The sequence below is a fragment of the Pavona decussata genome, unplaced genomic scaffold (assembly GCF_977016875.1).
Source record: "Pavona decussata unplaced genomic scaffold, jaPavDecu1.1 SCAFFOLD_214, whole genome shotgun sequence".
In the NCBI taxonomy this organism is placed as follows: Eukaryota; Metazoa; Cnidaria; class Anthozoa; order Scleractinia; family Agariciidae; genus Pavona; species Pavona decussata.
The window spans coordinates 2,106,254-2,178,342 of NW_028145619.1; the positions used below are offsets into that span (position 1 = coordinate 2,106,254).

The 72,089-nt window shown below is 39.5% G+C and overlaps 3 protein-coding genes and 1 non-coding gene across 4 annotated transcripts; 1 reads left to right on the top strand and 3 right to left on the bottom strand.

Annotated features, from left to right (window-relative positions):
- Positions 1-3,761: 3,761 nt before the first annotated feature.
- LOC146460206 (tRNA endonuclease ANKZF1-like) lies at positions 3,762-29,188 on the bottom strand. Its single transcript, XM_085088496.1, has 15 exons — positions 28,679-29,188; positions 26,142-26,218; positions 25,589-25,688; positions 24,210-24,433; positions 23,001-23,221; positions 22,654-22,702; positions 21,047-21,170; positions 20,145-20,243; positions 19,064-19,354; positions 15,856-16,459; positions 14,440-14,551; positions 7,282-7,380; positions 6,826-6,906; positions 5,172-5,239; positions 3,762-4,265 (listed from the first exon to the last, which is right to left on the bottom strand). Exons 1-15 carry the CDS (start codon positions 28,845-28,847, stop codon positions 4,142-4,144), a joined length of 2,442 nt encoding a protein of 813 aa, XP_084944622.1. The 5' UTR covers positions 28,848-29,188; the 3' UTR covers positions 3,762-4,141.
- Positions 6,670-6,742, bottom strand: Trnas-acu (transfer RNA serine (anticodon ACU)). The gene has a single exon. It is a non-coding gene; the product is annotated as a tRNA-Ser (tRNA).
- Positions 29,189-33,924: 4,736 nt separating the features above from the next.
- Positions 33,925-53,298, bottom strand: LOC146460208 (beta-galactosidase-like). The gene is made up of 11 exons (XM_085088498.1): positions 53,055-53,298; positions 48,490-48,611; positions 47,346-47,374; positions 45,310-45,376; positions 44,081-44,175; positions 43,271-43,451; positions 42,489-42,710; positions 40,685-40,881; positions 38,701-38,901; positions 37,150-37,506; positions 33,925-35,408 (listed from the first exon to the last, which is right to left on the bottom strand). The coding sequence occupies exons 1-11, from the start codon at positions 53,282-53,284 to the stop codon at positions 35,070-35,072; spliced, it is 2,040 nt and encodes a 679-aa protein (XP_084944624.1). The 5' UTR covers positions 53,285-53,298; the 3' UTR covers positions 33,925-35,069.
- Positions 53,299-65,167: 11,869 nt separating this feature from the next.
- LOC146460209 (tetratricopeptide repeat protein 28-like) lies at positions 65,168-69,533 on the top strand. Its single transcript, XM_085088501.1, has 2 exons — positions 65,168-66,915; positions 67,424-69,533. Exon 1 carries the CDS (start codon positions 65,168-65,170, stop codon positions 66,911-66,913), a length of 1,746 nt encoding a protein of 581 aa, XP_084944627.1. The 3' UTR covers positions 66,914-66,915; positions 67,424-69,533.
- The last annotated feature ends 2,556 nt before the right edge of the window (positions 69,534-72,089 follow it).

Sequence of the window (72,089 nt, forward strand, 5' to 3'; positions counted from 1 at the left end):
CTACAAGTGCAACAAGACGAACGACAGAATCGGGAAATGATGGCGAATGTTGCGAAACTAGCGCTTGGTACATTTTACGTTTATCTGGTGTTTTTGATTTGTTATTTTCCACTGACCTACTATACGATGGCTGTGGTCATCTCTGGACATAACCGAACTACAGGACATATTTTTTGTTACTCTTGGACAATGGTGTTTCTAAATTCATCGCTAAACCCTTTGATTTACTGCTGGAAGATGAGACACATTCGACGCGCTGTCATTAACACAATGCAAAATATCATTCGTTGTTAAATTAATTCATTTCTCTGTGCGTTGAACTTTTCATTTACTTTTATTTTGCTCAAAAGAAATTATTACTTTTGCAAGTGGAAAGATGAAACCTTTCGAAAATGTAACGCCAGGGTCACGCCTGTTTTAGGAAACTTTGTTCTTTCAGATTTGGACTATACGCCGTTTAAATTTATTCCTTTTTAAAGGTGAATGTGCGCCCTTTTTATCCCAAAATTCGTTGTAGTTGTTCATTAGAATTTTTTGTTTGTTAAAGGCTTTCCCGCGGTTGCAATGAAGATTTTAATTCTGGCAAAAGAGTTGATAACTGTTTAACAGTTTCTAGAATGAACGCTGTCAAAGAAGGAAGAGGACTTTGTCCGCTAAAATTATGTGCATATAAGCATTACCATGTGCTGGTTTTCGGTCAGATTGTATTGATTATCGCGGGAAAATACAGGGCCAGTCATTTAAATAGAGTCTAACATAGGCCGCAGCCTAAGACAATAAGTGGGCCTCCAGATCTATTTATAAGTGGCTTATAAAAGTAGGTAAACAGTTTTCTTGTCCGGGATGCAAACCTTCTTGTTACTGTCGGCAGTAGACAATGTTTAGATATGATTGTTGGCAAAATTGAAAATGACTAAGAACGTTGTTTTGTTAAACGCTGTCTAAACTGTCCTTTAATAAATGACCCACAGTTTTTTTCAGCATTTTGTCAGAGCTGCTCCTTTTTCCATGCAGATATCCTTCGATGGCTCTGACATAGCTCGGATGTACGTCACTTTCCGAGTGACAAAAAAGAGGATTTGCTGGGGTGTTTTAAGCGTGTTAAGAAGGAGGACAGGCGTGTAAATATGTTATGTAATGTTTAAAAGAGCAGCAGTGTTTTATCATGATTTAAAACCACGAGGCGCAGCCGAGTAGTTTTAGACCCGATGAAACATGTGCTGCGAGTTTTTGAACGGCTTCAAAAACATTCCTGGAAAAGCGTGTGTCAAGAAAGTTCATACTAATGATGCTTTTGAGAAAAACATTAAACACCGCATACTAATAAGGAGGAGGTTTCATCGGGATTTAAAACCACTGCACGTGATGTTTCATCGACCATTTGATAGGTCGATGGTCTTATGAATTATTAATGAGTTTTTGAAATACGTAACACTGTCAGATCTCCTATACGAGGGGAGAATATCGTCATGAATATTCAAACAATAGAACGTTGTAAATAAGTAAAATGTGGTAGCTTGGAATAAGTGAAGTTCATAAATAAATGAATTTTTTTTATGGATTGATGCGTCGATTTCCTAGTAATTTTGGAAGATTTCCCTCAATGATTAAAGCCAGGGCAGTACAAAGCTGGGGGGGGGGGGGGGGGGGCCAGAGGGGGCAGCTGTCCCCACCTGGAAAACTACGTGTTTTAGCCTTTTTAAATCTCGCTTACACGAGTATGGTTTTTCAGAGCTAAACTGGTTTTTAAAGCCTGCGCTACTCCCAAGTATTTGTAGCAGGTTTGGAGGATTTGATAGAGCCTTGGATTTAACCATAGTATGTTTAACATCACAGGTCATTCGTGCCTAATGAGTTTTGATTTTCCTCTTTTGAATTCTCTTAATTTTGAATATGACCTCGTATTCTGCCACATAGGGCATTTCAGCTGGGTTTGGTTTGGCTCGTTGAAGTGCATGATAGTTTTAACTGCCTTTCTTGTTGAGATTTATGCAATGTTAGGACAGGAATTAATCATTGCTTGTATCGTGCAATGAGCTTCATTCTATAGTTGTTGTAACAGCGGATCCGGCTATTGGTTTTTGTCTCAAGGTGTTGTGTTTCTTGCCTAGTAATCGTATCGTTGTAGCGTGTTATAGAGCTGTGCAACGTGTCACAGTAACAAAAGGCTTGAATCGTACGTAAATCACGACTGTGGTTTTGCACATGCTTCGCTCCACTGTTGTAGTACGTTCGAATTGTGGGAGCTCAGAGATTTTCTCCCTTTGTCTACAGCAGCAGGAAGCCTATAGTTAATAAGCCCCCGGCTTCTATATAGGCTTCCTAGCCTTTAACACATTTAATATTGTAAATAGTCAAGTATGAATATTGTAATAGTAAGAATATTGTGTGTCGTCTATAATGTATTTATGTTGTATTTTTTTGTTAATGGCAAATAAATTGAATTGAATTGAATTGAATTGAATTGAAACAATGGTATCCCTTCAGCGTACGTGAGAAGGTAATAGAAGGTTGAGTTTGTACCTCCCGCCCCCCCCCCCCCCCCCCCGTCTCCCCAGAGAGAAAGACAATCAATGCTGACAAGTACGTAGGCTGCTGGACACAACATTGTAAAGATGGGGAGTAGGGAATGGGGGAAAATGGTTTTCTCTTAGGGCGCGTTTCTTTGGAACATATTCTGTGTCTTCTGAAAAAGGAATACACTGAAAAATCGGTTATATCTGTTGCCCAGTACCGAAAAACATCCAAATGACCAAAGTAAAAGAATCGAATTCTTATCAAAGTTTTGGAAGAATATTTTCAATTTTTCGAGGTTTTCCAGCTGATTTTGGAATATCCGGGATATGTCCCTTGTTCCCATTTCGCGTGGATAAGTCCAAATCAAAATAAATAAGGTTGCCGCTTTCAGGAAAGGTTCCTTCGAACTTGCTCCATCACATATCTTATTCAACAAAAAAAATATTGTGGTAACAGGTGTGAATATGACTTCTAGTTTCTAACCTTTCGTTAACATAATACAGTGATGCACATGGACCAGCCGCTGAGAGATAAACCGCTCAAAACGGCGTTTGGAAGCACTGAGAAGCCTTGAAAACACAGCAAAACACACCGGGTAAGCTTTTTCAGACTTTATTATGATCTTTGTGAGTTGTTGTGGGAAAATTGTCTAATTTTCGATTTAATTCTAACGCCACACAAACTCTTATATCACGCTTGCATGGTGACCTGTGGTTAGTATTTAAGGTTTAAGATTAGGGGAACAGTCAGTTTTCAAGCAAACAAAGGTTGGTTTCACGTAGCTCTTAGACTAAACATTTCTAAAACTCCAGGGTTTAGATCGAAGTGGAAATTCTACGACTTGAAATCATAACTCGCCGAAACCATAAAGACTAATCATCTGAATACGGTTTACTGATTAATAACTTCCTGTTTGCTTTAAACCTCGATTTGAACCTCAGAGACAACAAATAAAATAAAACAGTCTACTTATTGTCTCCATTGCTGAAATTTAGTTTAAGTTCCTCGTTTTGCTTGATGTGTAGCTAGATTCTTTTATTTCCTGGACCACGAAATTCACGACGAAAGGACACCCTTACGGGAACAATATGAATAAATTAATAATGTAAAAAGGATAATTAACAAATGGACGGCAGTTTTCAACTGTCTATACTCTTAGACCATAAAATGGCGTCATAAAATGTTCAAAACGCAAGTGGAACAAGGAGCCGCAGACGAGTGGTTTCACCGCCAAGTTTTTATAAGAGTATAGACCATAGAAAATTGCCGCCCATTTGTTTTTCAAAAGAACATGGAAAAAGTACGAGCGGAATTAGCTTTATTTTCCTTTGAGAAACGTGCGCGTTACATCTGACGTCATTTTTATTGTCTGTACTCTTATTGACAATAGCTACGAACCAATCAGCGCGCGGGAATCTTGAGTCATTGTAAAATGGTGTTGAGCGTGGACCATTCTCATGTGTTGCAAAAATCAGTCACATCCCCCCTACAACGGACACCACTGCGGTTGGTCTGTAAATATCGGCTCCATGGATTTTCCGTAGGCAGAGTGTATTTCCATCGATCTTGACCAATGAGGCAACTATTTTTCCCATCAATTCAATCTTTCCGCCATTCACTGCTGCTATCTCTCTTTCTGATTTTCCATATCAAGTCTGTGAGCCTTTACACAAGCTGTACTGCAATACTTGTAAGTGAGTCGCTCAAATGGTACCTGGCCAGCTAAACTTGTACTGCACCAAGCGCAACTACGTCAAAAAACAAAGATGTATTCGGTGACACAGTAGGGAAAACTGCGTATGACGTCACCACAGCCATTAGGGCAGTGGTACGAGCATGCGTCGTAGCCTGGGTTCAAATCCAGACGCGACAACTTGCGTTAAAAGAGGCCTTTAAAGAATGGTCTCCATGTCCAAAAGATTTTCAGATGCAAAAAAACAAAGTTAATAGTTAGGTGTGAAGCTAGATGATTGAAGTTTAAAGGGCTAGTTATTTACTTTCTTTCTTAGTTTAGTTCAAGCAAACTTTCGTTCTGTTTACAAAGGGAAATTGTTTGCCTAGAGCTTAAGGCCATGACCAAACGAGCCCGCAATTTACAGCAAGTTGAAAACTTAGACGACAACTGGCGACTTTGCTTCGTCTGGAGGTATGCGAACTTGCAATGACTTGCGTTCAATTTGATCGAGCTCAAACTCACACGGAAGTCGATGGACGTTTATTGCCGTTAACCACCGAACGCTGGTCGCCCCAATAGTCTCAGTATCGGTTTCTCTGCTATCGGCGCGCGGAAAGCTGCATTGAAATGGCAATGCGTTTTTCGGCACTGTAGGCCCTGGTTCTCAGGGCACTTGTTAGGCTGACAATGGCCGAAAAAGTTGTCCAAGACAGCTAACACCGACGCCTATTATTTACTTCGTTTCCTTTCGTTTCGTTTTGTTGATACCACCATGGCCTATGTGCCCTTCCCTACGGCTGCAGGTTACCAGAGTAGGCATGCGCGGTAATTGTGACATTGTCACTTTTAGCCACATCCCACAAGTGGTAGACTTTTTCCTCTCTCCAAAAGAACCAGCATTTTTAAAAAACCAAATCGATCCAGAATTCGAGTGCCACTGGTTGGTTATTGGTAAAACTAGTTTATTTTATTTCCTTACCATGAGGTAATCCCCGCTTGTTTGGCGGCCATCTGTTGAGCGAATCGCTTCTCTGCAGCAAGGGCCCGCTGACATGAAAAACATACTCAAGCTAAGTGAGGAGTTTTCTTCAATATTTTATTGCTACTCAGTACGAGATAATAGTGTAGCGAACGTTCTATCGGTTTGCCACACAACAAAATGGTCAAGCCAATAAAATCATTAATGTATGATTTCGCATAGTGACCTTGTTTAAACGCATTAAAAATACAGTGTCCACAATAACAAGAGTCCTTAAAAGCAGGAGCTGTTTTCATTAAATCTTTTTCAGCGTGACGTAAAGTCATGTGTGTAATGATTGGTTGTATCAACAGAATTGATAAAGTACGCTTGGCTACCGTAAAGAGATTTCAAGTGGCGGCCAAATTAGTACTTTATTAACTCTGTTCATAAAACAAAAGCAGTCGCTTCCAACCCCCACGGACGCAGCATCACAGTTTCTTTAGAAACTAAGCCCATTGTCCTCATGTTGTGTAAAAACGAGGTGTCCGTAAGAGCGGGCGTCCGGAAGGACGGAGTTGACTGCTAGCAATTATTTCGTAAGTTGTCGATGTTTCAGTTTGTGCGTCATTCAGTTTTGCTGTCGTTCGCTGTCGTCGTAGTCTTTGTCGCAGTGTCGATAGTGTCTTCTATCTAAAGAACGAAGTTTGTTTTTATTTTCAATCTAAAGGGACCCTCTGAACATCATGTTCATGATGTGGGTTCTCTGTATAAAGATTGCCGTGTTTGGTGTTATCCATATCACGATAGAAGCTCTAAAGCTCCCAAAAGGGTGAAATAAAAGTACTTCATCAGTATAACAGAAATGTGATGTCATGTTTTAAACCTGGCCAAGGTTGTTCAAAGAGCGGATAACTCTATCCGGTGGATAAATCGCTATCCAGCGAATAAAATGTACTGCAACCAAAACATTTTAGCCGATGGATAGCGATTTATCCACTGGATAAAGTTATCCGCTCTTTGAACAACTGGGACCTGGTGAAGAAATTATGAATGCATGTTTTTTCTTTCAGTAAGTGGCACAGGCATACTCGGAAAAAATCAGAGTGGTTCTTTTCTGAAATAGAACCTAGCCTTCCATTTACACGATTATTAGTAAAAGAAACTTTACTATCGCATATAATGAACTCAACTGACTATTTTATAAACACTCAATTAATTTCATTTGTTTCTTCGTGCTTCGAATTGAGAGATAAACTTCTCTCCGGAATGATTACTTTTACTGTATAAAAAGTTTAAAATAAGCAAAGACTTCAGTTACTTTATTTGTTTATTTTATTTTATTTTATTTTATTTTATTTTATTTATTTTTTTTGTTTTATTTTATTCTATTTTAAGTTATCTTAGGAATTAGTTAACGAATCAATAATTAGCTATGAATAGCTTTTGCAATACTGTATTTGTTATAGTCATGCAAATAAAGCTTGTTGTTGTTGTTGTTGTTGTCGTTGCTGTTGAGTGCTCCTATCAGGAGTCGAACCTAAGACCTTCCGATTAGTAGTTCAGATGCTCTACCACTGAGCTACAGGAGACTCGTGGGAGCTAAGGCCATTAAACAAACTAGGCGCATGGGACAAGATACTGCTACTTCACCAATATTATTACCCGTCAATACCTTTTCTCGCTCACTTAAAGCTTGATGAGCTTTCTTTTCTTTTTCTTCTTCTTCCTTTTTTCGCTCGATAGCTTTTTGTTCCTACAAAAAGAGAAGATCAACAGGCCATCACTAACAACATCCATTCCGGTTCAATCTACATCTTTGAAAATGTCTTCACCCTACTGAATACTGATACTTTTTAGAAAGCATTTCCCTGGGGTTCCGAACCGATCAATTGACCGAGTGATTGTAATAGTTAACCCTTTAAGCGATCAGCATCAAATTTCTCCTTGTAATATCAATGCTTATTCAACCCCTGAGGTCATGAGAATTAAGTATATGATCAACGAAGGTGAATTTTTTGATATTTTAATAACTTCTCCACATTACTTTTATAAGAAAAGTATGGAGACAAGAGAGGAGAATTTGTTCTTTGATATTAGGTGTTAAAGGGTCAGTTAAGCATATTCGTACCTTGGCTCTCTGTTTCTGAGCTTTCTTTTGTGCCTTCTTCCTTTCCGTGTTCCGTTTTTCTTTCTCGTTTTCCATTTCCGCTGTCAGTGCGCTGGGAATCTGAAAGCACGAGCGAGATTTAGAACGTGACCATGTTTATCCTACATTTGCCGCTCGCTGTTTTCAGTTTCTCAGTAAAATTGAGTAGTTTTGAGTTAGCATCAAAGGTCAGAATTAGTTTGCACTTTTTTCATCTATGTACTCGTGATTTTTTCTTTTTTTGTTTGTTTGTTTTTTGTTTTTGTTTTTTCGAGAAAATATAAAGGCGAATCTCACGTTTGCCGTAAACGCGATTCTAATCTATTTATTATCACCACTAATCACCGAGCTGTAAGCCAGTCTTAAAGACGGTGCCTACTAATACCGAAGTATCTTTGTGCGGTTTATGAAATATGTGCGGTTTGTGAAATATATGGAATCCCAAAAGAAAATTGGGGGTAACCAGGCATTTTTCAGAGATAATTAAGCAATAATATCTCTAAAACGCGCCAAAATATAAAGCAATGTATGGCATTTTTTCCTAAATTGAAGATTAATTATCTCTGAAAAATGCATGGTTACCCCCAATTTTCTTTTGAGAAACCAAAAGCACTTGCTAAGTTCTGCTTTCTCCATATAGTTTTAAACCGCCAAAAATATTCCTGTATTAGTAGGCCCAACCCATTGGAAACCCGAGTATCTCAAGATGCGCAGAACGTATGCGCAGCAAAAATAGTAGGCACCGTCCTTAAGATCTTTTTGTCTCTGCACACGATATTCGAGAGCCACTTTGTATACCAGAAACTCCAAAAATACATGGTATTCTTAGGAATCGTCCAATCAAACGCACCCTGGCCACCCTAGCAAAGTTGCTCTCGCTTCTTCAATGTCAGTTCGAAATATCGACGGTAAAATATGGGAAAATTCTTCTCGGGGAGACGTAAATTAATAAGGCTCGACTTACGTAATAAACGTAAAACTAAAATAGCATCGTACGCATCTTTGAGTGCGGTATTTGTTTGGTATAGAGCTTACATGTTAGTTATGAGGTTTTTGTTAAATTCAACCGGAAAGTTGTGCTGAATTTTACTGAGCCGACACGAGCGCCCGCTCAAGAAACCAAAAATTGCTTGAAACGCGAAAAACTTAAAATAACCGATCAAACGGGCTCAGGTTTAAGTACAAGTACATGAAGGTCTTACAACGCACAAGAAATGAGCGAAATCTATTTGTCAGACAATATCAGCAGAGCGGTATCAGCATAATGTCTCTTCTATCTCTAACTGGTCCTAATTGCGTCCAAATTTTAGCCTTTTTTTGGGGGGGGGGATAACAAAATATCGCTGTCTCCTTACTAGGCGAGCTTTGGTGTTATTTTGAGGCCTGGTGACACATCCTTATTAAATGTCTAACCAGCTTTAACATGTTCAGTTCAATTGCTGATGACATCCAAGACTTCCGTAACACCTGCTTTAGGCGAAGAGAAAACGCGTTTAACAAACTCAAACAACTGCTGCAGTTCCTTGTTGTATCGTTCTTCCGTCCTTCTTCAAATCAAAAACTTACTATAAAATTACACTTTTTGCATCTCCTGTCCGCCATCAGAAACCCAGCCGCCTTTTCTCAAATAAAAATTATCCGAATTTATGCAAAATGAAGTGCATCAAAAACAGGTGTACTGAAAGTTTGACAAAAACAGAAAATGAAAAGCTCGTATTTTAAAGTTTTTAAACACTATTCGTGGCTTTTGCTTTTGTAACTCTTATTCATGCAACTTTTTGTTAATTTCTTTTGTTAATAGCATTTTATTTTTTTGTTTTATTATCAATTGTTTGTTTCTTGTTCGCATATATCAGCATATTTAATTGCTACTCTGTAAAACGAAATGGAACCTACCTACTGCTGCGTCGGTTTTCTTGAAAAACACCGTCTCAATTAAAAAATTAAAAAATAATAGAAAGATGGCCCGTTTTCAGTTGAGTGATCAATCGGTTGACAGTGATATCATTAAAGCCTTGCTATTAGCTTGATTAAAATTCAATAAACATAATAGTCACTTTGCTAAATTAAAACGGAAGACAAACTTTCACGTATGTTTAAAACACGAGCAGCAGTGTTCTATCGGGATTTAAAACCACGAGGCGCAGCCGAGTAGTTTTAGACCCGATAAAAAACGCGCTGCGAGTTTTTTGAACGGCTTCAAAAACATTCCTGGAAAAGCGTGTCAAGAGAGTTCATAACAATGATGCTTTTGTGAACGTTGGAAATTAGCATACGGTACGAAAAAACATTAAACCCCGCATATTAATAAGGAGAAGGTTTTTTCAGGTTTTAAAACCACTGCTCGTGATGTTTTATCGACCATTTGATAGCTCAATTGGCTTGTTAATTATTAATGAGTTTTTTAATATCGTATTTGTTTGGTATAGAGTTTACTTGTCAGTTCCTATTCAATTCAACTTGAAAGTTGTGCTACATTTAAACCTTGTACCTTGAAACCCGAAAAAACTAAGGGGAAATAATCAAGCGGTTCAGGTTTGAGTATAAGTACGTGAGAGTCTTGCATGACGCAAGAAAATTAGCGAAGTCTATTTTTCAAACAACGGTATAAGCATAGTGTCTCTTCTAACTCTAATTGGTCCTAATTGCGTCCAAAATTTAGCCAATTTTCTACAACAAAATATCGCTGCCTCCTCACTGGGCAAGCTTTAATGCTATTTTGAGGCCTGGTGTCTCATCTTCATTAAAGATAAAGAAATGTCAAATTATCTCTAAAATTTTAGTTTCTGATGACATCCAAGACTTCTGTAACCATCTGCTTTAAACAAAACCGGACACGGCGTTTAACAGACTCAAAGAACAGTAGTTCCTTGTTACATTGCACTGGAGCGAAGTTGCAGCTACAGATTTCATAAAGTCTAGGTAAAAGATACAGAGAACCCAAGGAAACTTGACGAATCTGTTCTTTGGTCAACAGAAATTTTGAAATATCATCATTGATATTCGACGATCTGCGCTTCTTGAACTAAATCGTGTTTTGTCCAAAAGTCACAGACGTAAGATAAACTTTCGCTTTGTATGTAGCACAATGAACGAAGCTGAAGAATTCACTTCCACGTACATTGTTAATATCATTTTCAACGTTTTCTTATGTTATACCGCCATCACGTTGAACAGTATCACAATCCACGCCATAAGAAAAACTTCATCGTTACCAAAACCTTTGAAAACATTGCTCCTGAGTCTCGCTGTTTCTGATCTAAGTGTCGGATTACTGGTTCTCCCTTTACACATTGCACATCTTGCCATGGGTTTGGAACAATACGCTGAAGATAATACAACTTACAGGAACACGTACATCGCATTTAGGATCATTGGATATTTTTTATGCTGGGCTTCGTTCTTTGGTGTGTTTGCACTGACTGTTGACAGATTCTTGGCCATTCATCTTCATCTCAGATATCAGGAGTTTGTGACTCACAAGCGCGTTGTTGCTGTGGTGATCTCAATAATGGTGCTAAGCTCATTTCTTTCGTCTTTTCCTTGGTGGATCTCAGGAAGCTATAGACAAATTTATATCGCTATTGATGTTTTCTGTTCCGTAATTCTTACCATACTTTGCTACAAGATCTATTCAACTGTTCGACGCCACAGAAATCAAATTCAATCCCTACAAGTGCAACAAGACGAAGGACAGAATCGGGAAATGATGGCGAATGTTGTAAAATTAGCGGTTGCTACATTTTACGTTTATCTGGTGTTTTTGATTTGTTATTTTCCAATGAACTGCTATAAGATTGCTGTGGCCATCTCTGGACATAACCGAACTACAGAGCTTATTTTTCAATACTCTTGGACGATGGTGTTTCTAAGTTCATCGCTAAACCCTTTGATTTACTGCTGGAAGATGAGACACATTCGACATGCTGTCATCAACATAATGCAAAACATCTTTCGTTGTTAAATTAATTCATTTCTCTGTGTGTTGAACTTTTACGTTCACTTTTATTTTGTTCAAAAGAAATTATTACTTCTGCTAGAGGAAAGATGAAACCTTTCGAAAAGGTAACGCCATAGTCTCCTACACAGCCGTTTTTAGGCTCGTCACGCAATGCTCAGTAACGCCAGGGTCCCACGCGTGTTTTAGGAGACTTTGTTCTTTCAGTTATGGGACTATTTGCAGTTTAAATTTATTACTTTCCAAAGGTGACTGTCCGCCCTTTTTCTCACAAAATTCGTTGTAGTTGTTCATTACATTTTTTTTTTTTGTCTAATAAAGGCTTTCCCATGGTTGGTATGAAGATTTCAATTCCGGCTAAAGAGTTGAGGACTTTGTCCGCTAAAATTATGTGCATATAAGCATTGCCATGTATTGGTATTCGGAGAGATTGTATTGATTATCGCGGGAAAATACATTTTTTCAGCATTTTGTTACAGCTGATCCGTTTTCCATGCAGAGACAACCTTCAATGGCTCCGACATAGCTCGGGTGTGCGTCACTTTCTAAGTGACGAAAAAGAGGATTTGCTGGGGTGTTTCAAGGACGGTGCCTACCAATACCAAAGTATTTTTGTGCGGCTTATGACTATGCGGGAAAAGCAGATCTTAGCAAGGGCTATTGGAATCCAAAAAGAAAATTGGGGTAACCACGCATTTTTTAGAGATAATTAAGCAAGAAGTATTCTTAAAATCAGTAAAATACAAAGCAATGTATGGCGTTTTTTTTTTGTTTTTTTTTTCCAAATTGAAGCTTTATTATCTCTGAAAAATGCATGGTTACCCCTAATTTTCTTTTTGGATACCAAAAGCGCTTGCTGAGTTCTGCTTTCTCCGCATAGTTTTAAACCGCGCAAAAATATCCCTGTATTAGTAGCCCCCACCCTTAGGAAACCCGAGTATCTCGAGATGCACAGATCGTATGCGCAGTAACAATAGTACGCACCGTCCTTAAGCGTGTCAAGAAGGAGGACAGGCGTGTAAATATGGTATATAGGTAACACCGTCAGAGCTCCTGTACGAGGGGAGAATATCGTCATGAATATTCAAACAATAGAACGTTGTAAATAAGTAAAATGTGGTAGCTTGGAATAAGTGAAGTGGGCCCTTATCAAGTTCATAAAGAATTTTTTATGGGTTGATTTCCTAGTAATTCTGGAAGATTCCCCTCAATGATTAAAGCGTGTTAAAAAAAAAACGAGCGAAAGTAAATTTGTTGTACAAGAAGGAATGGAGAAAATCGCTCATGAATATTCAAACGATGAAAATTTAGAAACAAAAATAAACTGGCATTCAAAAGAATTACAAGGTAATAAATCAAGCAACCCAGCGGATAATTACTTACAAAAGAAACAATGGCTGATTTTAAAAAGTTCAAATTTCGCTCACTGACATCTTTTCCATACATATCTATTACCGTATAACTTTGCAACAAATGTCAAAATACATTAAAACGATATTTAAGTACTTTATACAGAAAAATGTCGTTACACCCATCGGTTGTAATGATATACAAGATGTCGTTTCTGTACAGGATAAAAATTCTTTTGCTATTTATGTGGTATTTATCTACCACTGCAATGTACAGTCTGTTAAGCAGTTTTCAGATATCAATAAAAGTTATAAAAAACCTAATGGGAATATAAATTTGTAAAACTGCACATTCTCAACTCTTTAAGAGCTGGCAAACGTCTTACTCTTCATCCCAAATTTAAATTTTTTTTTTTTTTTAATCTATTTCAGTAACAATGAAATGTAAATTATTTTTTATTCTTTCCCTTTATGTGACCTAGTTTTAAAAAATAATCATCTTTGTAATATTTGTGTGAATTAAATAAATTGACTTGAAATCGACTTGATTAGTACAAGCCAGACTTTGCCCTACTGCAACTGAGAACTCTTCTTGTGAGATGCGCGACAACTTTTGTCGAAACATGGGCAAACTACTCCTCAAATGAAATGACACTTCCATGCTGTTTTGAGCAAGTCCCCCTCCCCCCCCCCCCCCCTCCCAAATACAAATGAATAAAAATTTAAGTTCATTTGTACGTAGGTTTCAGGACACACGGACTCAACAGTGTAAGAGGTGTGAGGGAGGAACAGTGGTGTCCCCTCAGCGTACGTAAGAAGGTAACAGAAAGTTGAATTTGCCCCCCCCCCCCCCCCCCCCGCGTCTCCCAAGAGAGAAAGACAACCAATGCTGACTAGTACGTTGGCTGTTGGACTCGACATTGTAAAGATGGGGAGGGGGCTGGGGGAAAAATGGTGTTCTCTTAGGGCGCGTTTCTTTGAAATATATTCTGTGTATTCTGAAAAAGGAACACACTGAAAAATCGGTTAAATCTGTTGCCCAGTACCGAAAAATATCCAAATGGCCAAAGTAAAAGAATCTAATTCCTATTAATGTATTGGAAGAATATTTTTAACTTTTCGAGGTTTTCCAGCTGATTTTGGAATATCCGGGATATGTTCCAAAAAACACGCCCTTAGCCTGCGCATGGAGATCAAATTTGTGCCACACTGTAACGTTAGAGGTTACGAAATACGCAAGGTTCGAGATAACGCGACAAATAAAAATAAATAAAAATACATTACTTTTTTTTGAGTGTCAATGTATTTAGCGCAGAGCACTTACCAGATCAAAATGGAATTTAGACGTGTTGGTTTTTGAGGAGAGGGGGAAAAACCGGAGTACCCGGAGGAAAACCTCTCGGAGCAAAGACGAGAACTAACAACAAACTCAACCCACATATGACGCCGAGTCCGGGAATCGAACCCGGGCCACAGTGGTGGGAGGCGAGTGCTCTCACCACTGCGCCATCACTGCTCCCTTCAGCGAAAAGGAAACTTAAATTTCTGGTTAAGGGGCTAGTTTTTTAAAGAAACTGCGGTGCTGCCGTGGAAAGAAGAAACCGATGATTAATTTATCAACAGAGTTGTAGTTGATAGAGTAAATTGGCCGCCGTAAAGAGATTCGTGTACTGACGTTTCGATCGATAGCCCTTCGTCAGAGCGAATCTGACGTATCTCTTTACGATGGCCAAATTACCTTTAGTTATCAACTCTGTTGATAAATTAAACATCCGTTGAATTTCTGCTGTCAACTTTACAAAGTTTGCCTTTCCCAACTGGGCTCCCTCATACCTGTGCTTTAGCGTAGTCATAACGGTCTGGATTTGAGGCCATAAACCGACGGAATTCATTTCTTGTTTCCTTGCTACTAGCAACAACAAAAGGTGGCCTTCCTTTATCGTCCCTATCGAAAAGAACAAAAAAATAAAGGGTTAAAATAAAGGATTGTGCACGGTCGCGGCCCTTCCAACATAAATTGCAGCACCATTGTTATCAACTTTGAAGATGGTGAGGTTTCATAACCAGTCCCTCGATTTACTATGTTAAATGTTGCAATTCTTGCTCAAGAAATATTGTTCGTTGTACCTGCATACTAAATGTTGAAATAGGCCATTAAACATGTTTAAGGGTGCGTTCGATTGAACCTATTCCGGACTACGAATACATACAATGATTACTAGAAACCCCTCAAGAGAGATTTTGGAGTAACAGGAATGCAAAATGTCTCTTAAACTACTGTGTTTATCCGAAATGTTGCGGATGCGTATTCCCAAATTTACCTAAACAAAAAAAAGTCTAACAGCTAGTCCACTTATTCTTATTCCTAAGTAGGATCAATCGAATGCGATGAGCGGAACACGGCGTTGGACAAAGTTCACCATAGTGGGCGGGACAAGTTTTGGTTATTTTAAACCTAAATAATTGGTCGAGAACGTCGCGCGAGCTTTTCTAACCAATCACAACGCGCAGTAAGCCACGACAACACGTGAGATTTTCTGCTTGCGCAGGCAACACGACTTTTTCGAAAAGAAAATTGCACGTGTTAATGCTTGCTTTTTCTTCCTTCAGAATTTACTTCTGGGCATATTTTTATAGGCAGACTATGTTGCTCTTTTGATTTGAGGTAGTTTTAGTAACAGATTTAAGATCACAGCAGGATATTCTCCAAACACATCTTTAGATCGTTCGATTGATGTTTGCGTCCTGCAGGACGCGGACGTCAGTGTACCGTGAATAATTTTGCGTCTGGCGATTTTTAAGCGTCAGGGAAACAGGACGCAGGGGTAACAAAATCATTGCGGTGTAGTCGTTGTGGTTCAAATCAGTTTTTGGTTTCAACATTTTCAAATCGGTTCAATGTTTATTTTCTTTTGTCTCCGATTCATAACGATGAAAAAAAATTAAAAATTTCTAACCAAAAGCAGATTTAAATCACAACATGGCCAGTACCGCACAGGCGACGAAACATCTAAAAAGCTGCAGGAAAAAAATCACAAAAGGCCAATAGTTACAACGAGATGATTTTTTCACGACAAAGAATGAGTTTGTCGTCTCGCCTGTGTGGTGTGATATTTTTTAAAGTCGTCTCGTCTGTGCAAGAAAAAAATTGCCGTATAGCCACAGTTTCAAGCTAAAAACAAAAGCGAAAGAAAAAAATGCAAATTTAAACTCCAGCTTAATTGAAAAGGGGCTAGGGTCACAACTCACTTTACTGCAGGATCTGCACCGTACTCCAGCAACATTGATACAACATCTACACGAGAAGAACGTGACGCTACGTGAAGAAGGGTGTCACCTCCTTCGCCAAAGCGTCCATTAATCACGTCTAAAACACTCTTCGACGACATATCTCCATCATTTGCTTCAAGTTCTTGTGTTTCTTCACTCCCTGTTTTAGTTTGTTCACCGGAATTTCCAATCCTGTTTGCTTTTGAGTCTGTCATAAAACCTTCAGTTATACCTTCGAATGCACTCGCTTGAAAATCTCTTTCATTAACACTGGTTCTTACAAATTCTTCGGCAAGATTGCCGTCAGGTTTTGAACAACCATGACAACTCACTTTGGAATTAAGCTCACCATCTTCAACGTCCTCGCTACTTTCTATCGCCTCACTTTTTGCTTCCTTTGTTGAGCCCGAATTTCTAGAGTCCAAATCAATGTCAGCCTTTTTAAGTGAAAAGTCTCCGTTGTGTTCAAACTCGTCTTTTCCCGTGCTTTTAACGCTGACACCAAGAATTGAACATATCACTTCCCTGTTTCCAGACACAACAGCGCAGTAAAGTCGATTCCACAAGTGCTGTTCCGGCGAAACTAAATAAAATGGGCGCAAAACATTGTTCGCTTTAGTCCCTGGCTCAATAGAGGCACCACAAATATAACTATACTTCACCCCACCCTTCCCCCCCCGGGTTACACCTCAATGATACTGGCAGTGTGGGGTGTAAGTACAAACACAAACGCTGGTTTAAAATTTGCACGTGCTGATGAGGGGTAAATGGTCTACAGTGTAGGGGTGCGTTTTGAAGGTACATATTCCGGATATTTCAAAATCAGAACACCTCGAAAAACCACATATATTCTTGTTCAAAAAGATTAATGAGAATATGAAATAAATGTGATGGTATATTTCCAGCCTGGTGAATGAATGAGAATGATTCTTTCACTTCGGCATTTGGATATCATGTTTTCGTCACCGGCAACAGATACAACATATATTTTTCAGTGTATTGCTTTTTTACAATACACGGAATATGCCCTTAAAAAACGCGCCGAAGGCGTCTGGTACTAAGTCTGCGTTATTTTGAGTGGAGATTGGCATCAATCAATCAATAGGCCTACTGGTTAAAGAGGGTTTCACTAACAGGAAGTAAGCAATGGATCTCTAAAGCTGGAGCTTCTCACTTAACGTTTTAAGCCCCAATACTGACAGGCATCACATTTCTCCTAACAATATCAGTACTTGATGAAACATACAGGTAATGAGAATAGAGGAAATGATCACTAAAGATGAAATCAATCAGTCTTGATGTTTGAAGAAATTCTCCCAACTGATAACGAGAAATGTAGGGAAAACATTAAGGAGAATATGTATGTTAAGGACGGTGTCTCCTTTTGCTACTGCGCATACGTTCTGCGCATCTCGGGATGGTCTGAGAACTTCTCAGTAATTTTTTAAGAAAGCTGCCTACTAATTCAAGATTTATTAATGACTATGTGGGAAAAGAAGTTCTTAGCTAGAGGTATTGAAATCCAAATGAAAATTGGGGGTAACCACGCATTTTCCTGAGATAATTGAGCTTCAATTTGGAAAAAAATATAGAACTATTATAGGATTGTTGTTGCTTAATAATCTTTTAAAATATGTGGTTACCGCCAATTTTCTTTTATTTTTCCAATACAAAAACCCTTGGTAAGACCTGCTTTCCCGTATAGTCATAAACCGCGCAAAAATACTCCCGTATAAGAAGACACCGTCTTTAATATTGGGCTTAAAAAAACAACGATCACCATGATGAAAAAGACCGGTGACACACCTCTGTCGAACGCAACGTTTTGTTGCGAAGTGTTACAAATTTTGAAGACAGATCAAAAACTCGAAATGTGTTGTCGCAACGAATTGTTTCTCGCGCAGTTACACGATAACAACCAGGGCTGCAAATAACGGCCGGTCAACGGACAATGTCCGGTCAAAATTGGGTATTGACCGGACAAATCCTTGGATTGCCGGACATCTTGTCCGGTCCTTTACCGACTCGTTCAGAGAAATTTTAATTTTTAACTATTTGATAATCACGAGGGACAACATTCATGTTTCCGAAAGAAAAAAAAACGAATATAAAACTAGACAAATTAGTGGTCGAGAAATTCCCGGTAGTCGCAAATTTCCACGATGTCATCACGGTCCTGTCGCGACCGCAAATCATCGTGTCTTCCGTTAATTAGTAGAGCGTTTTACCTTTGGCTAGATATTATGATTGACTCTTAAATAAAGTGATTGACTGTTTGTTTGATTGGTTGAATGATCGGAAAGCACCCTCACGAAGAATAATCTCGCGGCACCAAGAATTCTCCACGTAGTATTTGTTGCAAAGTGGGAAAAGCGAACAAACCATACGTTACTTCCGGCACAACCTGCTTGGTTACTAAGCTTTCTGGTGATTTCATCACTCGATGCAACTCAAAAATGGAGCGTAAAACACAAAAAGTGGAAGAATAAGGTCGTCTTAAAGGGATTCTAAATGGAAGAAAGTCAGCGAGCGCATTGGACGCCATGCATTTAATACAATTACATACAGTGCTGCCGAATTTCGAAACCCTAAGACGATATGAATTAAAGTTAAGTGTCTCTTGTTTATGTTTACGTTTCAGTTAGCTTCTTTTTTCAAATTCATTAAGAGACCGATTGAATCCTTCAGCTTTCATATATTCTGCACATTTTACTTTAAGTTCAGTTGTAGAAATGATGTGGCGATTGCCAAAGTGTAATATTTAATTATAAGTGATTTTGCCAGATGTACAGTAAAACGGATAATTGCGGTTGTATCTTGCGTAACCGTTCTACGTACTGAAATTATGCGAGGCTGCTTCGCAGTAAAGAGTAGTAAAACTATTACATGTAACTTTTAATATTTTTATTGCCAAACCGACTTGGATTCAGTTTTTTTTTTTGTTTTTTTTTTAGTTATAAAAGGATTACTGTGCAATCTGGGTTCACTATCCCAAGAGTTACGACTGTTAAAATTTGACCGGCCAAAAACGGGTAGTGTCCGAGCAAAAACATGTTTGACCGGACAACGTGACCGGCGCCTGCCAGTTAGTTATTTGCAGCCCTGAACAACGTTTAACGCAACAACGTCACGTTAAAATTTTGTCCTTCTAACACCATCTTTAGTTAACTTTTCGTAAATCCCCTACCTTTTTCTCCATTCTGCAAATCCAATAACGCAACTTTTTTGTTTTTCGCTTTTTTCTTCTTTGTTTTCTTGGGTGTTTCTTCAGGCTTGACTGCAGACGCCGTATCAAGCTTTTCTTCATCGCCATTCTCTTTTGAATCCATTCCCTCTTGCCCCTCACTGTGATTGTCAATATTTTGACTCTCCTGCCATGATTGAACTTTGTCCTGTACAACTGCTGGCAAACTGTCCGCTGTTTCTGTTTGTGTCAACTGTATAAGAAGTCCTTGAAGTTCAGCATCGCTCTCCTTCCCTGAGAAGGAACAAAAAACTCTTCTATGAAAACAGTAATTTTGGCGATACCAAGGTCTTAAATTTTACCTGTATTTATTATTCGGTTCAAGAGAAACGCGCACAGATGAAAGGAGTTCACGCTCTATTCACGCGCTGCAAAAAGAAGGGTTCCTCTTTGACATCAGGGACCTTAATATGCACTTCTTTGCGAATATTCCAACTCGGTCAACTTGTACAAAGACGAACAACCCAGAAACTGAATTGTTAGCAAACAAAGCGTCCAGAAGGCCAATGGATGATTTACCATCGCGAGCTCACGTTCTCAACAAAACCTTGAATTTGGTCATTTCACGTGGTTATTTTGCAAAAATAAAAAACAGAGAAAAGTACCAAAACTTATAACGCACACAAAGAGCCATTCTTATAGTAACTGCTTAATATAAACTCCCTATTATGTAATTCGCTGACGCGAGGAGCTCAACTTTCGTGCAATCTCGTGTGTCTCGCTTCTGGCTCCACTAACCTTATAAAAGTAAATCAGAAACTGCTCGTCCTTGGGGGAGAAGATTGTTTCACCTTAGAGAAAACATCGTTGTATATTTTCAACTCCTTCAAATCTAGATAGTCGTATATTTTGCCTAATCACAGACCCGAACTCTGCAGATAAATCTTTAACGGCTAAGAGTCTCTATTCTCTAACACTATTCCTTTTTAATATTTTACAAAACGTTTCTTTCTCTTTGTTTAAACTCTCCGCTGTTTTGAGCACAGATTCTCTCGGAAAAAAAAAGATCGAACTAATCGCTTACCCAGTAACTGTACGCTGGACAGGTCCTGATGAACACGTTTAACTTCGTTGAATGTTGGTCTTCTGGTTGCGAAGGGAATAGTTCTGATGCGCTCGTCATCTTAGAAAAGAAAAGAAAACGTTGGCTACAGAGCGGTTTTCTTTTGAGCGTCGCGGAAGCAGAATCAATCACAAGAGACGCAAAAAGCGCAATGAGCAAATCAGAACTTAAAGCAAATAGGTTTAATGGGCACCAAGCGCGGGAAATACATGTAACCGGCGCCAAGCACGGGAAATACATGTAACCGGAGACAAGCACGGGAAATACGTGTAACCGGCGCCAAGCGCGGGAAATACGTGTAACCGGCGCCAAGCGCGGGAAAACGGGTGCGCACAAGTCACGATTGGTTTAGGTTTTGCTCCTTACTGGTTGATAAAGTGGCGCGAAATTGATCACCAATCAAAGGGCGCAGTCCCTTTCGACACTCAATTGAAAATCGCTCTACGGCGAGTTCTAGAAACCGAACTTGACAGGTCTGTATCAGTCATTCCTGGCAAGCAAGAAAATTTGTTCAATATTTAAGCCCCGTTTACACATGCGATCTCTTTGTTAAATTTTGTCGCACTTTGTATGCAACCTTTGTCGCTTTTGGGCTCGAGATGGAAAAGTAAACTAGTGGTGAAATCAGTGCGATGTCACAGAGGTTTTCGAACATGTTAGCAATCTCATGCAACTTGACGGCAATTTCGTGGAAATTACAGCAAATCTCAACAAATGTCGCACCCAAACCGCGCCCAAAATGCACCGAAATTGTCGCTAGTTTCGAGCTCGAACGCGACAAAATGGTGACAACAATCGTACAAAAATTCGACTGTGTAAACGACCCTTTAGACAGCAATACAGGCTCTTACTTAGATCTCTACCTTTCTTAAAAGGAGGCTTTTTTCCTCCAAAGAACATTGATTTGTTATAAGCAGGTGTTCTGATGAATATTCGGTCGCATTGTTCCACGTGCTGGGACCACGCCTCCAGGAGATCCTGCACCTCCTGAATACGGAAACAAAATAGAAATTGTCCTTAGTCATTCCCATAGATTTATATTCAAACTACTGTTGAGAATTTGGTGGTTAATCAAGACAGTACCACATAGTCCCTACACGTTGACCCCACGGTGCCTACTTTTGCTACTGCGGATATGTACTGCGCATCTCGGGACGATCCGAAAAACCCTGATTTTCTTATGACAGCGCCTACCTATTCAAAGGTACTTTTGGGGGCTTATAGCTATGTGGGAAAATAACGTCTTAGCAACTGTCATTAAAATCCAAAAAGAAAATTAGGAATAGCCACGCATTTTTCAGAGATAATTAAGCTTCAATTTGAAAAAAAAAAGCCATACATTGTTATATTTTAACGCTTTTTAGAATTGTTGTTGCTTAATTACCTCTAAAAAATGCATGGTTACCTTCAATTTCCTTAATGGAATTCGATATCTCTTGCTAAGATCTGCTTTTTCTGCATAGTTATAAACCGAGCAAAAATACTTCTGTATTAGTAGCCACCGTCCTTAAGCCATTTGAGCAACAGAAATGTAGAACGAGTTATGATTCACACAACCTGACAAGGACACAATAACAGATTAGAGAGAAATCTGACAGTTTAAGCACGTGGTTTGCCAATAGGTAAAGGTTCACACAACTAAGTTAAGAAACCACAATTATAAAAATTAAATAGAAGAAAGATCCTCGCAGTTAGTGCGCAACTTCAGCAGTTTCATCCGCAGTTCAAATATATGTTTCATATATTCCTAATTCAATTATAAAAATGTTCGTCTTGGTACGAACATGGGATAAATAATTCAATAAATCTGAACCCTGGCGTCCTGTACACTGGTCAGATACGCTATCCACTGAGTTGCTGGGGATTCATGGCGAGCTGGGCAATGCATGTATACTACGTTCATTTGTGACATGCATCCATTCTTGTCCCAAGAGCCCTCGCGGTTTTATTCAATTTTTTCCGATTCAACCGCTGTCCAAAAGATCGTTGTCTCTTGGGGACGGGGATGCCCTGTCGTGCTGATCAGCAATGTTGAAAGTGCCCTGTGGTGGGAAATTTTTAGCAAACGGCAAATGTTCACATTGTCACGAGCATGGAACATTTTGTTCCAAAATAAAAGTACAGCTACATCAAGCGGTATCTTCCAATTCTGTTCTCAAGAGTGAAGACTGAGGGAGAATTCACAAACAACTTTCTCTAAGGAGGGCACGGCCTTTAAGTAGCAGAGTCCTACAACTGTATAATGATTGTAACATCCAGAGTGCTGCTGTTTTAAACAAAAAACCTTAACTCCGTTTCTGGTGGTCATTTCAATTTTTGTTTAGGTTTTTATTGATAGATCAGCTAAAGTTAAACTATAAAGTTCCATTTCAAGGAAAAAATGCCCTTTGCTCAGAGCGACCACTGTAAAAGCTTTTAAAAGTGATACACATACTTCAAACTTCTACCAAACAGTAAAAAATACACTGACCTGTAAAAGGGCAGCTTCATTGTATCGCCTCAAACTTGCCCCTGCAGATCTAAAACATAAAAGAATTGGGTAAGGATAGGCACTTTAAGATCTTACCAAGATCATGAGGAAGATCTTAAATATTATCATGCAAGAACTTGCAGCTTCTTGGATGATCTTACAGGATCTTGTCCAAGATCTTACATGATCCCAATGAGGATCTTGCCATGGTTATATCAACGATCTTGCCATGATTTCACTAAGAACTTTTCAAGATCCTACCAAGGTTTTTAAACAGGGTTCACGTTGATGATACACTGTATCTGACAACGCTGGTATTGAGGAGAAAAAAGCAGTGGATCGCTTACTTTGGTTGCTTTCCACCCTGCTGTGCATCCCTTGCACCTTGTGCAGTTCCACGTTTTGCTCTTACTGTGTAACGATGGAAAGTCTTGTGTGTCACAACATCTTTTCCTCTAAATACTGCACCAGCAAAATGTCCCCCAGCTGTCATTAAAATGATCCAGTAACTTGTCTTCGGCAAATTGGTAAACAGCGCCATGGTAATATCCAGACTGCATGGGATATTCTGTGGAGTCAAACAAAGGCCAGTAGTACAGCTGTATTGTTTGGTGCAGATATAACGGTGTCGCCACATGTCAAAAAAACATATCGAGTTGATCTAATTGAAAAAGAAACATGGCATGTCTTGTAAACAGACATTTGAAGTTTAACTATCTGTCCAGAGATGGCTTTGGGTGCTGAAGAAAGTTGCCTTTTTCAACATCAAATTTCTCCTTACAATGTTGCTGCTTGATTAAACATTTAAGTTACGAGAATAAAGGAAATAATCTCCAAAGATGAAATGCCTTGATTTTTAGACAAAATCTCCCAACTAGTAGCAAAAGAAATATATGGAGGACAGTTAGGAGAATATACATGTTGACATTGTGTGAAAGGGTACTTGGCATCACGAGGCCCACCAGATCTTCATCTAGTGGTGTTATTAAATTTGTAAAGCCTAATTGTCAGACAGTGACTTATCAAAAGTCCTACATCATCAGATGCATACGCAGCTGGAACATTGTTGCTGATGAACTGAACTTGCGCATGAACGCCCTGAATTATTTTAAACAGGCAATGGTGGGGTATTACAAAACTGCCTTATGTAATTACGACTGTGAAAATCCCCGCACTGTCTGCCTTAAATGTAATAAGTGTCGTAGTCTTGCTCAGCCTGTCTCGTGTTGCTTTTAATTTTGCGGTTATGTATTTTAACTATTCTTATATTTTTTAATTTTTGGGCCCACAGTAACTGGCTCACGCTGTTGCTAGTCGCCAGTTACAGGAGCTCAAAATTAATGTTTGATGACAAAGCAACTTCATTGACAAAACATCTCAAGTTTCATACCCAATCAGATAATGCTTTGTCACAATAGCACTCTTAGTTGCAAATGGTGGTTACACCCTGTGTTGTACAGAAACAAGTTGATATTTGAAAGATCGAGGCATATAAGCCCATAACAACTAAATGACCTTTCACTAACTGAGTAACGACAATAATATTTTGAAATTACCTTCACCGAATACAAAACACTGTGATAAATGGACAGCACATCTCCATCTTCGTTGACAAAAAACACTTTTGGGTGTTGCCTTCCAGTTGAACTTGACTTGATTACATCCCTTTCTTCAGGCAGGAGATCATTGATGGGGGATATACTGCTTTGTGTCGACTGTAAAGTCAGGTCATCATCACTGTCCGTATCACTATCAGAACCTGATATACTGGATACTTCACCTGAAGGAAATTTAAAAAAAGATCAACAATGAGGAAAAGAGGTCAACAACAGCAAAAAGCAAATTACAGTGACTGTGTATATCAAGGGTGAATCCAGGATTTTATGAAAGACTACACTGTAGAGTAGTAAAGAATAATGCGAGTCCCCAAGGACATTCCCTTCACTGCAGTGTTTTGAATTCTCAATTTAAAAAATTACGTTAACCATCAGAAATTACTGAGAAACAAACTCCAAAAAAGTAATGTGTAATACAGTCAACTCCTATTATTGCGGACACCCTCCAGACCGTAAGTTAGTGTTCTTAATAGCAAGGGTCTGTAATTGTGGGAACTTATTTTGGTTAAATGTCTGTAATTTATTTTTGCCGGAGATTTAGCTGCTGTCCGTATTATCAAGGTGTCTGTGATAGCAAGGTTTTCACAAGGCGACAGTTGACTGTTTAATGAAATGCTGTTAATGTTAGTTGGCTTGGTATTGCCCATAAAGCAAGCTGGCATGTAGGGCAGCAACTAAGATCTTCCACCGCTGTTTGTCTTGGCCAGCTTCTTAATAGTGGCACAGCTGTGGTTCGTGGTCTCAAACTCTGCCTCCACAGTTCACTGCCGTGTATTCTTGGGCCTGCTGTGCTTGTATCTGCTTTTTGATGATGAAACTAATGCACAAGCAGAAGATATGGGCCCAGAATACACAAACAATTGTCCTTAGGCTTTTGGTGTGGAAGATAAAATTACAACAAATAACTTTCCGTCATTCACTGGCACTCTGAGTCATACAAGAGCATAAACAGGGGTTATTAATGAAATGATAGCCAGCCAATGTTAAAATCTGGTAACAAACTAAACATCATCTAGTCTTCTAAGCCTCCAAAAAAGATGTTTATCACATTCTTCCCATACAACTACATTTTATTTACACTAATTTAACACAAATGTCCCTTTTAATTTTATGACATTTAAATACAGTCGAACCTCTTTATTACGGACACCAAGAGGACAGGGATGAGTGTCCGCATTATAGAGGTGTCCGTTTTAGAGAGGTAGGCTTTATATGGATTTCAGTCTCTCAGGGACCAAGTGAACTGTCCGTAATAGAGAGGTGTTCGTATTAAAGGTGTCCGTAAGGAGAGGTTCCACTGCACCTTCAAAATCACACACCTGAAATAGTTTCCTCAAATGCATCCTCCGACAGAACAGGTTTGTCCATGAGTTTCTGCTTGAGGTTGAACCTGTGCCAATCTAACTTAAAGTGTTCTCTCTGTAATAGAACAAAAGTTCAAACTAATAAAATGATGTATTTTTCAGTCATTGACATACTTGGAAAAAAGAAATCCATATTCTCCTAACAAGAGTTGAACCTACATGTATAACCATACTAGTTTGGATGTTCTACCACCAAGGTACAGGGGACATGTGGAGCTAGGCCATTAAACTACTATAAGTTCATATATCAAGCAACCTGCATTCTGCTAGGATTTGAATGGTGACGAGTGGCATATGTGCATTGAAAGAAGGGTGATGCTTATGTTTCTTTTGAGGTATGCCTGTGTTATTTCTTCTTCTTATGGGAGGGGTGGGTCAAATTTGGGAATTTTCTGGGAGAGAGGAGTGTTTAGTGATGGGGGAGAACATATACCTACCCTATCCCTCCCCCACACAGACAAATGTACACTACACAAATATAAAGTTAAGAATGTTTTGCATTACTTACCTGGGTTTCCACAGAATCAAAGACAACTTGACAAACAGAACAAATCATTCCAGATTTGTCTGCAACTTCAGGTAAATCTGTGGACAAAGATTTTTGTGCACAGTTAATCATCATTGTTACTATGTTTCTCCTAATGGAGAATCTCTAGTCTATCTGTAGTTTTCATTAACTTGGCCATAATTTCATCAATTTAGTTCAACTATTCTTCACCATGACATGGTGTCACATAGACAACCCAATTTCATCCAACGCCTATGCAAATGACAACATTAAATGTGGGTCTACATGTACATAAATAAAAACAAATAAATAAAATAAATCAGTTTACTTTAAGTGTCAAATGAAGGTCTGAGAGCATAACCTACTTATGTCGAGGTTTAGCCCAGCTTTCGATTTCGCTCGGATTTGTCCAAATTTTGGGTCTCCCTGCTTTTGAAAACATTTCGCGGTTGGACAAAACTCCTTGAGAAAACCAAACACGAACAGAACAAAAACCACTTGCTTACTTCTCCCTCCCACCCCTTCCCCCTATGCAATGACAACCGAACACAGACAGCCAAAAAACCACTCACTTACTGTTTCTCCCTTTGTAATTCTACACAGTTACTGCTCCCTCCCCCCCCCCCCCCCTCCCCCTTATGCAATGTTGATGTGGGAAGTGATGCTTGCCAGGAAACTGTTCGTGACCCAAAAGACAACATTGAGTCGGGGGGAGGGGGAAGGGGATTGGGGAGTTTGCTTGTCTACAAGTGAACGCGTTTGGAAGGCCAATTTTTTATAGGTTTTGTCCACGTCAGACTCGTTTTCCAAATTATCAGTAGCCTAAAAGTTTCCACTGTCCACGAGCCGTGTTTAGTCGCACCAGTTGTTGTTTCTATAAGTAACGGTTGTGATGATATCATGGTTTGCTTTTGCGGGTTGTAACAAGCCCAAAATAGATCAAGGCGGTCGGGATAAACAACTTGCGTATCGTACTGGTTAGTTGGTTTCGCTTTTGTTTGGTGAAGTTTGTAAACGCACGACATTTATGGATCTTTTGAAAAGTTATGAAATTGATGAATGCAGTTCACAGGAACTGGTCTAAATGTTGTCCAAAGAATCCCTCCTTGGTAGTGATGACTGTGCTGTGGCGAATTTTTCAATTCAATTATCAAATCCCGCGGGAGCATCAGGGACAAATCCCGCCATGTGCAAGGTGTTTTGCAAGCCTTAGTTGTGGTTTGCCAGGCTTGAAATTCGGTATGTAACGATTAACTTTACAATTTCAAGGCAATGATTCAATAAAAGTACAATTAACATAGATTTTCAACAGTTAACACCGACTGCTCGTGAAAAGAATAGATAGTCTTTACCTTTTAATAGAACTGCCGTTAATCATTGTTAATCGTTGTTAATCGTTGAAATGGCTACATGTCTTCCTGTTAATCGTGTAGAATGCTACTATTTTGCGTTATCAAGAGCGATATGTCGACAAACGGGACAAAGCTGGATTTTACGCCAGGAAATGGACACATTTTCTCTTGGAGAATGTAACTGTTTACATTTCTGACATTCCTGTCACGCATGTAGTAGTTTGTAACAGAATCAAATAAAAGCGTGACAGCATTCTTTTCGTTGCTCCCGCCAAAAAGACCGCTTTCGTGTGCCGTGTTTCAAAGACAACGAGTGTATATTGAATACAAGTATTTAGTACTCAGTGCATTGTCCTTTTGGTCATCCAGTGTCTATAATGTTACCGATATATCTTTACAAGATGTTAAAATTTCTCAACGGCATTAATGCGAAATCGGCGTGAAAAAATACTGGACAATGGTTTTCAATCGAATTGCAGTTCACATGCAAAAGTTTGGACAAATCCAAGCAAAATCGAAAAACGGGCTGAAATTGGACATAAGTCGGTTATGCTCCCAGCCCTTCAAATGTATTTAGTGCAGAGTCCTAATTAGGGACACTATCCAGATTGAATTAGAATTTAGAAATGTTGGTTTTTGAGGAGAGGGGAAAACTGGAGCACCCGGAGAAAAACCTCTCGAAGCAAGGGCGAGAACCAACAACAAATTCAACCCACATGTGACGACGAGTCCGGGAATCGAACCCAGGCCACATTGGTGGGAAACAAGTGCTCTCACCACAGCGCCATCTCTGCTCCCCATTTATTGTTTAATCTAATAAGGGCAACTATCCAGCTAGCCTGGGTTGGGTAGGTGTACACGTAAAGGGGTGCTATAATAAAGGGTTTCCACATGGAAGAAGTTGTGACAGAGACTGGTAATAGAAGACCTGTAAAGGTAAACAATTAGATAACATGCTGGACACTAATTTATAATTTTACTGTTTTTCCTTAATGGTTTTCTTCTTCTTGATATTGTAATCATTGCGATTAAATGAAGGAACAGCACCAAGGCTCAACTGAAACACCACACAGGACTGTCTAGTTTTTACCCTGTGTACATAACTTATACTCTTATAGAAAAAAGTATTTAGTCTTTTGGAAAGAAAAAATTAAACTACAATACTACCAAACTGAAACATATTACCTTTTCCGGGAGCACGCTCGTTAGTCGCTAACTGTGTCTCCTTTGTTCCATCTTCGCTATTTCCAAGATCTTTCCCAACAACACGTAGACCTCTCAAGAGATCCTCAAACTGTTTATCGAAGAGGGACAGAGCAGATGATCCGGATCGTGCATTCAAAGCGGCCGCCATTTCAGACCGATCTTGCCTTTCTGATCGTATTTAACCAGTCCACTTGTAATCGGTTCAAGTTTCAGAGAGGATTTTCCTTTTATGTCGTATGTTTCCAAATATTGCACCATCAATGCGATACTTTAGCGGCGCGCAAGAACTGGAAAACCTATTTTAGTCGATCACGTAACACCCTTTGAATAGTGCCTTTCTTCTCTTACGTTTTTACATATCGTTTCTTTTCGTTTGCTGGTACCGAATATGTTTTTAACTGTTTAAGAAAACAATGGCTGTGATTTTTAAATTTTTACGAGTAATTTCATGACTGGTGCACTTCAGAGCAGCCATATTGAAAATATTGGTTTTCTAGTTCTCATGCCTAACCGCTTGAAACGAGTGCGAGGCTTGAAATTCCCGCCGTTTGCCGCCACTTTTCGGATGGGTGCGATGAACGAAGGGTGCGATGGGTGCTGGATTGTGCGGATTGTGCTGGATTGGGTGAGGAAGTTGGATTCGAATGTAAAAAAGTCACACATTAAACTTTTCGTTTTAAATTAGTCTGAGTGGCAGTCGAACATAGAATTTTGCTGGGCTTCGTGATTTTGTACATTCAGCTAAAGTAAAAATTATCTAAACGTAAGTGAAATGCATCGAGTACCTAAATAACAATTTTCAGCAACAATAGCCTTTATTTATTTTTTCAACGTTGCGCGGTGTCTGGTATTGCTTCACGTCAGCTAGGTCACGTGGCACCCCGTCTGTACAAATATGTTGTTATCTGAATGATAATGAAGATAAACATCTTGCTCAATGTAGCCTGACGGGCGTTAACATGTTTACAACAATGAAACTAATCAAATTGTTTTTTTGGAATTTCTTTGCAATATTTCGCAAAGGACAAATGCGAAAACAGTTTTATTTCATACCAGGCCTTAAGAAAAGGGAAGCAGATAGCTTCAGCTGCCCGAACGTCTGACAGTTCAACTCAAAATTTATTCACGGTCAGGTGTAAAACTTGCTGCTTCATGAGTTTAAAGTGGTTATTATGCATGTTATTAGCATCGGTGCAACTATTAGAAAAAAAAACAGTTTTTCCTCGACGAAGTAAACACTTTTTGGACACTTTGACGACGTCGTTATTGCTTGTTAAAACTCCAGTTAACCTTATTTAAGTTGGAATATGTTTGCTGCGTTGAAGCACTGAACAGAGTTTTAAAAGCATATCTGATAGTTTAAACCGCTTTTTAACACTATTGTTTCTACGCCTCATGTAACGTTCTTGGCTTCCACTTATCGCTCTTCGTTCAGTGGTTGATAAACATTGCGTCAGCGACCTCAAATTCTTGTCTTTTGTGAGGTACTCAATGGCCTATGACTTCGAGCAGTTGTTTACAAACTAAATTTGTAGATATAACTTATAAGCAGATTTTTTTCCTGTTAAGGAACGCCCTGTTGAACGTCTTTGAATATGATGATTTCTCCCTGACCCGGAATACAACAGTTTAACCATCATGACTTCAATCACAGCAGCCGTGTTTAAAGCCACTGTTAGCTTGCTCGTAAATAAAGGCCAAGATTTCCGCGAGAAGATGGCGGAAGGCGATTTAACAGATCCAAACTTTCGTGAATTTATAGTGCGTGAAATCGACGATGTCGTGAAAGGCCAAGAAAGAATTCGCGATCTTTCAGCAACTACCACCTGCTTCAGACAAGGAATCGTCCACCTCTTTAAGGTGTTTGAAAAGGAAAAAAGCAGCGAAGATAGTTCAGCTGAAAGTTCAATAACAGTGCTGGCCAAAGATCTGAAGAAATTGGAAGTCACCCATCTGAATGACGAAGACAAAAGAGTGCTTTCCGACGCTAAAGAAGCGTTTCAAGCAGCCCGCTCGAAAGCCACTGATGCCTTCAATAAAAAAGCTCTGAGAGTAACCGATCGCATTCAAGCAATGGCTGTTCGTGTTGCGGCCACCATTCTGAGGAGAGTCGATCATCTCGAGGCTGCGTTGGAAGCGTGTAAGATGTGCCTAAAGGAGCTCCACTCCATGCCTGACGTGAAGATCTTCACTGAAGAGATCGTGGAGGGCTCGAAGGCTCGGCGACAGTGGAACAAGAAGCAACGCATGGACACCATTTCCATTGTCTGTCAAGTGAATCGCGTCATCTATGATGTGACCCAAACAGTTGGTAAAGACGCCCACGTGTGGATCTGGCCCCCTGTTGCCATTTCACAGCGACTGCCCGGACCTCTTCCCATCATGGGACAAGACAACGTTGATCCCTTGCGAGACACAAGAGTAACTAAAGCGCTGGTTGAGCTAGGCATGGAGCACTGTTGTGTCGCACCGTGGTCGTTTGGTCTGGAGGGTGAAGAACTGCACAAGTTGAAAGAACCGTGGGGCATCGCTACAAACAGACGGGGGGAGTTTATTGTATCAGACTACAAAGAAAACCAAGTTAAAGTCTATGACAAGGAAGGAAAGTTTCTCCACGCTTTTCGTCCCCCTCCACAAACGCATATTTATGACGTAGCCACTGACAGAAATGGCAACATATACGTGCTGACCTACATGAAGAAGGCAGAGGATGAGGTCTGGACGCTGACCGTGTCTGTCCATGACGACACCGCTAAACTGCAGCGCACGTTTAATGCGAGAAAAGAAGCCTGGGAAGATTTCTCGTATATCTCACCATAGGCGGTTAGCGACAGGAACAAAGTCTTCGTACTTGGAAGAATACACAGCAGAAAATATGGAAAATATGTGGTTGATGTTTATGAGACTGACGGACGGTTTGTTCGCAGTTTTGGCGGAGAAGGAATTTTCAAGTCTGCGTCAGCTATCACCGCTGCTACTGACGGCCGCGTCATGATCGTGGAGTCGAGCCCGCCAGGAGTTCAGGTTTTGAGTGAACAGGGTCACCACCTTTTCAACTTTCCTTTGGCATGGTTGAGTGGACGGCTTGCTCCTCACATCGCGTTCCACTGGGCAAGTGAAAATGTCATCGTCGCTGATCTGGATCACGACCGCCTGTTCATGCAAATTAACACCAAGGATAGCAAGTTTGTGCGCACGATCTACCTCAGTGGTGACGGACGCTACTGGTTGAAGGGAATTACAGTTACTGACGACGGACACATCGCGATAACCTTTGGAGCTACGACGCTCCCCTACGGCAAAGCAATAGTTCTGTGAAAACGCATCTCAATAACGCAAGAAACATTACAGAGGGTGACATTAGTCATATAACTGTGGCTGTAGTTCAGTTAATTTTCAATTACTGACGGTCTCGCTTCACTCTGTAGTCCAGTAATCAGAAAAATTGTCATCACAATATTATTTTGCTACAAAGGATTAACAACTTTTAAGGACCTATTTTTAATCAAAGTTACTGTTAATCAGCTCAGTTGTGTTGTGGCCTGTGAATTTAGTTTGAATAACCAAACCAGTTTAAATTTTTCCTCCTTGTTTTAGATCCATTACCGTAAAAATAAGGGGTAATGAAAAATAAAATGAAACTGATTTGAAAGGTTTGGAACCAAAAATAATTTAAACCACAACACTGTCATATTATCTTCATATTTGGACATTCACCATTGATGCTTAATTAATTAATTAATTAATTAATAATTAATTAATTTCGTAATCATAATTACTTTGTTTATTATGTAAGTGACAATGGAGTTCTTATTAATCATGTCACAGATGAAGAACATAACATCAATAAAATTACTGGTTTGGGATGAAGTCCTCACATACAGGTCAAACTTTACCTCAAAGCAACCTCTAATAGGTTAAGATAAGGACCTCTCTCCTGGGGGATTATAAACCCCTGCGGAGGGTTGGGGGATTATGACTCAGTAAAGATAAGTTAACAAGATCAGGGTAAAGACCTCTCTTGTTCTGGATTATGGATCTCGGGAGAGGGTTGGGGATAACAAACCCCTTGCTGGAGAGGCGTGTGACCTCTCAATACCATGCAACCTTTATAACCCTGCAGTGTATGTGACGTGTGATTTGAGTACTTCCTCCCTCTACTTTTATCCTACAAACTGTTGTTGGTTTTTGTGATTTTATTGGTCATGCTCGTGGTTGGGAGCAGCAATGCATGAGAAGTAGGCTTGACTATTTCAATCCCGTATACACTGAGTTAGGACAAAAAAAATGGCGGTAATAAGCCAAGAAGTGTCCAGTTTTAATAAACCTGTTTCATCGTTACCAGCAAACAGTTCCCTGTTTTTCTGGGATTATAAACTACGATTTCTCAGCTTGAAAAAATCTGAACCATGATAAGCATGAAAAGTTGTGACAGAATTGCCCTCAGACGAACACAGGCCTTACTCAACAAACCTGCTATTGAAGACAAACGAACACAACGAACTACCATGACAAAAACCAGCTTGCTCCGTTTCAATGAGTTCAGAACTTACCCTTAGGCCGCTTTTGTACGTGTGAAAACCGCGTTTCACGAATGGGAGTCTTGAAGTTCCCTCCATACATACTGCTAATCTCGTACCCAGATCTCACTTCTAATTCGAGGGAGATCTGGGTACGAGTTTAACATCCCGTCACTTTCATCTACCATGATGCAACGTTGGCGGCCTCAATAGAGGTGCATGGGTGGGGATGCTGGGGGGATTTGTCCTTTGTATTGCACAGAAAAACGACGTAAAAATCAAGAAAAACGGGGGAAAGTTTGAAAAACGAGAATCAGACATCGCTGAGCAACTTGAAAAATAAATTAGATTGTGCGGTGCATTCAGCTTCAGGAGCTCGAGATCAACGAAGTGCGTTCCTGAAAATTCCTTTTCCTGTTTTCATGAATTATGGTGGGTGGTGTTCAGGTAGGAGGACTCGAAATAGCTGTGGGGCGCCTTTGGCTCGTGCTTCTATCAAAGTGTCCTTTTTTCGCGCGCGCTGATTGGCTAGCTCGGAGGTGATTAGCCAAGTATTATTCACCTCCGAACAGCCGAAGACAAACAAGATGGCTTCCCGTTTCGCCACGGTTACTTAAGAGGAAATTATTTCGAAAACACATCCACTTCAGTGAATAATTGTTAAATGTCACCAACAACTGTCCTTTACATGACAACTCTCACCTAGACAATCAACCTAGCCAGCCAATTTTTATTCTCTTACTGCGTACAAAAACCACCATCCAAGATCATTTAGTTTAATTGTACAAACGGTATTAGGAATTTAATATCTACTTTAATACAAAAATTTGGCCTACTATTTATTGGTTTTGGTTAGAGCGATTTGCAATCGTGTCTCCAATAATTTCACGCTTGTTTTGGTTTTGCTTTACGACGCAGTGAATGGCAAAAAAGAAATTGCGCCACTTTCTAAACCAATAAAAGTGCAAGTCAAACAAAACCAGCAAGTCGCAAGTGCGTTTGCTCTGGTTGTACTTTAGTATGCGCTGTGATTGGTTAGCAAAATTCGCGCCACTTTCTCGACCAATGAGAAGCAAAACCAATGCCGACTTGGTAGCACGGTTTTTCCCGCGCTTGGCGCCGGTGACAAGTATTTGCTTCGAATTCTGATTGGTTCGTTGCACTTTTTGCCTGTTGTGATTGGCCAGAGCAATTACTTTGGTATTGGTTTGACGACGGTCAGTTGAAAACCGCTCTGTACTAACGAGATGTGCTTTGGCCATTTTATCCATTAACACAAAGAACTAGAACATTCTACATTACTTGGTGAAATAGCAAAATTATTAGCGACTCAGCACCTATCTAGAACAAAACACGTCTGAGAAATCTGCAGCTTGTTTCCTTTTGAGGAACCACTTCGAAAAATCACGACTTAGATAAATTTCAACTATCACGAAATCTTAAGATCCATTAAACTGCCTTTACGTTGGCTTAAGTTCACGCTAACGTCGCATGCAAACATAGCCTGCCATTGGGCAGCTCTTCTTTGTTTTTTTCCTTTTTTTCCGCAAAAATCGGTCGATCACCCGAAGAAAATTACATCCAATCCATTTACACACACACACACACACAGAACAGTTATATTTACGTCCGTAACAGGCATGTAAAAACAACATGATAATGGAAATTCACTTTTAAGTTCAAAATTTTTGTTTCTGCTTTTCGCACTTTTCTCCTCGGGAGAAATATGTAAACACTTCCAGCAGGCCAACTCCTCCCAGACAAATGGATTTTTTTTTTTTTTTTTTTGGTGAATGTTTTTCAAAGTAACCCCTTCACTTTCAACGTACAAGAAATATTCAATGATGCGCTTATGCCAAGGCATCCAGAGGATCCAAGGTTTCTTGTTTCGTCTCGACGCCACTGGGCATAAAATCCCTGTATTTTGCAGTCCAGTCATCAAACGACTCGATCTCTCCCAGTTTCGTTTTCTCGCCTTCGTTCATGGGACTAACAGGGCCATTAATCGTGGGTTTATCCAAGAACTCCACATAACAATGGTCCGGGCTCTGACAGGGTGCGTTATCAAGCTCAAAAAGCACCAACTTATTTCCCGCGTTTAGGGCATTGGCTGGAACATAGAGGGTGATTTGTGGGCCCACGACTGGCCAGTATCGACCGAGGTTGAATCCATTAACGTAAGCCTGACCCTGTAAGGGACACAAAAACAAATATAGAAGCACTTGAGTGATTTCAGCTTCACAGTTTCCAAACCTAAGTTTGTTTCCTTTTCAATAGACCCTTTGCATAAATGGCGCCCAAATTTGAATAACAATACTTGATATATCCTAAGCCTCATATTCATGTGAAAAATCCTTTGTCTGGAAACATAAACACGAGGCTTAGGATGTATCAAGTATTGTTATTCAAATTTGGGCGCCATTTATGCAAAGGGTCTATTGATTTTCGAGATTCACTTTATCAGTTTTCGAGAAGTGTCCGAAACAAATAACTTGCAACAAGAACATTTTGTAATAAAAAAGCCTTACACTGCAAAGCAGTCACTTTTTTCTTACCGAATGTTTGGTTTATCAACAAAGTTGACATTTGAGGTAAATTGGCCGCCCGAAGCGTCAGCACTTCAATCTCTTTACGATGGCCAATTTACCTTAAGTTATCAACTCTGTTGGTAAACCAAACATTCCTTTCTACTCCCACCGACGCAGCACCAAAGTTTCTTGAGAAACTGACCCTTTAATACTTCTTTCTTAAATTCGCAGAGAAGGGCTGATAGACTTCACGCTCCAAAACGCCCAGTAAAATTCCTAATGCACTACAAACAACTTTTTGTATGCGATTTGAAACAGAGCGTATGCGATCTGAGCACAGAGCGCGTCAAAGTTCCTTTGGGTATTCCCCAAGGGAAACTTAATGTTCTCATCGTATGTACAGTACTTGCAGCGAAAATCGCAATTGGTTTACAAACATGATTTGATATCTTGCTTAACCCTTGAAGCCCCAACAGTGATCAGCATCAAATTTCTTCTTGTAATATCAATGCTTATTCAATCCCTAAGGTCATGAGAATTACGAATATGATCACCCAAGGTGAATTTTCTGTTATTTTAGTAAGTTCTTCTCAGTACTTTTATAAAAATAGTATGGGGACAAGATAGGAGAATTTCGTCTTTGGTATTATGGATAAAAGTAGCCACAAAAATAGTCACCAGAATCGCATCACAAAACGTCGCTGTATCAAAATACTCGCAGAGCGACCTACTGCGCCGGGTTACCGGTCGTTTCGCTGCACTGCAGTTCAGTTGATTCTGCACTACATTTTAAAATTGTAATACACTCCCTAATACTGATTTGAGCTCAAATTATTCCTCACCTAAACACTGTGAAACACAAAACTAGTTAAGGTTTTTGTTCACACGAAGCAACTTTTATAATGAAAAAAAAAAAACTATATTTTACACTTCACGCTGTAGCGAAACAACGGGACAACCTGTACGCGAGGAACTCTCACGCACAAGCCCTGAGCATCTTCACTTGTTTCAGATTTTTTTATCCCAAGGCCTGGCAGATTCGTATGCCAAACCAACACAGCCATAATCAACTTTGTTTAACGAGAGTGACACTTGACAGTCTGTTACGACTGACAAACCTGTGGCCCTCAGCCTGATTCCAAATCGAACTGGAATTTGGAAATGTTAGTTTCTGAGGAGAGGGGGGAACCAGTAGCCTGCGAAACCAGACGTATTTCCGGCTGTCACTTCACAGGATGGAAACCAGAGAACCCAGAGAAAAAAACTCTCTGAGCAAGGACGAGAACCTACAACAAACTCAACCCACATGACACCACCCGGGCCACATTGGTGAGAGGCGAGTGCTCTCCCCACTGCGCCATCCCTGCTGCCCAACTTGTAAACGCTTCAAACATTTTCTCACCTTAAACCAGCCTGGAAGTTTAAGGAAAGTGTCCCTTGGTGTCCCGTCTGGTGTTGGAGGAATATCGCCAGTGTAGAATGTTGGAATTTGGTTGTTTTCTTCATTATTAACATAATTACGTAAAGGCTCTCTGAGGCCCAAAACCACAGGGTCCAAATCCAGAGGATACATCATCCAGTTGCTAAGGACAACTTTGCCCAGGGTCACATCTCCAACGATCCCCTTGGGATCTTGAAGATGAGGACCATAGTTAATTCGCCCCATATTTTCCACCAAAATGTCCAGGGTTGCTCCTGGGGTAACTTTGATGCTGGCAATTGTTTTTCCACCCACACGAATCAGTGTTGCCTGTCGAACCTACAAATGTAAAACAACAACAATTTTAAAGACAATTTACCCTTAGGCATCCTTTTATACCTTACCACAAAAAAAGGTCTTCCCGGGGTGAGAAACTCCCAAACATGGATATTGAGCAAGAACAACAGTAACACAATGGCAGGTGGCGTGGCCTAATGGTTAGGCGCACCAAACGTGTAATCTGGAGGCCCCAGGTTCAAGTCCCGCTCCAAGGCCACGCTTTGTAAATAGCCAACCGATTTGTCTCCCACCAGTTGGGATTTTTAACAGTGTTATTTTCAGTTTGCATATTAATATCATGGGTGACAAATTACTCCTTAATTTTGGCACGAAATTTTAGCATTAATTTATAGTTTCACATGTGAAATTACAAAATTGCTATGGCAACGTTTTCTATATCTCAGTGCCAAGATAGCGCCCGGGTTTAAAGATGTTAAGGATGAAAGAAGTTACAGCATTAAAAGACGCTACAGAAAACCTAAATACGCGAATGAGCACAATTAACTGGACAGGGGTTTTTAAGAACTGTTGTGATAAAAATGGCCTTGAAAAAAACCCTGAGACGGTTCGTCCTGAGCAGTTAGATAAAGTGCTCAAGCGGTTTTTTTCCTGCGTGTGTAAACAAGACGAAACCGACCGTGATTGTGAGCGTAATTTGTCACCCATGATAATAAAAGGTAATCAAATGGTATACTCATGAAATTAAAAAAATAATTTCACTCGACACCATTTAATTACATATACTTATTTCACTGATTTATGGTGTCCCCAATCAGCGCTACAGCGTTAAATACTTCGACACTTAAATAAAGTCATTTTTTATTCTATTTATACAACAGAATACGTCCCTTAAAGATATAAATTACGCACGTTAAAACCCAGTACCTGTTGATAATTTCAGTACATAGAGAATGAAAGATACTCTGAGTAGGTTTATTGTGTCAAAATATTTATACAACAAATGATGAAAAAAAAAGATGGGAAAACCGAAGTACGGGGGAAAAACCTCTTGGAGCAAGGACGAGAATCAACAATAAACTCAACCCACATATGATGCTAAGTCTGGGAATCGAACCCGGGCCACATTGGTGGGAGGCGAGAGCTCTCACCCCTGCACCATCCTTGCTCCCCCTTGAGCCCTAGGCAATAAATAAAATCCTTCCTGAGTTGTTGAACAACAAAATAATAGCAAACCTGGTTGACAAAAATAATGCCTCTGTCACTTAGTCCTGGGATGCTGATATTTGCGGCAGAGCCACTCACAGAGGATGGTATCTTTGTGCGATAAAGAATGAATCCATAATTCTGACCTATCTGTTCCATGGTGAGGGTCTTGTTAAACACAACAGGTCCTGACGGAGTGAGTTTTGCCAGCACTTCAAACAAGGAACACACCTGAAATAGAAAAAGATCAGTTTATTCTCTTAGCACAATATGGTATTTCCTTGTGTTACATGACACAGGCTGGTTAGACTGCAGCTTTAGACAATGGATAATGTAGTCAGCCAATACCTACACCTAGTCATCACAATCTCTCTGTATGCAAAGATGAAGTCCAATAAGTCCCAATATCAACACACATTTTCTCCTTACTTTACTTTATAAACTTCTTATGGTAATAGTTAGGAGAATTTGTTTAAACATCAAGACAGCTTACCTCAAGTGATCATTTCCTTTACTCTCATAAAGTGTATGTTTGAACAAGTAGTGATGATAATGTAAGGAGAATTTATATGCTGGTCACTACTGGGGCTTACAGTAATGTTTAAAACATGAGCAGCAGTGTTTTATTGGGATTTAAAACCATGAGGCACAGCCGAGTGGTTTTAGACCCAATAAAACCCGTGCTGCGAGTTTTTTGAACAGCTTCCAAAACATTCCTGGAAAAGCGTGTGTCAAGAGAGTTCATAACAATGATGCTTTTGTGAACGTTGGAAATTAGCATACGCCAAAAACATTTAACACCGCATACCAATAAGGAGGAGGTTTTATCGGGTTTTAAAACCAGTGCACGTGATGTTTTATTGACCATTTGATAGGTCAATGGGCTTATGAATTATTAATGAGTTTTTGAAGTCAATCTCCATCACACGACCAGTATTTTTGAAATTTGAACAGAGTTTTGAAACAGACGTGTCAGTTTTGAACATCGCTGGCGAGATTTCAGGGTTCCTGTAGAAATTATTGATGGTATAAAGCTATGAAGTTTTCTTTACAGTACAACATTAAGTATTTCAAAAATAAGAATCATTTCCCAAGTATTTTGAATGTTTTTGTTCAGTTTTTTTCGGAAAGATTTTCAAGATTCCATTCAAATGCTGGACATTACAAAAACAGGCCCGTAGCAAGGCTAAAACAACTGAGGGGGCTTAGTAAAATGGTGAAACAAAACTACCACCCCCCCCCCCCCAACTGTCACTCAAAACCAGAGTGAATTGGGAGTTTAAGATGCAACGAAAACATAAAAAAAAACCGGTAGATTTAGTAAGTAAGCCAATAACTTTGCACCTGTGTGACACTCTCAGGTCTTTAATGTGGACTACTACGTGAAGTTTCCTAATTTCACGTTTGAATGACGACGTAGACAAACGACAACAAATTTTTCTTTCTCTTTTTAAATTTGGAATCAGGCAGTAACTTGAATCCAACTGCAGGAGAAGTTTTTTTTCTCTGGTCTTGAGGACATATTTGTGTGGCTTTTTTGTGCGGTGACAACGCGGGAACACTAAATTGTTATAAACTAAGGACATTTGTATTGCTTAAAATGAGCGGATGTCTTAGGAAACAAGTAGTTTATTTCGACAGCTTTCACGGCTTCAGATTGGTTGATTTCAATCCATTTTGATTCTTATTTCCGATTCGCAAGATAGGAGTTCCTGTTAGCGAAGGAAACTGACAGGTAGTAAACAGACTATTAAAGGTTGTGAAAAGGCACTTGCAGCGTCAGAATTTAACATTAATTTGTTTTAATTATATATTTTTGGGCACATTGCTTTTTAACTTCCCCTCCCCCCGCTATGGGCCTGCAAAAAGGAATCGAATGGTTATTTCATTCTCAGAAAAACTGATCATGTGCTATGTAAATGTATACACTGACTGTAAAGAGTTTAAGTACCAGGATTTATATCGGCTGTTTGGACTGCGATAAACAAGTTGGAAATAAAAACTCATCCCTTACCTTTGTCATCATAACCTTTCCATACGCAAACTTCTGTGTAGCAGGCGGCACAGGACCCACTGGGACCGGAGCATGTTTAGCAATGGTTTCCATGATAACAAAATACTTTGTGGTAGGGTCCCCTGCTTCTGTTAACGGGGCATCATAATCATAACTGGTAGGTTGGGGTGCGTAAGAACTACCGCCGCCATTTGCTCCTAACAATAACAACAACAACAACAACAACTTTCATTTCATTTCATTATAGGAGTTCTAAAAGAGGAGATAGATCTGTTCAATTATATAATAGTTTTAGGGAAATCATATTTGTGGTCATGTAGAAATAGAAAGACTAAACCAGCTTTGAGCCATTTCCAAGCAATTCTTTCAATTAAACATGAAACTGAAAAATATATTCATGGAAAATCCAATAGCATGAATTTCTTCTCAAAAAAAATGGAAAATGTTCAAGGAAAAGAATTTAAGTAACTAAGCACAGTGGAATGCTAAGAGTAATAATTATCATTTTTGTTTCTTTTATTTTTTCCCCTCAATGTTTAGGCAATAATAATTATAATTATTATGGTGTTTTGGTGCTCTGCTAAATTGGATGCCCCTGGATAAATATTGAATTAAATAAATAAATACAAAATAAATTCAGTTTCAAAATTGAACCTATTGATTTAATTGATGTTAATAATGATAATAATAATGAATCTACGATTTATGTAATAGGTGTGAAGGCTCCTTTCGCTACAGTGTATGTGTGCATTGATAGTCTGGGAGTACTGGGGCTAGGAAGACATGGCAGCCGTACTTACATCGTAGAAGAATATTATTAATACCCGAAAATAGGGTCTGGCATGCGCACACTCACAGGCAAACTAAATCAAAAGGCAGTCAGTTAAGCTATGCCTCAAGCACAGTTTAAAAGAAGCAAGAAAAAGGTTAAGAAGTGAAGTCTCAAGAAAGGTCATTCATTATTTTACACTTTTTACCTCACTTAAGATAAACTCACATCCATCATTCAAAACAGAGTAACTGTACAGAAGTATTACATTAAATTTTGCTTTGAAATAGTACGTCATGTCTACAATCTGGAGCACTTGGTTGTGGGTAGTTGAAAATGGGTTGTTACTAAAATGGATACTCCAAAACAAGGATGGACACCTTATGATGTTTACACAACAGAAATCTCATTCAAACTTAACAGTACATTGTAAAAGAAGTTGAAATTAAAATAGTTCACTCCTTGAACCCGGGTCACTTGCTTCATATCTCCTGTCCATATCCACTAGACCAAAGAGGGCCAATTGAGCAAAAATGGTAATTTCAGATAGTTAGCCATGACAACAAATGACAGCTAACCGTTCAAATTAGTACTCACACATAAATGGTGGGGATCCATGCTAAACCCCAGGGCCCATTTGTTCAAAGCTCGATTGAACTAATCCTGGATTACCCTGAACTTTGTTTCTGGTTTAATGACTAATCATTAAAGGTTCTGCCAAAGATTTTTGTCCCTCAGTTTTGACTTAGACTTGCCTTTAGCATGAGCTTAAAATAGGCTTTCAAAAACCACTTTAAATGAGCAAGATGAAAACCTCAGTTAACTTTTAATCCTGGATTAGCGTTAATCGGCTTTCAAACAACCCGGCCCAGAACGGTTGATGTTCCCTGCCTACATGTAAAAGGACCCCTATCCTCTCAGGGGTTTCTATAGGGTCTTCATGAGGTGTCCAGCCTTGTTTTAGACTATCAATTCTTGGAACAACCATTGAAGAAAAGTCCTACAGTACAACACAGGACAAAGACAGTCACTCACCATTCATGAAACCAAAGTTGGTGCCACCTTCAAACATGTAAATATTAACAGAAGCATTCAAAGCAAGAATCTTGTCAAGATAACGAGCAATTTGTGCAGATGACCTCGTTTGGTGTGCACTTCCCCAATGATCCAGCCATCCTGGATAAAACTCGGAGTTAACTAGAGGACCATTAGGCTGGTGCTTACGTAGAGCTGAGAAAGCGCTGGCAGGATCAACACCTGTTGTGGGCAATAAAAATTAAGGCATTACACATAGTTAGTACAACAAAAGCATGCAATATCCCACGTGACATAATAGTTAGATCACCAGGGCTGATATTCCAAGGCCGACTGCAGCATTGTATGATTGCAGCAGTTAAAAGTATGCTGACCTTGAACGAAATAATTATTGTTAAGAACAATTTCATATAGTTTAGAGAAAAGGTTCTATGTCAAAAATTAACTGGTTGGTTTGTGTAAATGGTATGCTCAAATAATTAGCAATTATGCCACGAGCGCGCGTTGGATATGAGATGATAGATAGCCAACAAGGCGTGAAGCGCCCAGTTGGCTATAATCATCTCATATCCAACAAGCGCGAGTGGAATAATTGTTTTATTAAAAACAATCAAGTAATATTGGTAGGCCTTGCTGATTTCCTTTTCAAGAGCAACCAGAAAACAATTTATGGTCGCTACTTCTCGGGCATGGTATAATGGCTCATATACCATGGCCGCTCAGCCAATCAAAACCCTGGAATTGCATTATACAATGATCCAGTTTTTAATAATTTCCTTTACCTGCTCCAAAATCAATGGTAGTAAAAAGAGTGGGAAGTGTTCCACATTCAAGCATTCTGTCAGAGTAGCCATCAGTAGTAAACAAAATGACATCTTTACCAAGATGCTCCTCAAATGTAGCTTGCAGGTGAGACATGTACTGATGGTCACAGGTGTAGTAACTTCCGTACTCGTTCTCTACCTAAAATATTACAAACCAGTTTTACCATAACATTTGGAAACAAGGCAACGAAGACAGCAACATAAACACCACAAAACAACAGGTTAAATGAGTAAAAACGATTGTTTTGCAAGACTTGTGTTATAAACTTTGGTGCATTTCTTTGCCATCCACTGTTAAACAACAAAATGAAATGACCAAATCAAAGTTTTGTGCAAAACAAGACCACAGGACGGTGAATTTGTTGTTCTCTCTCTGAATTTGAATGAAGTTCCTTCCAATTTAGTTCCTGGGTAGCTCTTTCACATTCTACAAGTTGAACGACTTGGAATAATGGAGAAATAGCTCTAATAATAAAAATTTATATCCGTCGTCAGTATTTAATTTCCCTGTTATCTCCATATCAGAGCTAAGTTGTTCAAACACCACCCCTAAACATTTGTCAAGCTTCCAAACTAATCATGTTTAAATAACAGTTACATGTATGTATGCATATGCATATTTAATCTGACAGAAAAATACCACAGGTCACCCAGATTTGATAAGCTTAATCTTGTTTATGTAGCATGACACAGTTACACCAACAGGAGTATTGCTTCCCTACCCTCACCCACTCCCAAGGTAAGGTACAGAAAAAAATCAATTTATACCTGAACAGCAATGATAGGTCCTCCATTGGCATACAAAAGTGGTTTTAATCTTGGAAGAAGTACGCTCATCCAGCGGTCTACAGCAGCAAGATAACCTATCCAAAAATCAGGAAAACATCCACAGGCCCGTTTAGACTACGTTCCCATGCCAGGGCTCTGTGCCTGGGTACTGAAAAGGACGTTTTCAGACCCCTCGGTCCGCAAGGAGCAATTGTGTTCTCGTTCATCAATTTAGTGCCCACTGTTTGTTTACTGTATTGCAGGGAGGCATGGGGGAAAAGCACAGGATCTAACAAATTCCTGACCAGTGCTTGTGCTAGAAACGAGTGTCAAGTACCACCTTTTTAGGTAGTGCCTGTGCCCAGGCACAGTATCAAGATTTTTGCTTGGGTACCAAAAAAACCTATGTTCAGACTAGCGACCATGCACAAGTACCGGACCTGGGCATCTAGTTTGAAGGGAGCCATAGTGAAATATAGCCAAGGAAAAATTATCCTCGTTAGGTTAGCAAACATCCCTAGAGGACTGCATTTTAAGTGCTATTAAGCTCCATCCCCCTCCCCACCCCCATTATCAGATAATTTTTTTTTCAGAAAGGCCCACCACCACCGTCTCTGTCACATGCAAGCACCCAAGGCACCCCCTTTCTAGACAGAAAACACAAATTATTAAAGAACTGCTTCAAACTCAGGCATCCAAAAGGTCCAAACATGGAACAGTTTCTCTGTGGGAATAGGTGGTTCCAGACAATATCCGTAACCTACCACAGGTGGCCTCAATATTAATTTTATATTTACCCCCAACCCTTACCTTTGGAATTTCAAAATGCTTAACTCCTCCCCCCCCCCCCCCCCCTCCAATGCCCTCAGAATTCTAGTCCAAGGAAGCCCCTCCTACTCAGAATTCCAAAATGCCATTATTTTGTCCAAAACAATGCCACGGTGTGTTTTATGTCTGGAATCAACCAATACATCCAGGTACAATTAGAAATATCACTGTGCTAAGGTAACAATGACATTGTGATAAAAGAACCATTGCTGCTATCACCAGTTTTACTATGTTGTGAAGACTGTCGATTTTATAAAAGCTAGTCCCTTTTACATGTACTAAACCCCGCCCTTAGTAACCCCCCCCCCCCTCCCACCCCTTCTCAAGACCTAAAAATAAACAAGCCTCCTGAGGACTTAAATAAATACAGCTTTTATGCTTTTATGTCCTAAAATTCTCACCTTTGTCTGTCGATGATCTAAACTTGGCTGTGGTATAGTTCCTAAGCAACCAAGGAGGAAGGCCACCCTAGAAAAACATTACATTACTTGTACATTTTCTATCAAATCCCACACTATTTACAGTTAAAGCATTTTTTCTCAAATTCAATAATCCATCAAATTCAAAGCAAAGAAAACTTTATCATGAAGCATGACTGAGGTTTGGACACCTGGTCTAAATTACAGGAAACATAAATTCCAACCATCTTATTTCCTCATTTTCTCTTGGTCAATATTATTCTAATGGCTCATGTTTAACCAGGATCGTCAGTATCTCACATTTTTGTCCTAAACAATGCCACTGTTTTTTGTTTTGTTTTTTTCCCACTGTCTTTTTTGTGTTGAATATCCAATATCCTCTTGTGTTTCAAATATAATTATTACAGGCACCCTAACTTCAAGTATTTCCAAGCTTGAGATATAATTATTTAAGAGACAGACCCAACTTTAGTGAGCCCAGAATTTGAAGCCTGATTATATTTACATTTCAAGACAATACCTCAATGTTAAAAATATTTTCTTAATCTCATTTGTAGTTGACTGTCAGAGTTGCTATTAGTAGCAAGGACAAATCCTGGACGTTTATCATCCTTGACAAGCACAGAGTGATGGCAAATTATTACAACACTATTTGACAATAAATTATGACAACACACCCTCCTCCTTGTTACTCGGGCCGTAAGGCGGACCGAGTTAAGGTTTCGGTAGCATTATCAAATTCTTTCTTTCTTCTCGGTCGTGTTCTTTGTTTTCGGGCGGTGAGGAGTGTTTACAATATGCCAGCCAGACGTGCGAGGCATGCGAGGCATGAACAACCCCAACATAAACTGCTATTAAACCTTAAAGCTAACCGGGGAGCTATTTAAGCTAACCTAAGTGCTATTTAAGCTAACTGGAGTGCTCTTTAGGCTAACCGGAGTGTTTTTTAGGCTAACCTGAGTGCCTCAAGGCTAATTTTGTTTAACCGAAAATTTGGCATTTAAATCAGTCTATGACCTCACGGGCCAAGATAGATAAAGATGTCTCATGTTTACCATAGAAAAGCAATCAATGTAGAAATGGTTTCTGTCTTCAAATGAAAGGTGAATAACAAATGCTTTCCCCTGAATTTCATTTAAAAATATAAACAGCGAAACATTGAAAAACGTAAAAGGATATAAACGTACGCGTGATGCGTAACGTTACTTTAGATCCCGCGGGGGAGGGGGAGGGGTACTCAAAAGATGCTTGGGTAGGGAGGTGGGGCCCGTGTGTTCAAACCCTGACCCTGTTTAAGACACAATTCTCCGATTTCCCTATCCCGTTTAAGACAGAATTCAAAATTTTCAGGCCCTTTTTAAGACATTTAACCCAATCACAATCTGTTTCAGCCATTAGGTCATGTAGGGATACCCTGTTAAGACAGAAAGTGATGAAATAGATACCCCGTTCAAGACAAAACACCCTGAAAACCATACCCTATCGGGACGCACGTCCCCGTTAAGGTCACATAAGGGAGTACCCCCCGGGTGTAGATCATACCGAAAATTATGATCCGTCATTGACCCGGCGTCACATACATATTAGGACCATACAAATGGTTTCTGTCTCTAAACGAAAGGTGAAAACGTAAGGATTAAAGCCCGGGGATTATAAAAAGCATTCGTATGACAAATGTCATTTTCCCCTGTATTTCATTCTGACTGCAAGAAATGCAATTCTATCTGGTGGTTACTTATTGCCTCACATATCTCTGTATCTATCTATTTGGTAGCCTTCGAGCAAGCTCTCTTGGGGGTGGGAGGCGGGAGGGGGAAAGAGGATCCACCCCCAAGAGAGCTTGCTCGCAGGCTATCTATTTGGGGGAATTGGCGATGCTGGAGGTTATCACTGTTCAAGATTGTAGGCTTTACGCACCAAACAGTCAAATATGGCCCGAGTATAAGCTGGAAACAGCTTCTTGTTAAATTTAGGTATTGGAATAAAACCGTGCAAAGATGAAACTTGTAACAACTCACCATATCCCACTCAGCACAAATGTACGGACCTGTAAAATGAAATATGTGAATAACAAGGTTACATGTTGTGAAACTTATGTTACAACCTCTAATTCATCAAAGAACAAATTCCCCTATCTTGTCCTCTTACTTTTCTTATAAAAGTACTGTGGAGAGGTGAAGAAAATTCACCTTGGGTGATCATACATGCATCCTTAATTCTTGATTGAATAAGCATTGATAGTACAAGGAGAAATTACATGCTATTGTAGTCATTTTAAGGGCCTAAAGGGTTAAGCCACAATAGTGACAAGCTGCTAAATTCTCCTTACAATGTCAGACTTAATCACAACTGTACAGTATACAGACCATAAGGAAATTATAACGGAAATAATCACCAAAGCTAAAATCTCTTCATCTATGAACAAATTCTCCCAACTGGTACCAAATAATTAAGAAGTGTACTGTATTTCAATTATTCAGGAGAAAAATAATGTCATGTCAACATTGGTACTTCATGGTGTAACAAGTTGTGTTTGTCTTCTGGCAGGAGACAAGCAAACAATTCTTCCGGAGTCAAACCACTTTGATTTACTCTTGATAGATATTATGAGCTTACACGTCTGCCGACAATGGGATTCTCTAACTTTGAGATTCATTCAAATCAAGTTATAATCAATTGTCACATGAGATAATGTCAATAAGAGCCTATTGTTGACACTTTTGTACAAATGGATAAAAAGCAAATGATATATTTTTGGGGGGTGGGTTTTACAGTCAAACTACGTCACGCATAACTAGTATTTCCAAGACTGAAATGAACATTCAAATTTGTCTTTGTAACAATCTGGCATTTAAATGGATTCTTGAAGATTTGTCTGGAAATTTTTCCAAAAAAAAAAAATTCAACAATTGTAGAACAATAGTATTGTTATTTTTGAAATACTTCATGCTGTAATGAAAAGCCAAATTCATAGCTTTGTACTGTCAATAAACTAGGGAAATTTCTATGGGAACTCTCGCTGTAATCTTGCTGACGATGTTCAAAACTGGCATGTCAATTTCAATACTCCATTGAAATTTCAAAAATACCCAGTGGTCACACATGATGTACAAATGTAGATCGACTGTAATGAGCACAGAAATACATGCACATATAACTGACCTGCCCTAACAACGACCAGCAGTCCAGCTGCCTGTGCCATTTGAATGAAGCCTACCACATCATTGCTGCCAGTGAAGTCATACTCTCCTTCCTTTGCCTCGTGCCTGTTCCAGGCAATATACCTTTAAAAGCCAACATTCTCAAATCAGCCACAGTTAAGCTCAAAAAAATTGTATACATGTTTTGGATGAAAATTTATCCATGTTCAGTACAGAAAACCCACAAGTGGTTGTGAAATAAACACAAGAAGTATACAATATATACATCTTATTCGATGGTTTTACATATAATATGCGCGGATATTTTGCGAGTTGCGTAGTATTTTTCTGAGCCCCAAAGGGGCGAGGAAAAATACGAGCAATGAGCAAAATGTCCGCGAGTATTATATGCAAAACCATCGAATAAGAGATTTATTATTCCACCACCAAAAGATTTTGTTATTTTGGCTTCTCTGTTTTGGTAAAAGTTTTGAAATACACCCAGCATTAACTGTCCATCAGTATATGGCGCGTACGAATGACGTAAACCCAGTGTATCCAATCAATGGAATCAATAATCGATGACAATCGATATCAATCGATACCAATCGATATCAATAATTGATTGATATTGCTTATCGATGACCAATCGATGGTGAAGATTTGTGTGGTTATCGATTGGTATCGATTATCAATACCAACCGATAGATAAATTGGTATCGATTGGTTGCAGATTGACGAAACCGGATTCGAAGCATAAAAAACACAACTTTGTACGCAGTAATTATAAACACATTTTAACGTTAATGCCAGGATTTTTTTTTTTTTTTGACAAATTAAAAGTTTGTTCCATGGGCCAATCTATAGACTTCAAAAAACGGAAAGTGGTTGCATCGTGCCTTCACAGAAAAATTCTGGTAACAGAAGTTGTACTTTTGCGAACAATGAAATTGCTAACAACAGCAGCATGAGTTGTTGCAAAATAATGAATAACGCAGCAATACCTAGCCTTATAATAACGAACACAAAGACTGATCACATACATACAAACTAAAAAAATCTATGAAGGCGCCAATTGTGTCTAAAAGAAACAAAATATGCAGCAAAAGATTTAAAAGCGTTCCTTTTTTCATCCTAGTAGTAAGCGATGAGCCATTTTAGTTTTGGTGTTTGGTATATTCTGGGTCGGAATTTGTTTTACCAATTTCGTCCCCAGGGCTTCCTACATGTAAAAATGGCGGATGATTGGACAAGTAGCGTGCGTGACGTCTGTTCAAGGTTGCTGAGCCAATCGATAGCAATCTATGAACGGTTTTTGTGTGGTTATCAATTGGTCATCGATTGGCCGATACCAATCGATACCAATTGATATTGATTGATCAATTGGATTTCCGATCATCGGTTTCCATCGATTGCATACGCCGGGCGTAAGCAATGCAGAAAGCCAGTTAAATGTCTTTAATTTGATTGGATAAAATGAAAAGATAAATGACAAGTGATTGGCATGCTAAAAACTTGTTTTCAAGCTTGCATCGTTTCAAAAACTATTCTTCGTCCAGTCCGGCCATTGTTGCTCCTTTTTCTGCCTTTTCCATCCGTATTCGCTCTGTTGTAAACCGGTCAAACCGGGACACTACAGCGTATTACGGTCCCATATTTTGCGCGTTCTCTTGACCTTATTTGGTAAAATGACATAATATTGGAATAATAAAGCTAATTACAGCGTGACAATAGATATACAACAAACAAATGATATTACAACAGGACAAGAAAAGAGTAAAAATATTCATGTAGCTGATTATGGTGTGACGATAAAGGAACAGTATAGTCAAACAAAACTAAATAGCTAGTGAGAGATTGACTATTTAAACAAATATGAGTTAAAAACAAATAAAGCAAAAAAAGATATCAACCACAGTCAGAAAATACATTCAGCAAGAAAAAGTAGGTCCAAAATAAAGGAAAACTTCACAGGTATTTACATCAAGACAAACTTAAAACCTGCCACACAACTGTTAAATAATACAGTATGCATTACTTTGATCATTTATTTTGAATTTTCTGATCTGAAAAGGCAATCTGAAGCCAATTTTTAAACCCTAAATTTCAAAGGACGGATAAAATTAAAAGTCATTCTCCTATCTTGTTGCAATGCTTTTCTTATAAAAGTACTGGGGAGATGTTATTAAAATATCAAGAAAATTACTACTACTACTACTACTACTACTACTACTACCTTGGGTGATCATATCCTTAACCCTTTCCCTGCCAAGTTTTTTCTTGGCCATTTTTCCAAAACGGTAAAGAAAAATGCAGCTTGCTAATGTAATATACAGTTTAAAAGGTCTTGATGAGTGTAATTCATTTCTAAAATCAAGATAACTGAAGGAAGTCAGGTCTTTAATTGAAATGGTTTTAAAACAAGAAAATTAAAAACTACAAAATTTCACTGATGGACTCATGTGATAGGTATACCTCAAAACTGTCGCTTGTTTTGCAGCTTTTAATGCATAGAACACTCTGAGATATGTCAGAGTCTGTAAATACATTAAATGAAAATATTCAACAAATCATAGGGATGGTAAACCACATCATAGATACCAGAGGGTACCATTTTTTCCTTTGAAATGCAAAGATCTTTCCAAGACCAATTAATTTTTGCTGACAACATTTCACTGTAATTGAGCAAATACTGACCAAGTTATCAGTTCAAGACCCACTATAGTGGGTCTTGGTAGGGAAAGGGTTAATTCTCATGACCTCCGAGGTTGAATAAGCATTGATATTAAAAGGAGAAATTTGATGCTGATCACTGTTAGGGCTAAAAAGGTTACAAGAAATTCTATCTTGATTAAAAGAACAACATTAGTGCTTACGTTGCCACAGTATTCAACCCAGCATGTTTCATTTTCATGAACCTGTCCATCCAATTGTACTGTGTAAGGCGAAAATAATGCATATCCCCAGAAATAAACTGGAACGGCTTTCCATCTTTCAGAAATCTGTTTTTCTCAAAGTCAATTTTAAATGACCTCCTTTTGATCAATGCTTTCTTGTGACTCAATTTTTCCTCCCTTTTTGATTTTTCTCCAGTTGTGTCCTCAAACAAAGCTACCAACAACGGCAATCCAACTAACAAACATGAAACCTTCATGATTTTCTTCTCCCAGTTAAAGAACAATTAGTTCAAATCACTACAGCTGTAGTTCTTTCATGCAGTCTATTCAACCAGAAAGTTAATAAACAAGAGACATGCATTTTGATCATTTATTAATTTGTTTTCATAGAACAAGGTATTAAATACCCGTAAGATACATGTACATGTAGGCAACAATATTTACTCAGCTCACTGTTTATAGCAAGTTCATGAAACCAGGTTAGCAGCAAATCAAACTGATTATCAATTACAGTTACACAACTGTCACACATTAGTCACAATTTTTGGCAGCAAGTTCAGTTACCGTATTTCCTCGAATAATAGCCGTCCCTCGATTAATCACCTCCCTTGAATAATCGCCCCCCTTTGACGAAAATATTTAAAGTAATTGCCTCCCTCAAATAATCGCCTCCCCCCCCCCCTCTCCTGCCATTTTCTCTTTCTCTTATCCCTTCCTTCTTATGTTAAAAAAATTGACATCTTGGGTAAAATCTTGGGTAATCTTGGTGAAGATTCAGGCTCTGATGGCAAAGATATTCACATTGAACATTGATTAATCAACAAAACAAATTTGAAACACTTAAAAAGCCCATGTTTGGTTTATTTTTAAAGTGATTATTTTTTTGATTTAATGGTATAATAAAACAAAATATTTAAGGCACAACCTCCTGTGAGAAATACTTGAAATAATCGCCTCCCTTGAATAATCACCTTCCCTCAAATAATCGCCCCTTTCGGCAATTATTCGAGGAAATACGGTACGCCCTGGATGAATTGTAAACCCAAGGTTTTACAGTGTAACTACCCGTAAGACAGGCTATCATTCAGTCAGACAACTAGTAATAACAAGTTTATGAAACAAGGTTACCAGAATATCAAACAGATCATCAATTAAATATTACAGTGGTCACACATAGTCACACATTAGTCACATGGCGATGTGTTCAGTTACGCCCGGATGCATTGTAAACACAAGGTCTTAAAAAAACCCGCAAGATAGGCTATCATTAATTTTAATCAGACCACTATTAATAACAAGTTTATGAAACAAGGTTAACAGGATATGAAACAACGGTCACACATTAGTCACATGGCAGAATGTTCAGTTGTAACAGTACACCCTACAGGACGCATTGTAAACGAAAAAAAGAAGCGGTATTAAAAAATCGCTCCAAAAATATTCATGTTAACGATAAAAAAAAAAACAAAGGATTAAGCTAAACAGGTTTAAGAGCACCAAAATTTAGGTTGTATGTTTTCTGCTCTATTAAACTCAAGTCTTTGACAAAAATTTAGGCAACTAAAAATTCAACTAGCAGTTTTGGCGTTCTTTCGCCCTAACGGAAAACTTTCTGAAGGTAAAAATCAACCTCATGCAAAACCTAATTCAATCCAACAAACAAATTCAATCACAAAATACTTTTACTCACGTTTGTAAAGCATTCAGACCGCCAGCTTTCATTTTCGACATTCTGTCTTGCCAGTAAAACTTTGGGACACGAAAGTAATGAAAGCTCCCTGAAATGTACCGGAATGGCTCGCCATCCTTGAGAAAGACATTATTCTTCCAGTCTATTGTGAATGAACGGGACGAAGAGGAGTAAATAACAGAGAAAAGCAGACAAAAGGCGAGCCATGAACTCGCGCAACTGACAGCCATGTTTTGCAGCCAAGTGACTGAAGTCACGTGAGGTAATTATTCGGCATGGTCACGCCGCAAGTACCCCTCCCCCCTGGGTAAAGAAACTATCGCGCGGGATCGCGGGAGTCGTTTCCCTAATGAACAAAGGAGTACGTTTTGACGCACCTCAGGCCCGGGTTTTTGGCAAAACATTATTCACCGCATTAATGAACAGACGACAAATAAATGAATATGGAAAGAGCCATAATGTTATCAACGAAAATCTTTATTTTACATCAAATTTGCAGCAACATTATGCTAACATTTCGGAAGATGAAAAAACAAGTAATCAATATAAATAAAGATAAAACACTGAGTACAAAATTATTTCATTATCGTACAATTAGAGCGGTTTTCAAACGAGTGTCGTAAAACCAAAACCAAAGTTATTACTCTGGCCAATCACAACAGGTGCAAACAGCGCTGTAAACCAATCAGAATTCGAAGCGAATACATGTAACCGGTTCCAAGCGCGGGAAAACGCGTGCGAGCGAGGCACGATTGGTTTTGGGTTTCAATCTCATTGGATGAAAAAGTGGCGCGAGTTTTATCAACCAATCACAGAGCGTAGTAATGCAAAACCAAAAAGTCTTAAAATAATTGGATACTAAGCTGCTGTCAATGTTTATTTCGGTGAAAATGTGCGGATGGTCAGTTTGTTCGGCAAAATGTCAGCTCCAAATTTCGTTACACTGGAAGACTATAATTCCTTTCGTTTTCGAAGGGGCTAAGATGGCGTTGAAAATGTGAAAAAAAAAAAGGCCAGCTAGCGTCTTCATATTTAGCCAACAACAGCTCGTAAATTCGGAGAATACAATTTCGTTTCCTAAAACCTTCTTTAAATTTTTAGCTAAAGCATCCGGGCGGGTCAATCACAACATTCATCAATGACCATCAATAGTAACATATCTTGAAATTTTTCCTCAAAAAATCCTTAGCCGGTTAGTAAATATAAAACTAGAGCGAACGGTCAAGCGGCCATTGGAATTAATGCAAATGAATCAATACGTACAAGTTATATGGTGGTTCTACTACAAAGTCTAAAAAATGCAGCAGCGTGTGATTATTTCTCGTGACAATACACAACAGAACTCAGCAATTGAATTGTGATTGTTTTTTGCGCTATTTGTGTCTGTATCGTAAAGCCATAACAAAAGTAGAGCCGGGTTGTTCGAAAGCCGATTAACGCTAATCCGCGATTAAAAGTTTACCGAGGTTTTCATCTCGCTCCTTAAAAGTGGTTCAATTGAAAGCTAATTTTAGGTTCATGCTAAAGACAACTCTAAGTCAAAACTGAGGGACAAAAATCTTTGACAGAACCTTTAATGATTAGTCATTAAACTGGAAACAAAGTTCACTTTAATCCAGGATTAGTTTAATCGAGCTTTGAACAACTGGGCCCTGGTCAATCACTACAGACGCAAACAGCGCTGTGAACCAATCAGAATTCAAAGCAAATACGTGTAACAGGCGTCAAGCGCGGGAAAATGCGTGCGAGCGACGCACGATTGGTTTTGATTTTACATCTCATTGGATGAGGAAGTGGTGCGACTTTTGTCAACCAATCACATGGCGTAGTAATGCAAAACCAAAGCAAACTGCGGGCAGTTACTTTCGACACTCAATTAAAAAACCGCTCTAGTGACTGGTCAGAGTAATTACTTTGCTTTTGCTTTTACGAAACTCAATTTAAAAAAACGCTCTATAATAATGTAATGATGACTGACTAATCTCTCATCTTAGCACGTTTGCCGCTTTGCCTTAACTAGTTGTCTTGTCCTCTTATTTCTCAGAAAATTCTAGGAAATGGAACGGCTTATTCCTAGAATTTTTGACGTGCTGTTGTTGGCTTTACGAAAATGCTCGCTGAACTTTTTTCGCATTTTAAACGACATACTTTCCCGTCCGAAAACTAAAAAAATTTCCAAGGTAACGACGGTAACGAAACTTTGTGTTGACATTTTGCCGAAGGAAACTTTAGATTTTCCTTACAACTAAATACGAAACCAAAATGAACCATCGAATGTCCCTGTTATGGTGGTATGTTATATATTTCTAACTATTGATAACTACAAGAGTCAGTGTGTTTGCGTCCGTTATCTTTTTCGAGTTCGAGTGTGTATACATGTACTTAGGTATTGGTTTCTTGTTGTTTTTTTTGTTTGTTTGTTTGTTTGTTTGTTTGTTTGTTGGTTGGTTGGTTTTTTTTTTCAAATACCCATTCTCAGCAATAGTCTTACGACAACTTTTTGAATTTATTAACAAACTGATCGTATGTATAAATGTTGGTCATCCAGCTACTTTAGGCCTAAAGATATTTTGGATGACGTGATAAAATTAAACGCAAACTGACAACTGGAAACTGAAAACGTACTCAGGAAGTTTGGGATGACATCCCGTCAAACACTAGTTGTAGCATGATCACAGTACGAATATATTATTTCTCATTGTGCTATTTGTGACTTAAGACGTCGTAAACAATGATTGACTTTTTTCGGTTTCTCATATAATAGACGGCAAGTCCTGGATTATCAGTTTTTTAAGGCGAGAAGCTTCGAAGCAAGTCACTTCATTATCTACAATAGCAGTAAATACAGTCAAAAGTGCGAGGTAAGTTCAACTGTAAATTTAGTTTCGTTGGGCCGTTTAATTATGGCGTATAATATATATAGTTGAACAGTTTTAGAATAAAACTCGTGGTTTGAAGAGGACGATTACTAAATGGCTTGGATTTGTTATGCTATCAATAATATAAACAATATTTTGATTTTACAAGGGTGGCGATCTAGCCAGCTTGCATAATAACCCTACAAAATTACAAAAACAACAAAACGCATTTAACAACATGGAAAGAAACACAGAAAGAAAAGGATGATCATTTAAAAGCAAACGTAATGATAAAACGTTCATTTGATTTGAAGAATTTACAGCTACCATCTTGAAAACAGGATCGGGCGGTAAAATGTTCGTACCATGTTTTTGTTCGGTAGGATAAATTTTCGGACATTTTTTTCGTCTGAAAGTTTATTCGGCTCGGAACATTTTTTGTATTAGTTTGACCTTAAGAATGATGAACTGTTTTCGGTTTCAGAGAAAGTCTGGGATTTTCACTTTTCAAGACGAGAAATTTCAAACCAGAAGTTCCCTTTGCTGCATGATCAAAAACAATGAATACATCAAAAGAACGAGGTCAGTACAATTATGAAACCTTGTTTTTTAAAGCTATTGAGTGGCCTTCATAATTTAACTGTTTTCAGTAGCGGGTAGCGACACTCGAGAGGGGTCACTGAATTGCAACAAGCTCGATCATTTTCTATTTGTTTATAGGACAGCTGTTTGCTTTCTAGTGCACAGAAAGAAAAGAAAAGGCTAAAGATGTAGAATTTTTTATAAATTTTGTTCATATAAACATGGTATTATTAAAATTGCGATACACTACAGAAAGAACACACTAATAGAAAAATTATCTTAATCAGTTTAGTCGGAGCAGAGCTAGAATCTTAAGTACTTGCGCGCGGAATAAAATATCAATACCAATTCGTGCATTTTCTGTTTTTGGATCAGAATTTGTCTTGGTTCTGTGATCTTACCTTGCTGATCATTCCTCGAGACACTTTTGGTCGCGGTATAGGACACCCAACAAGGACATTTAAACTTAAATACAGGTCCAGTTTTGTGCCCTTTCAAAGACTTATTTAAGCTTACGAAGTTTTTTCTCTGTTCAGATGCTTTAACGGAAGATTTACGTTGCTGAAATTAAAGTTTTAGAAAACGGAAACTTATTTCCCGAGTTTACGAGCTGTTGCTGGCTTTACGAAAATTCTAGCTGACCTTTTTTTTTCTTTCGCATTTTTAACGAGATATTAGTTGGCTTCACACTAGAGCTTATAAGTATAAGCTAAGTGCACTTGGAACCTACTTTCAGTGTGAAGGGGTAAAACCTACCAACTTGAACTTTACTTAGTGACCATGGAAACGTTCGTAGTTCAAAGAAGCCGAAGTACGCCGCCAAGTATGGCCAACACCACACTTGAGAACGTACTTGACCAATAGGAAAAAGGAAACCAACTGAAAGCCACGTGCTGTGGTGCCACGACAGATAAACATTTTGCCGTGAACTAAAATCAATCCAAAAAAAAAAATCAAAATGGATGGCTGGAGATACGCCTCGCAGTTTGGGGACTCCGCGTACGAAATCACAAAAAGCGTTGAACGTTGGACGAGTCACGCGGAAATACATTTTCCAAAGCAGATCCATGTCGCGGTTAGCTAAAAGCAGTCTAAACCAATTTTGTGGACGAGGCCATGCCCAAACCCTGTGGCGATTTCTTTGCCAAAAACCACGTTGCTGAACCATTCTCGACAAATACAGAAGATGTCGCCTTTTCTTTAGAGTTGTCGTCAAGTACTCGTAAACAATGAAGTACCTATGCATTTCCTGTAATGTTAAAACTATCTGAGTTAAAATTAAAGACAAAATTTTACATAAAACGTTTTTCCGTTGCAAAGGCTCCATGATTTTCCGGCGAGCAATCGCATTTCTGATTTTACCGCGAAAGATGATTGACAGCTTGTGTTTCAAGTGTATACTTTGTCACCAGGTATGAAGCCAAGTTTTCTAAAGTCCGACTTGAGATTTTCAAGTGCACTTGAATCAAGTGCTTACTTGAAACTAACTTAGCTTGTAGTGTAAAGCCAACAATTTTCTCATCCAAAAACGAAAGGAATTAGTTTAACAGTGTCACGAAATTTCGAACTGATACTTAGCCGAGAAGAAAATGACTGATGATTTTCGTCAAAACTAAGTCCGAATTTCTGACGCCATTATAAAAGTCCTTCCGAACAGTTATGCACCGAAATGAAGCATAGCCCTTTCTCACTTGGCGGCCACGTTAAGTCTCGCGCAGACGCGAATTCAGTGCGAGGCCGCCGAGTGAGAAAGGTCCATTGGTAGTGTTCCTGTCGTACAAAAAGAAGGGAAATGCTAAGTCAAAGATAATACAGGAATGCTGATTAAAGGAGGCGGGATATATATTTTCAACTGTTTATCAATATTTGCTTATTTTTGCCATTCAGGCCACTAAGCATTTTAAGTAGTCGTTTAAGCGGGGTAAAAATTCATAAACTGGAACGACTATTAGTAACCACCGGAAATTCAGTTTGTGTGGCACGATTCAATCGGTTGAGTTACATGTAGCATTTCCATTTATGCAGTATCAACTTTTCCTGTAACTTATGCTGAAGAGACTGAAACTGGAAGATTTACTAGGTGAAATTAGCTCTAAACTCTAAAGACACGTGGAGAGTCTTTCATTTTAGTGCATCGGAGCTGTACCACTAAATACAATAAGTTTGCATTTCGGTTTCTTGGAGTGCAGCGGAAAGTCCCGGATATTTGTCACGCAACACTTATATTTGTCTTGGTTCTAAGATCTTATCACGGTATGCCTGAGACAAACCAATTTTGAACGAATGAAAGCAATCTGACCAAATTCTGAAAAATTATTTCATATATGTAGATTTATGCAATAGCAGCTTCAAATCCGTCGTCTTGGAAGCTGACCAGAATGAAGGAAAACTAAGAAAAAGACAAAATCGGTCGTCTGGCTGACGGCAGAAAGCAAATCATGTCATATGCTGTGAGAGCAGCGGAAGAAAGCTCACATGTAGATTATCCCCAATACCAGCTTCTCAGACAACTGTTGGTTCACCTACCGTATTTATTCGATTAACCGCCCTGGGCCCAGTTGCTCGAAGCATGGTTAGCGCTAACCCGGGTTAAATGCCATGACAACCTATAGGTTTTAATACCTCTTAACCAATGGTTAGCGCTAACCATGCTTCGAGCAACTCAGTCCTGGGCGCTTGTTTCATTGTGGGCATATGAGGGTGGGCGTTTATTCGGCCGTGGGCGGTTATTATTCATTCCCAACATTTGAAGCAAGCAGGGACATTTTTAGAGAATAACAAAATAAGGGATAACAAGTTTGTTTTGCTTCAACAAGAAAAAACAAACCGCAAAAGCTAACATGAACAAGCCATAAACAATATAAAAGTTCATTGACTACCGTATCTAAACCAATTTTGGAACACAACTTTTTTTTTTCTTTTTGTTGGGAAGGGGTCGGAGTGGGCGCTAATTAAGTTTTTGGGCTTTCAGGGTGGGCGCTCATTCGAAGGCGGTTGGTTAATCGATTAAATACGGTATACTTTGAATGAGTTGCGTTTCATTACAGTTTTCTTTTTACATAATAACTCAAGAGACTAAAGCTAAACGTTTGCTAAATGTATTGTATTTCTAAGCTAAAATGATGCTAGTTTTACAAATTTACTTACTGCACTAATTTACCTCACTACAAGTTTGCATGCCAACGGAGAATGCTTAAGCAGTCCGTCAAGAAACTTAAATGCTGGTTAGAACTGAGTTGCAACAAGTTTGTTTTATACAGAATAAATAATCTTCAGATAGCTTTCCTTCTTCAATTTCTTTGCACTGAGATTGCGGCCAAATGTTCCAACATTGTTGGACAACTTTTCTTCAACAACATTAAGGCCATTTATTACGAGAGCAATAAGCCCCCGCTCAACTCCTCTCGTCGAAACGGACCTGTTATTGAGCGTATGACTAAACATCATACGAAACTTAAGCTTGCAGTTGCGAAAAGAAAGCCTGAAAAAATCAGGTTTGAACAGGATCAGTCGAACCCATGACCTCAGTCTGCGATACCGGAGCAGTGCTCCACCAATTGAGCTATCAAGCCAACTGGGAGCTGTTTATTTTGTCAATTCGTAATATACCCGTGGAGGTAATGACATGAAAGTAAATACATGAAAACTCATACATTTCAACTGCAGAAGAAAGAATCAATAAGTGAATGATCATCGCAGTTACAAACGCAATGCTTTCTTATACAACTGCGATGATCACTCACTTATTGATTCTTCCTTCCGCAGTTGAAATGTATGAGTTTCATATATTCATTTTCATGAACATCATTTAAGTAAGCAAACAACCCGGGTAAAAAGTCAAACTTGCAAGCAGTGGATAAAATGGAATCAACTTAATTAGAAACTGTCAGCAGTGCCGATCAGCGAGATTTTTACCGCTCGACCAAATCAAGAAGTGTAAGTGTGTTTTTCCCCTTCATAGAAAGAAAAAATGGTCCTTCCCAATCAGTCAGTGACAAAACGCCTGGAGGCATTCACGCGGGATGTTTTAGTCGATGCAAGCATTAATTAACTTTGACTGGCTACCCACAGACACAATCTGTTGATACGTACAAATAAATAATCGAAAGCATCATCGGTGAGCTGTTGGATAGAAACAAGATTGCCTTAGCTTGGCACTTGTACGGTATACGGGGATGAGAAAGTGTTTTTAAAACCTTGTGCCCTGATTTGAAGTACTTTATGAAAACATTGAAAAAAGGCAAGAAAATATAATATGATATTACATAACCATTCCCTTGGGTCGTAATGAAGAAAACCGACAAAAGCTTTCCTAAATGAAAAATTTTTTCTCAGTTCGCTTTACCATTTCAAAAGGATTTGTTTTCTCTCTAAAAACGGCACATTGGATTCTCGAAAATTTAACCGAGAATCGTAACACGGCCGCCATTTTGATTTAAGAACATTGCAATTTTTGACTACGGTGAATAAAAAGAAAACCCAAAAAAATAGATGCAGCCGAAACCTCAACATGATCTCGGTCTGTCCCAGGCATCCCACATAATCAGTAGACTGATGAAACACATAAGTAAAAGAAGGTAAATGCACTGTGAACATTTATGAGGGACAATAGGTCACGTGAATAAAGGACCGCGAAAGAACCTGTCTAGATCTAGTTTAAGTGTATTGTGAATAAATGCATTGTAATCGGGTCTTGTGGGATACAGTAAGCTCAAAATTAAAAGAGGACCCTCCTTACTAGCCACTTAACATAACAACAAAAGTTTCAAGTAACAGTGTTCAACACATCCAACTGCTGAGTTGCTTTTGCTTACCGAGTATGAAAACAGAGTAAATTTCAGTGAAGTTTAGTACTAAAAAACCTTCCCTAGTATTAGATTGCCTGCGTAGCTGGCGGTTTTTGTTGGTGGGCTCACCGGAAAGCCGGGGACGAGGGCCAAAACGAGTGGCGAACCCGCGGGAAAATGGGGCGGGAGCAACGAGAAACCGCCTGCCCGGATTCGGGGCATTTTTGAGTAGTCCGTACGCTGGAGTACGGACCATTTTCATTGTATGAGATTCTACACACGTCAATCAAATGTTTTATTAATCTTCCATGGGAAAGTTCTGTTTATAGTTCTGAAGATTTTATCGCGAAAAGCAAAATGCCAGAAGAAGCATTAATTAAGCTTAATCGAGCCGTAATATTCGACAAAACCTCATTCTCGCAGCATTGAAAGAAGACAGCAAACTTCATCGAGCAGAATTTTCGATCCGAAACCCCAACGTGGGTATAAATTTCGAAAAAAGAGCGCGTTTTCTGAAACTATACCAAGAACTCATCTCTATCATTTCTGAAGAATCGGCAACTGAAGAGATCTACAAGATTAGGATCGAAACCGCGGTCTTGCCTGACCATTGCCGAAAATGCCACAGAATTTACTAACGGCTGAAAGACTCGTAGCAACCCCTAGCAAGAGCAACACAAAAGAATTGCCTAAATATTCTATGGCGCAATCAAAGCACAGGAGGAAAGTACTAGGCTCCCGCAACACAAACCTCACAGTTACAGAGCGGAGCGGAGCGATAACAAAAACACATCCGTGACTACAGCGGCCTTTAGCCCTCAATTTAACGCATTGCATAGCTTTCAAAGAAGCTACAATGGCCGAATTTATACTAGGGACGAATTATCCGTCTAGACTGATTCTCCGTCAGACGGATAACTCGTCTAAGTATAAATCCGAAGACGAATTTTGACGAATAATTTGTCTAGATATTTTACGCGGGTTACACAACGGGTGTTTCAGTGTTGAGGAGCCGAGTGGAAGCTTGGGTAGGGGTCAAAACCAATATGGCGGCACTCGTAGCGTTGCAATTGTTGACGAACACATCGAGAAGAGCATTAGACATGCATGCAGTGTAATCACTTCCTCTGTAGAGTGGATCAGATATAACTTCCACGAAGACGTCCGTGTCTTGATCTGTCCAAGTCAACTTCTTGTTTGTTTTCCCTTTCTTTTATGCGATTACTTTCAAGGAAGCAGATTCCTTACGGGACGCCAACTTGAAATAAGCATCCCAGGAAACATTGCAAAAATATAGAGACCAGTCCCTCTCCTGAGGAAACTTCGTCAAAAAACCGTCTACGTTCCGTCTAGATATAAATTTAGAGACGGATAATCCGTCTAAGACGAATCAGCCTCGGACGAATTTTGCTCCATAATTCGTCTTCGCACCGAATTTATACTAGAGACGGATTATCCGTCTGGGACGGGTAATTAATCCGTCTAGACGGATAATTCGTCTCTAGCATAAATTCAGCCAATGCTATAGAAAGGATCAGGAGACAAACAACCGTGATAAGAAACACAACATCTTGCCATAAAAGCAAATAGCCGGGCCCGGCAATACAAAAGTTGCAAGATAATGATTATTACACGGTTCAAATTCTATCCTTACAAAGATAAAATGAGAGTCTACACCGTCACCGGACACACTGAAATGAGCCATACCAAGCCTGAACAAAATGCCACAAACGGCATAAGAACGGCAGTCGCTAAACAGAAACAACAAGAGGCCATATAGATAGAATGACCTTTCTTTGTTCAGTGACTATCGCGCAAATCCTCAAAATCATAAATGATATTTAATGATAAGAAGAAAATGCAGCGCTAACAGAAAATTTACCGGGAGCATCGCTCATCTCATAGAGAAAAGGGTGTTCTCTTAAAGACATACCCATGAGGGCAAAATTTTCATTTAGGCTAAAACACGCACATGGGCGTCGCGCAGGCCTGTCAGCCCCATTATAACCATAGTAAATGTGAGCGATTTCTTTGCTCCTGTGCTTTGTTCTAAAGTTTTGTGTCCTTTTCTTGCTAGAGGACTTCCGTCTGGCGAAGAAGAAGTTGGTAAGAGTCGCTTTTATCTGCTTGAATCATTATCACCTTCGATTGCGGTGGCTTCCTTCTCTCTTTCCAGCTTCGAGTGAATAAAATTATAAAGTTCGAATACATTCCTTATTCTCCTTCCATAGGCATGGCATGCACGATCAGAGAACATGTCTGATCGGTCTATTTTCAATCCGATACTTGAGGAAAGTTCTGCTAACGTCACATTTTGACATCCTTCGCGCTTCGAAGTCTTGATTTGAAAACGTTTTGGGTAGAGATATAAGAAATCTTCTGAAATTCCCCGTATTTAATCTTCTGCTGGCAAGAGCACAATCTACAGCTATCATCAATACTTGTTGTTTTACGTCGAGAACTGGAAAGCTTTTCTCCCTTGAGAGGCTTTTTCGGAGTGTCGGCCTTCGCCGCCATCGAAAAAAACACATCGAATTTCCACGATAGGTTTTGATAGCCAGCCGCCCTGTCACTTTCCCGCCAACTTTGCAAACGAGAAGGTTTCATTTTACCATCTGCCCTCTGATTGGTTGGGTTTATTGGATATCAACAGGTTGTCAAGGCCGAAAATGACCGGAATCCGGGCAGGCGGTTCCTCGCGGCGAAGCCGCTCGTTGACGCAGCTTCGCTGCGACTCTCGCCCCATTTCCCCCGCAGCTGCATCACTCGTTTTGGCCCGGCTTTCCCGCCCACCAAAACCGCCAGCTACGCAGGCTAGTTATTAGAAAAATACTGCTAAGCATGCACACTTTTAAAACTCTTGATTAAAAATTACATCAAGCCTTCGTTTAAATTATGATTTTTCTCTCTGTGGTTTTTAGAAAACACAATCACAAACAGCACTGAAAACGTTCTGCAAGTTATCGATACTGCCACATTTGTGGCCAATTTCCTTTTCAACACTGGTCGTATTCTCCAAGCAATCAAGGTATCCAAGGAACGCTTGATTCTGAGTAACAGTGTGGAGATGTTGTGTGGCCCCGCTCCTATCAGTGACCGCACAAGTGCGATAGAAAGAGATAGAATGCACCGAAATTGTCTCACGAAATGCAAAGACGAAGAAGAAGCATGTTCCGGAAACCTAGGAACTGTGAAGGCTGAAGAATATCTTCAGAAAGCACCTCAAATAAGAAGAGAAATTGGCGACAAACACGGAGAAGCAACACGTTACGCAAACCTGGCGAGTGAGTTTATATCTGCCGGTGAATATGTCAAGGCTGAAGAATATCTTCAGAAAGCACTTCAGATCCAAAAGGAAATTCGCGACAAATGTGGAGAAGCAACATCTTCTGCAAACCTAGGAACTGTCTTTCAATATCTCGGTGAATATATCAAAGCTGAAGAATATCTTCAGAAAGGACTTCAAATTAAAAAAGAAATTTGCGACAAAAGCGGAGAAGCAACATGTTACGTAAACCTAGGATTTGTTTTTCAATCTCGTGGTGAATTTGTCAAGGCTGGAGAATATCTTCAAATAGCACTGCAGATCCAAAAGGAACTTGGCGACAAGGACGGAGAAGCAACATCTTACGGGTTCCTAGGAGGTGTGTTTCAATCTGTTGGTGAATATGTCAAGGCTAAAGAACATCTTCAGAAAGCACTTCAGATTAGGAAAGAACTTGTCAACAAAAGCGAAGAAGCAGCATGTTACGGAATCTTAGGAGTTGTTCTTCATTCACTCGGTGAATATGTCAAGGCTGAAGAACATTTCCACAAAGCACTTCAGATCAATAGAGAAACTGGCAACAAAAGCGGACAAGCAGTATGTTACCAAAACCTAGGAAATATGTTTCTGTTTGTCGGTGAATATGTCAAGGCTGAAGAAAATTGTCAGAAAGCACTTAAAATCAGTAAAGAAATTGGATGTAAGAAAGGAGAAGCATCAAGTTACATAGTCCTGGGAGGAGTCCTTTTTCATGCTGGTGAATATTTCAAGGCTAAAGAATATCACGAAAAGGCACTTGCGCTAAGTTCCGAGATTGGATGCATTGACCTGCAGTTTAGTTGCCACCTTTTTCTTACACGGGACACTATATGGTTGACTGGAAACAATGATGAGGGTATACCGAGTCTCCTTGCAAGCATTAAAAAGAGCGAGGAAATGCTAGGTTTTCTAAGAGACCATGATCAATTTAAGATCTCTTTTTTAGACAAGCACGCTTTTCCTTACAAATGCCTTAGTGCACTGTTTGTGAAAACTGGAAATATTAATGAAGCGCTTTACTTTGAAGAGCTCAGACGGGCCAGAGCCCTGGCAGACTTAATGTCAGCTCAGTACTTTGTAGAACAGCAAACATCAGTGAATCCACCGTCAGTGTTTAACATTGAAGGGATTGGGGCGAAAGAAAGTGGCTGTTCCTGTCTATACATTTCCTATGTTTCTCAGAAGTTATCATTGTGGGTTATTAAGCCAAACAAAACCCTGCATTTTCAAGTAAAAGATGTCACGGACTATTTTGATGACAAAAAGACAGCAAGATCTGTAGAAGAAATTTTCGATGACGTAATCTTCAGGACATTTCCTTTGTTGCCCTCTCAAGAGCACTGTGAAGATCGATCGCTGTTTCCTTCAAACGATGGTTACGTGAAAGAAGCATCTTCTTGGGGAGATGGACTCCCTGTTTTCCGTCCTGTAGAGGAAGACGAAGACGAAAGCCAGTACATTGATCCACCGAATCTTTCTCAGCGCTACAAAATGATTATCGGTCCGGTTGCTGAATTGCTTGTGGAGCCCGAAATCATCATTGTTCCTGATCGTGTCTTGTACAAGCTTCCATTTTCCGCGTTTAAGGATGAAAATGGGAAGTATTTGTCGGAGACGTTTAGAATTCGCATTGTCCCTTCTTTGAGGACTCTCGGGCTGATTCATGATAGTCCAACCGACTATCACAGTCAGACCGGCGCTTTGATAGTGGGCGAGCCTGAAGTTGGTGAGGTGTATCACAAGGGACGTCGTGCGAAATTATGTCCATTGCCTGGCGCAAAAGAGGAAGCAGAGATGATTGCACGACTGCTGGGAGCCCAGCCTTTGTTAGGAAAGGAGGCAACTAAACAGGCAGTTCTTCAGAACATACATTCAGTAAGTCTCATACATTTCGCTGCCCATGGTGACGCCGAAAGAGGAGAAATCGCTCTTGCCGCTCCACTCTCTTTTGAAGGGATTCCAAGTGAAGAACACTACCTATTAACAATGGCTGAAATTTCACAAGTTCGTCTGAGAGCCAAACTGGTAGTGCTAAGTTGCTGTCACAGTGCACGTGGACAGATTCGATCCGAGGGAGTCGTTGGAATCGCACGAGCGTTCTTAGGATCTGGTGCGCGTTCTGTGTTGGTTGCCCTGTGGGCTATAGAAGACCTGGCAACAAAGAAGTTCATGGGTCGTTTCTATGAGCATCTTGTTCGTGGGGAAAGTGCCAGTGAAGCTCTTCACCAGACAATGAAGTGGATGAGAGCTAACGGCTTTTCAGACGTGTCACAGTGGGCACCTTTTATGCTGATTGGAGATAACGTGACATTTGATTTTGGAAAGTAAAGGTCAGTTTTAGTTAACCAGCCAACCACCCAATGCTATGAGATTGAAATAGATATAATAAGTCCACGATGAGATTCTCGGAAAAAATTTCCGAGCCCCCAACAGGAATCGAACTCACGACCCTCTAGTTACTATTTTAGATGCTTATCCAATAAAGTAACTGGAAGGTCATGGGTTCGATTCCTTTCACGTCCCGTTGAAAGGCAAAATAAATAATTTCTTCCAGCTTTGTCCATGTTGCTTAAGTTCTATGTCACTAAAAACACCAATTAATGGAATCAACATCTTCTTTTTAAGTCTCAGCTTATTTTAATATATTGCACATTTTTAATGGTTTTTTTTTAGTGTATACGTTTTATATTCATGAAAGGAGAGTTGCCCTAGAATGAGAATTAAGTTTCTCTTGGTTTGTTTGTTGTTGATGTTGGTGTTGTTGTTGGTTTGTTTCTTTCATTGTTTAGATAGTCAAAGAATCGTTAAACCTTAAATGTTATTGTCTTTTTCTCATAGGTGTCTTACAAAGACCAGAGAGGAGCTGGCAATTCCTTTGAGTCACAGACCTGTTAAATGGAATACAGATTTAAGGACGGTGCCTACTTTTGCTACAGCGCATACGTTCTGCGCATCTCTCTATGGTCCGAAAAAGTCGGGTTTCTTAACGGCGGTGCCTGCTACAACAGAGATATTTTTGCGCGGTTTATAACTACGCGGGAAAAGCAGATCTTGGCAAGAGTTATTGGAATCCGAAAAGAAATTAGGGGAAACCATGATTTTTTCAGAGACAATTTTGAAGCTTCCATTTGGGGAAAAAAATTCCATACATTGTTTTGTATTTTGGCGCTTTTTAAACTTATTGTTCCTTAATTATCTCTAAAAAATGCGTGGTTGGCACAATTTTCTTTATTGGATTCCAATAGCCCTTGCAGAGATCTGCTTTTCCCGCATAGTCATAAACCGCGTAAAAATGCTTCAGTATTAGTGGCACCGTCCTTAACAGACGAAAAAGTAAACTATGCAGACTGAGAGCGTCAAGGGGTAAAGGCTTGAATCCTCCATCCGTTGATATTTGCTGTCGCTCCTTCACTTGGCTCCTGTGGAGAACTTGTCGCCAGCGCTCTGAGAAGCCTGGTTGCGCACATTTGTTAGCTGGTGTCTCGGTAAATTAAATAACAAGTATAAGTAATGTATAGTAGTGACAATAAGTATTGTATAAGTGCTATGCGTCAGTCGACTCCAACAGTGCCCCCCTCCCCTCCAGCCCTCGGGCCGATCCCCTGTAAATATCTTAGGATTTCTTGAAAATAAACTGGCAAATGCCCCACGGCCGGGAAAAAGTGGTTGTTCAAATGCCCCGGAGTAGTGGCTAAGAAATGTTTTATTTTCTACGTTTTTCATCTTACTTTCAGTAAAATCTAAGCTAATTCAGGCCAACTTTAGTCCTAGATAGGTCTTATTTCCCGTTGTATTGTAAACATAGGTCATTCTGCAGCTCTGGCGTCCCATTTGTGTCCTATCTAGAATTATTCAGTAACAAACTTACTGTTTGCCGATGAATTTGTCATTAAAGGAAGCGGCAATGCTGCAAAGTGAAAAAAGTGAGATGGTCAAATGCCCCGTAGCCCTCCCATGCAAGTCGTTTTTAGGGGACTAGCTCGTATTACGAGGTAAAACGAGCCCCTAAAAGCGACTGCGTGGGAGGCTAAATGCCTCGTGGTAATTGGGTGGAAGGCTAATTCCCACAGGATGGACAGTGTTAGAAAATGCTCCACTATTGCCCGAGGGTGGATGGGCACAGCTGGAACTGATTGTTGCATCATTGTAGAGCAGCGCTTTAGAATATCTTTATTCTTTTAAACCTATATAGAAAAATATTTTATTATTTTAAATATTCTGATGTTTTGGGTATGGAAAAAATGCACATTGACTTGAAGAGTTTCTTCCCCTATGAAACGCCTTTGTCGAATAACTAGGTGTAAAATCAGGTGTAAAAACGACAAAACACCGCCTTCAAATAGGCCTCAAAAAGCTTCTTTTTGAAGCCATTGAACTCCATCTCGAGCGGCGCTTGTTCGAAGGGCGTCAAAGCAAAAATGTAAAACGATACAGTTCGCTTTAGGCAAGTGGCCAAAACTACTATACTCTAACACAACCCACCAAACCACAAAATAGATGGTGTTCGCTGCCTGCACATTCCTCAACCTCAAAAGATGGCGTCTTCATTGCAAAGCCACCCCACTATCCAGCAGTAAAAAATGACAATGAGATTCAAAGCTCACCTTTCTTGTATATTTAGTGATGCTAACTCTTGCTAGCTGAATATTTCTTTGTCAAGTCAAAGTTTAAAGCCAATAAAATTTTGTCGGCAATGTTCAGGAGATGGGTGGCGTCTTCGATAATCCCCCCTACCCCCAGACAAGGTGGGTCAGCTCTTCGAACAAACTTGTTATGACCAGTTCCCTTAAGCCTGCTTCGAAGGAGACGCTCATTTTTGTTGCTAATGTTATCCGATTTTGAACTGATAAAAATAGGTAGTGATGTTAAATTGTTAGACACCCCTAAAGTAAGCGGCGAATCAACAAGTCTACACTTTTAAATGAAATGAATGCGCGTCACAGGCCAAATCTCAGCAGCCCTGTTATTTCCTCTTATTGGTAGCGCTGCTCTAGGGAGGCAGCATGGTCGAGTGGTTAGGGCGCCGGACCTGAATCCGGAGGTCCCGGGTTCAAGGTCGCGCTCCAGCCGCTAGCTAGAGTTGTTTCATAGTAGCCCCAAGTTCAACTCCTCGACCGCGCTTATAAATAGCCAGCTGGTCTGCCTCCAGCCAGTTGAGAGTTTAAGCCACGTTATTTTCAATTTAAATTATTTCTTTGTGACGTTTAATGCTCGGCCCCACTAGCACTTGTGCTATAAACGCTGCAGAGGGTAAATTAAAGTTATTTAATTTTTAATATTTATTTAAATCTTTAGATTAGCCCTTGAGCCTTATATTTCCCGTGGAAATGGTTAACAAGGCCCTGAAATGAAACTAAGAGCCTAATTGCAGGTTAGAGCGCCGCATACACCGCTTTTTTGAAAAAGTACGATAGAGTTGCTATTGCAATGCACACAAGACAAACCAAAGAGCTAGCCGGATAGTGTTAACGACAAAAATGACACTTTTCATTGAGCAAATTATCTAAGAAAGGGCAAGGCTGATTTCACGGTCAGGATACTAAATTTTTCTAATATTTCGAATTGGAAAAATATATTTTCCTGACTATGAAATCAGCGTTGCTCTTTTTTTAGATTATTTGTTCTACAATTTGTTGCTGATTATATCCTTTACTACAGGATCCGGTTCTTCTATTGTGTCGATGTGGTCCTTTCAAACACGGTTACCGGTGTTCACTTGTCATTGGCTTCTCGTAGTTGGTTCTATGAATTTCTACTTTAAATTTGTAATTATTGTATCAGGGATTAAGTATTCTGTATAGAATTCAAGTTTTCTTTTCAAGTTCGAATCAGTTCGAGTCAATTCTTTAGCCAATGATACAGCAGATCGTTTGTTACCACTGATCCCTTTGGGATCTTTGTTACAGTAGCACCAATAAGTTGCAACGAATAGCTTTAATATTGGATTCGTGAAAACTCGGCTTGTATTTACCAACTTCGTTTTCATGAAAAAGCCATTAGTGACTAATAAAAGTAGCATTATTTTCGTTCTAATTTTTCAAAATAAATTTTTGAAAGTTATTGGCCCTCAGAGTTTTCGCCTGCTGAGAAGGGATCCTTAAAGTTTCTACATGCAAGTATTTAAAGTTAGAAATTATGGTTCCTATCGTGCGTATACAGGAAATATAAGGGAACTTAAGCGCAGACGTTTTTGAGCCACGGACGGCAACTGGGAAACAAATTTTTCCCTTTTTGGAGTGTTTCACTCCATCGCGTTTGTAACGTCAAGCCACAGTCATCAATAAGAGCTTTTCCTGTCCGTAGTAAGGAACAAAACCACGCTAAAAAAGGAAACATTCGACTTCCGGTTGCTGTCCGCGGCTCACGGACGTCTGTGCTAGATTTATCAAAGGCGAGAGAGAGCGGAGGTGCATGACGGGTAATATCACGTAAACGTGGTATTGAATAACGCCTGTAAGTAAATAACAATCGACGTACCTATAAGGCTGAAACCAGTCACCGGGCTTTGGGATATCAAAAGAAAATGGCTTCAGTGCATGCGATCAGCGATTCTTACAAAATAGGTCTGATCTATATTGGTAGTTACAAATTACATGTAGTCATATTAAGAGTGCGGGGAATAAGTTTGGAGTGAAATATTCAACGAACGTATGGCTTCCTTTCAGTCGCTTTAGCTTCCCGCTCGTTTAGTATGGCAGATTTCGGTTACTAAACCTATAAAAGGGCGTGAGTAAAGTGAGAGCACGCGCGAGTTGCGCGTTGTTCGCGCCACGTCCCCTCGTGCGTCGCGTCTTCTCGTGTGATTTGCTTTGCTATTCCTAAAAAAAAATATCAAGGACTACTCTTAGTCTATGATTTGCCTTAGTTCACGCGAGTGTACATGTAGAGGATCGAGGCGCCTTTTCAGATGACCCCTCTCTTTCTACTGTACGCGTTTAAGAAAGCAAACTGCAACGCCAACGCGATTGCAAATGTTTGGTTCTGCTGCATTATAATATTAAAGCCAAAACGACAATGTAAAGGGAGTTTCGCGCTTGGTTAAACAAACACCTGTAACACAGACTAGACATAAATCACCATTCAGGGTGCTGGCGCGGATCCAGGCTTTTAAGAGAGGGGGCTCCATGGAAGGCGGCGCCCCAGTAGGGGGTCCGGGGCATCCTCCCCCGTAAAATTTTGAAATTTCAAGTCCTCGGAAACGCGATTTCCGCTATTCTGAGGCAAAGTCAGCGTGTTTTTATATCTCATTTTTTAAAGTTAAAATGCCATTCCCTATCATAAAAATGTAACAAAGCTACGTAAAAACATGTTTTAGTCATTATTGATCAGCAGAGGCTTAAGAGCAATCAAACATTAACATCAAATTCGTCGGCCAAAACCTAATCAATCAAATGTAGATAACAGATAAGATGAATGAAAAAACCTCTGAAGCTGATATTCTCTATCTAAAGCCTGTTTGAACCAAATACTGGAGCCCTCAACATTTCCAATTTTGCAATTTTTT

Coding starts and splice junctions, on each gene's coding strand:
- LOC146460208 (XM_085088498.1), bottom strand. CDS start 53,284: ATGGCTGTCAGTTGCGCGAGTTCATGGCTCGCCTTTTGTCTGCTTTTC. Junction 37,507..38,700: donor GCATTATTTTTGTCAACCAG/GTTTGCTATTAT, acceptor TTACATTTGTAG/GTTCGACAGGCAACACTGAT. Junction 35,409..37,149: donor AACTTCCAGGCTGGTTTAAG/GTGAGAAAATGT, acceptor TGTCCCTTACAG/GGTCAGGCTTACGTTAATGG.
- LOC146460209 (XM_085088501.1), top strand. CDS start 65,168: ATGTTTCTGTTTGTCGGTGAATATGTCAAGGCTGAAGAAAATTGTCAG.
- LOC146460206 (XM_085088496.1), bottom strand. CDS start 28,847: ATGGCGGCCGCTTTGAATGCACGATCCGGATCATCTGCTCTGTCCCTC. Junction 19,355..20,144: donor GTCCAGCGTACAGTTACTGG/GTAAGCGATTAG, acceptor GTTCCTTCTCAG/GGAAGGAGAGCGATGCTGAA. Junction 7,381..14,439: donor ATGACTACGCTAAAGCACAG/GTATGAGGGAGC, acceptor TCGTGCTTTCAG/ATTCCCAGCGCACTGACAGC.